This window comes from Pristis pectinata, chromosome 8 (assembly GCF_009764475.1).
Source record: "Pristis pectinata isolate sPriPec2 chromosome 8, sPriPec2.1.pri, whole genome shotgun sequence".
Lineage (NCBI taxonomy): Eukaryota > Metazoa > Chordata > Chondrichthyes > Rhinopristiformes > Pristidae > Pristis > Pristis pectinata.
The window spans coordinates 26,726,839-26,787,786 of NC_067412.1; the positions used below are offsets into that span (position 1 = coordinate 26,726,839).

General features: G+C 40.6%; 1 protein-coding gene across 1 annotated transcript; it reads left to right on the forward strand.

Moving 5' to 3' along the window:
• The first annotated feature begins 30,696 nt into the window (after window positions 1-30,696).
• Window positions 30,697-41,576, forward strand: mslna (mesothelin a). The gene is made up of 11 exons (XM_052021795.1): window positions 30,697-30,849; window positions 33,819-33,916; window positions 34,444-34,475; window positions 35,378-35,447; window positions 36,293-36,474; window positions 37,047-37,193; window positions 37,787-37,920; window positions 38,328-38,461; window positions 38,621-38,715; window positions 39,495-39,681; window positions 40,188-41,576. The coding sequence occupies exons 2-11, from the start codon at window positions 33,856-33,858 to the stop codon at window positions 40,274-40,276; spliced, it is 1,131 nt and encodes a 376-aa protein (XP_051877755.1). The 5' UTR covers window positions 30,697-30,849; window positions 33,819-33,855; the 3' UTR covers window positions 40,277-41,576.
• The last annotated feature ends 19,372 nt before the right edge of the window (window positions 41,577-60,948 follow it).

Sequence of the window (60,948 nt, forward strand, 5' to 3'; positions counted from 1 at the left end):
GTGCACATACACCTGTCTACATCAATGGTGCTGAAGTTGAGAGCTTTAAGTTCCTAGGAGTGAACATTACCAATAACCTGTCCTGGTCCAACCACGTAGATGCCACAGCCAAAAAACCGATGCCTCTATTTCCTCAGGAGGCTAAAGAAATTTGGCATGTCTCCCTTGACATTCTCCATCTTTTATCGATGCACCATAGAAAGCATCTTATCTGGATGTATCACGGCTTGGTATGGCAACTATTCTGCCCGGGACCTCAAGAAACTGTAGAGAGGTATGGATACAGCTCAGCACATCACAGAAACCAGCCTCCCCTCCATGGACTCTGTCGATATTTCTCGCTGCCTTGGTAAAGCAGCCAGCATAATCAAAGACCCCACCCACCCCAGACATTCTCTCTTCTCTGCTCTCCCATCAGGCAGAAGATAGAAAAGTCTGAAAGCACGTAACACCAGGCTCAAGGACAGCTTCTACCCCACTGTTATAAGACTATTGAACAGTTCCCTAGTATGATAAGATGGACTCTTGATCTTACAATCTACCTCGTTATGACCTTGCACCTTATTGTCTACCTGCACTGCACTTTCTCTGTAGCTGTGACACTTTGCTCTGTATTCTGTATTGTTTTACCTTGTACTACCTCAATACACTGTGTAATGAATTGATCTGTATGAACTGTATGCAAGACAAGTTTTTACACTGTGCCTTGGTACAAGTGACAATAATGAACCAATTCCAATTCCTATCTGATTTTAATTTCTTAAACTTTATATATACTTTCTTTTCCTTTTTGACTAGATCTACAACATCTTTCATTATCCAAGGTTCCCAAACCTTGTCATCCTCGTCTTTCTTTCTCACTGGAACATGCTGGTTCTGAAATCTGATCAGCTTTTCTTTAAATGATTCCCACATGTCATATGTGTACTCACCCAATAATAGCTGCTCCCAATCTCCTCTCCTCAACTCCTTGTGACTCATGCCTAATAATGTTGTAATTTGCCTTCCCTCAATTTAGCACCTAGCACTCTCCACCCCCCGGCGAGGTCCAGACTTGCTCTTATCCATAACTATCTTAAAACTTAAGGAGCTGTGATCACTGTTCCCAGAATGCTCCCCCATTAAAACCCCATCCACCTGGCTTGGCTCATTTCCCAATACAAGGTCTGGTATGGCCCCTTCCCTGATTAGATTATCTACAAACTGTTTCAAGAAAACCTCTTGGATGCACTGAACAAATTCTGCCCCTTCTAAACCTTTTGCACTAAGGAAGTCCCAGTCATTGTGGGGGAAATTAAAGTCAAGCACTATGACAACACTGTTGTTTTCACATTTTTCCTTTGCCTATATCTCTTCTTCTATCTCCCACTGGTTATTGGGAGGCCAATAGTATAAGCCCCTCAGAATGACTGTACCCTTATTTCTGAGCTGTACCCATATGGCCTCACTGGATGAGCCCTCCAGTATGTCCTCTCTGAGTGCAGCTATGACATTCTCCCTGATCAGTAATGTAACTCCTCCACCTCTTTTACATCTCTCTAACACGTCTGGAACATCTCAATCCTGGAACACTAAGCTGCCAGTCCTTGCCCTCTCTCAACCAAGTCTCTGTAATGGTCACAACATCATAGTTCCATGGAGTAATCCAGGCTCTAAGTTCATCTACCTTAGCCATAAATACTCCTTGCATTGAAATAAATACACTTCAGCCCATCAGTCCCACTGTGTTCATCAGCCTGGCCCTGCCTGACCTTCCTATTGGACTTACTTGACCTAACCCCTCCCTTCCCCTCAATCCCACCACTTGCTGACCTGTTGCTCTGGTTCCCACTCCATTGCCACACTAGTTTGTACCCTCCTTAGTGGCGCTAGTAAACCTCCTTGCAAGGATATTGGTGCCAGTTTAGGTTCTTGTACAGGTCCCATCTGCCCTGGAAGAGAACCTAATGATCCATGTACCTGAAACTCTCCCCTCTGCACCAGATCCTCAGCCATGCATCAACTGTACTGTCTTCCTATTTCTTGTCCCAATAGCACATGGCAAAGGGAATAATCCTGGGATTACAACCCTAGAGATCCTGTTTTTTTAAAATTTTCTACATAACTCATTAAATTCTCTCTGTAGGACTTTATCTCTCTTCCTGCCAATTCCTGTTGATTGTTTTGAACGTTTTTAACGTTTGAATGCCATTTGGAGTCATGCTTTGTAGTGAATGACATTTGATCTTAATTGGAAGGGTTCCTATAACACAGGATCAGAGATTGTTATGGCAATATCAACAATCTTGAGTTTGTGGTTTGTAGCCAGGTGCAAAGTGTAAGCAAGTATGTTCTGGAAGGAATCACAGGAAGTATCAAATAAAATAAGTGCCTATTTGCTTAATCCAAGTGAATGCTAGGGACGTCTGTATAAAGTGCACTGACTTACAGAGTGGGAGAGATTTCAGCACAAAAATCTAGGCTGAAATTCCAGTGTAGTACTGATCAGGTGCTACTGTGTGGGAGGTGCCTTCTTTCCAATAGTTTTATGAAGTGAAAATGTGTTCGAGGATTTTTGGCAGGGCGAATAAGGACAAATCAATAGATGTAATACACGTGGATTCTAAAAAGACAGTTGAGAGGGTACCACATGAAAGCCTGTAATGATAAGGGATTGCGGGTTTGGAGGTAACATGGATAGAGGATTGGTTAAGGGACAGAAAACTAATGGTAATTAGAATAAGAACTAATGGTAATATTCAGGTTTGCAGGTTATTGCAAGGATAAGCACTGAGCATTCAGCCATTCACAATTTTATGCTAAATATCTAGCTGTTCATTGTCTAGTACATGGGTATTAAAATATTGTAATAGGGTTTAAAGTCCTTTCTAAACTCCTGAGAAAGAAGTATTGTGATTCAGGATATTTTAAAATAAGAGCTGAAAATAATCACACTAATAAATGACATCTAGGAGCATTAGTAGAAATATTTAGTTGTCAACTTTCTCTTGGAAACACTGTGTCTTTGCCTATGAACAATTTCTTAAAAGACTATTTGAAAACCCAACCATTACCATGAGGACATTGAGACAAGATAAGCAATCATCCTAAGATTCACCCTGACCTCTTGGTAAGATTGTGCAGAAACTGAAAGGTGGAATGTATTTGGTTCATATGTGTGACCTGATACTGGCACATTGGTGTGTGTGCAAATATGATTGGCATGTGAAAGGTAACTAACATTATGATGATGCACAGTGAACTTGCACTGAAGAATCTCACTCTTGGCTATTAACAGAGTTATTGAGAAAAGCCCAGTGTAAAATGGTTAACATGGTTCAAAAGGTGAGAGACTTTTTAAAATGTCAAAGACAGGCACACCCACAACAGGGAGACTATCTAATCTGATTGTTTCATTAATAGCACTAGTTAGAGGGATTTAAGGGATGTTGATATTGAGGGAGACATGGAATTTAGATTCACAGTTGAGGGATAAGGAGAGCCGATACCTAGTAGCAATTATTCAGGGGTTGGATATAACTAAAATGCATCAGAGGAATTTATTAAAAACCAAATATTAAACTACCACTTTCTAAATTTTGCATTTTATTTCTTTGTATCATTGTCCAGTATTTCAAATACATTGTAATTTTTAAGTTAGTATCTCTCCTTTGAAGATGTTTTCACGTCTGCCACATCAAAGTGATGTGTATCCTAGGTAGACACAGTGAGATATTTTTAGCCATTAAAGTCTGATCTCAGTGAGAAACCAATTGTTGTTTTGCTGAGACTTGGAACCCTTGGGGATACATGGGGCAACTTTTCCAAAAAAAATGAATAAAATATCAGTTATGTCTTCATTAGGTCTGCAACAGTATAACCATCTTTTCAATATGATAATCTAGTGGAATAATTGCCCAGAAATTCCAAATTGATACCACTTATCTGGCCTTGAGGGATCAATGGGCAATTCAGTGACTCATGGGGAATGGAAGTTAATATAATCAAGAATATTGAACCTTCCTTATTTTAAATGTGACAGTTAAATGACCTCCCTTTAAGTGGGCATGTAAATTCAAAGATAAATTGTTTAAGCCTCTAATTTGTTCAGAAACTATCCATAGAACTGGAGGGAAAGAATAGTTTAATAATGGTAACCCAGAGAGAAGAAACGGTAACCTAGACTGGAGTAGCCAAGAAATATGGATGGATGTTACTGCCATATTCAGAAGGTCACTGGACTGAAGAGGACGTTTTGATGGAGGCAAAATGATGACTTACTCAGGGCTTGCAGTGCACAGGAAACTAGATGAACGAAGAGGGACAAATCCATTTCGATTGCACATTGTGGCTGCTTGTAAGTAGCCTTTTCATCCTTGGCTGTGTGAACTTAGAACGGAAAAAGTGAGTTATCTGAAGTTGTTGAATTTCATATTGCGTCTCCAAGACGTGCCCAGATGGAAGATGAGGTTCTGTTTCTCAAGTTTGCATTGGCCCCTTTGGAACACTCCAGGAGGCTAAATATAGATAGTCTGAGTGGGATAGAGAATTAAAATGATAAGCGTTTGGAAGCTCAGGGTCGCTCTTGCAGACCAAAAGGTGGTGTTCCACAAAGCTGTCACCCAACTTGCATTTCCTTTTAGCCAATACATCAGATTGGAAGAAGTGCAAGTTATTGATCATTCTTCAAGACAGGCAACTCCCATTATCAACAGCTGTATATAATACTACCTACTGTCATAACAAATTGAAGTTTTATTAACACTATAAAAAAAGCATTGAAGTTCATTTTTGTACAGATACAATTGCTAAGGGGAATTTGTAATGAATTCATAATCTGCCTTAGCAGAATGGTAGTGAATGATCAAAATAAGGATGTGGCGACAATGACTTACCAACCACTTGGTTATTGCAAGTTTGACATTTGAGCACTTTAAACTTGGTGACAATTAGTACTTGACAATGGTGCTCCTGTTGTACCTCAGCCAATGTGGAATTTCCATATATGAGCACAGTCACCAAGAAATTTCACTTCAAAGTGCATCATCTGTAGGACTTATCCCAATGACTTCAGCCAATGTTTTACATTAAGAATCACTTGCATTGGTATGATGGTATCCACATTGCTCGTGGAAGTTCCACTTGGTGTTGATGTGGAAAATGTTTGTATATTGTTTGTCTCATTTCATTTCCTGAAAATTCCAGAAAATATGGAGCAAGTGGGAGCCATAAATCAGGGATGAACTTGGAATGTTCCTACTGCATGTAGCTCTATATTTAGTTTGATTTTGATGTTAAGAGTGATAATCATGTACGTAATGCATTGTAATCATTCAAGGTCTGGCTTCTTAATCATTTTTGGAATGACATCCTTAAGGTTCTTGTGAACGCCTATTGTAATTAGGTAACTGTGCAATTGTACGCAGCTATGGATCTGATGATGTCAATGATAACAGGGTGGATCCTTGACACTGTACACGCCTTAGAGATACTATTTGAAAAATTAACAAATAATGACATGAATGAACAAGGGTGGTGCAGCCTCAGGGCATTTTGTTGCTAGCAAGTGTAAATATTAAAAGACTATCAGCTCTGCTCATATAGTAAAGAAAAATTATTGGTACAGGGTAGGGCCTTGGGCCCAATCTCTAGTACCAGAGGTCTCAGTATGAAAGCGCATACTCCAATCCTGAGTTGGAGGATCATAGTTGTTTTACAAAAAGAAGAGAATATTAATACTGAACACCATGCCAAAAAATATAGCGAATGTCAAAGAAATCCCAATAGGATAGGATATCACCCTTCACAGATGCAGTTTAAAGACAGACAGCTATGTTATATTTTCAACCTAAAGTGAGCAGTCAAAATAAAGTTTACTACTTTCCACATTTTATTGTTGATAAATGTTTATAGGGGCTATGAAACAGAAGTTGTTTAGAAATGGTCAGGATTCTGCTGAAGGAGAGTGAATTTCGATGATCATGTTAAGTACCCTTTGCTTGTGTCCAACAGAAAAATATCAGATTGAATGTAACAACTTTATATCTTCATTTCCATTCCCATTTTCTTTTGAACATATTGTAACTATTTACTTCTCCCCTGGATCCATCTTTTGCACCTTTTATTTATTCCATTATTTCATTCTTTTGCCTTGCACCATTAACTCTGATAATGAAGAGTCTTAAAAACTCTCCACAGATGTCTGACCTGCTGAATATTCCTCGGATTTTTTTTTACATCAGATTTAAAGCATTCTTAGTTTTCTACTTCTGTAGCACAATATTGAAATCATAATTAGACAAATTCTTGCGCATGCCTGTGAGCAGCTAGTAAAACTGTACATCAAAGCAACATAGTGGGGTTGTGTGGACAGGTGTTACGTACCAGCTAAATGATAATTTAAGAAAGAATTCATGATCTGGAAAGTGATCTGTTCGATGTAGCTGTGATTACAGATGAAGCACTGTATTATCAGTGTCATTCAACATACAACAATACAAACAGGCCTTTCAGCCCACTTCACCGTCAAACACCCAATTACAATTATTCCATCTTATTCTCACCACATTCATCTCAACTCCCCCTAGGTTCTACCACTCACCTACACATTACTGGCAATTTACAGTGGCCAATTAACCCAACAACCCGCATTTTTTTGGGAATTGAAGCACACAGAGGAAACCCATATGGTCATGGGGAGAAAGTGCAAACTTCACATAGGCAGCACCAGAGGTCAGGATTGAACCTGGGTCAGGGTTGAACTGTGAGGCAGCAGCTCGACTAGCTGTGCCACTATACTGCCTCAAAAGTGCTTTTGTCTAACAAATGACTGAATCTTCTCTGACATATTCTCAAACAGTTCAAGGTGATCCAGGTTTCCTTAGAAAGGTCAAACATGTGGCTTAGATCCTGTACCACAGTGTGTATCTTTGGTGTTGACGATTAAGCAAGAGTTGAACCATTGGGCAAATAGTTGGCTCATGTCCAAAGAGAATCAACTGGTTTCTATTAAGGTCCATTAGATTTGAACTGCATTTGTGGATGACATTTAAGGTCCTTTGATATTAGGAGTGCCTCATTTTCTGTCAGCCTATCATACTTCCTGAGTAAGATTTGTCCTCGGTGGACATCAGGAAGTGCATTACCCAGCAGAACAAGAAGCCACTCTAGTGGAGGTGACTTCAATGTTCCCGGAATTGTTCTCAAGGTCTTATTGTCTAAACATAACTGCATTCATGTGGAAACACCTTAAACAGTTCAAATATCAGTACTTGACTGTTGAGTCTACCAAAGGCAGCAAGGTTTTGCATTATGTATTAACTTTTCTATCCCTCATTGTGCTAGCTGTTTCAAAGAAGGCTGACTCTAGACTTTACTTTGCAATAATATTCCTGGGAAACCTAAAGAAACAACGGCTTCACCTCAAAACTAAGTCCATTAATGCCTGTTTTGTATGTGCAGGTCACACATAAAAAGTATTTTGCACATTTTGAAGTGTTTGTAGCCATTTCCAGTTTTGGGGACTTTTTTCACGATTCTTTCTAACACACATGATAATGCCATCAATTGTGTCCATTAATGACAAACCAGCACGTTGAATTAAAAGCTCACTATTTAAGACCTTTATGTTAACTTGCAGCACAATAAGGAGTAAGTAGTGAATATTGTGTGAATTTAAAACGTCCCTGTTGAGTAATTTTTGTATATTTTATAAATTTCTCCCTCAATGCCACCCCAAATTACTTCAACATTGTCACAGCATCGGGGAACTTCACTCTCTTTCTGTAACTGATGCTGCCATTTACCAAGGTGGATTGGGCTACCCCCACAGTATGGGGTGTGATTAGACCCCCAGTTTTCTGCAATCCTCAAATGCAGACAGGCAGCACTCTGACCCTCATTATTATGGGCTGATCGGGCCTGGTACTATGATGATGTACAGCCATGTGACTGGGTCCAATCAATCTATTCCATAACAGAAGGACCAACCATTAGTGCGAAGCTAAATCCTTCACTAGCTCATATTGCACCAACATTCCCCCCAACCCCATCCATTTATTCTCATGTCAATGGCAGCAATGTTCACACCTGGCTGAATTTTAATGCTTCTTATAGGAAGTAAGACAATATAATGATTTCTTAAAACTAGGTCATACTTAAGGGAGTTTTTTTTGATAAACACCTAGATGAAATAGCCTCCATTTTGTGCATTTCAAATGGGAGAAATCTAATTTCTAGCCATTTACATAGATATCTCACACACACACACACACACACACACACACACACACACACACACACACACACACACACACACACAACTGTTGATGCCAGTGGGGCAGCTACTAGAGCTGCTGCTTCACAGCTCCAGTGAGCTGCGTCCAATCCTGACCTCCAGTACTTTCTGTGTCGAGTTTGTACATTATTCCGATGAATGTGTCGGTTTTCTCCAGGTGCTCTTGTTTCTCCCACATCCTAAAAAAAAATTACCAGGTTAATTAGCCACTCTCTATCACCCTTACGATAGAATCTGGTGGGGGTGAGGAGGTAAGGAATGTTGGTGGGAGTGAGAGGAGAATAACATGGCTTAGGGTAGGATTGGAATCAAAATGGGGGCTTGATGGTGGCCACGGACTCAGTGAGCCAAAGGACTGTTACCATGCTTTATTTATGACTTTATGACTCTATTTCTCTGGAATTTCAGTCTGTGTCCTGCCAAATTGATGAGCCACACCTAATCCTGTTCCTCATTCTCACAAAAAACTACCCAAATTTTTCTTTTAAAGAGTTCATTCACAAGTACAAATCTAAATAAGTGGTGAATTAGTACTTTCGCTTATTAGAAAATGGCTTGAACAGTTGGGTGATATTTTGGAAATTTATGCACATTTGACAAAAATGTTAGATTTTGTTGATACCTCTACAGTTGAGGCACATCATGAATTATTATCACTCTAAAAATGTAAAACATCATTCCTTTTATGGAATAAATGCTAAAGTATTTGTTTTTTTTAATGTACATTACATCTGTTCAGCTTAGATATGGTATTCAGTCATGATTGGTCTGAAAATGTTTATGCGCATTTTGAGTGCACAACCCTGCTTTTAAGCTCAAAACGTGCAGGTCCCCATCATTGGTGTCTCACCACTGCCAACTGATTCTTGTGCTAATTAATATCGCCACTCCAATCCTTTAAGGGTACTCTGCACCAAGCCATAGCACTTCTGGAACTGTGTTCCTAAGAGCTGATGTAAATGCAAGGGTGGTTCTTCATGAACTCCAGCTCCAGATTCAGTTGCTCCCCAACGCCAGATTTTGACCTTAATGTAAAGTGGAATCCCTCCTGAGCAGAGGTGAAGTAAAGATGGCAGGAACTGGCTACAAAGACTTTCTCTCTGAAATATACTGGAGAGTAGAGTCACAAAAACAAATTTATTACCTTGCAAGATTTTTCAAGGTAAGTGCTCTAACACTTTGAACTATCCCTCACTTATGCTTTCTTCAAGCCTCGTTTGCAGTAGTGAATAAATATGTAAAGTGGTAAGCTACTAACATTTATCCTACCAGGTATTAACTAGAACGAGTTAACTGAAGTCAGCTGACTTGGAATTAGTGGAACATGTAAATAAGTCCATGGGAATGCACAATGTGTTTTGACACCAAGTGCAGTCTGCGGCATGGGTTCTTTGAGTAGATGCAAAGAATTAAAAATTAAATTAAATTAAGACAGGCATGACAGGACAGGTGGAGACACAAGAAACTGGAGATGCTAGAACTGGAGCAAAAGAAACTACTGGAGGAACTCAGCAGGACAAGCAACATCCGTAGAGGGAAATGTACAGTTGACATTTTGGGTCAAGACCCTTCATCCGGACTCTGACACTCAGTCCAGATGAAGGGTTCAACCCAAAATGTTGTCTGTCCATTTCCCATGACAGGACAGGTAATATGTTGCAGATGTTTTATTCAGGAACTGATGGAAAACATGGTGACCATACCTGCAATAAGTGGCTACAGCTAGAGGAACTTCGGCTCAGAGTTACTGAACTGGAGACTGTGATTCAGATACTGCAACATATCAGGGATGGGTAAATTATTCAGAACCTGTTACAGGAAGTAGACACACCTCTTAGTACTGCAGAACTGGTCAATCAAAAGAGGCAGGAGAGTGTGACTACAGGAGGCATGTATGTGGACATAAAATGTAGAGTTGGAGGAGCAGGTATAAGGATTTTGTAGTCTGTGCAGATGAGAGCAGGGAACTGGAGGAGGGGTGAGCAAATTGACCACAGCAGCATAGTATAGGCCATCCCCTGATTACAAACACACAACGTATGGACACCTGTACATTGGAAATAAGCTTCCATAATATTAAATTCAAAAGTCTGACGTACATACATACATTCATTCCAATGACTGGCAGAACTACCTTCTTCTCTCTCTCCGCTTTTAGTAATTGTTCTTCATCATCAGTTTTATCTGCTTTTGATGCCATTCATTACTATACACGAGAGGAATGGTTACCATATCAAGAGATTTTTTTGCTTATTTTCTGACTTATGAACAAAATCGATTTATGAATATCTGTAAAAACAGAACATATTCATTAAGTGAAAAGGAATGTAACTATGATGGAGCACAACATAGTTTGGGAGATGGATACTTGTTTTCTGCAGTTGTGTGTATGAACCATGGAAGCTGTGTTGCCTGCCCAAAACTCAGAAGGGATCAAATTCAGAGTGACAAAAGTTGTATCCATCTGATCTGACCTCAGCACAGTGTCCTAGGCCCAAACACCTTCATCATATTATCAATGACTTTCCTTCTATCACAAGGTCAGAAGTGCAGATGTTCAATGATGATTGTAAGATGTTCATTTCCATTTGTCACTTAGCAAAAGAAGCAGTTCATGCCTGCATGCAGTAAGACCTAGACAACATTCAGGCATTGGCTGGTAGGTGGCAAGTAACATTCATGCCATATAAGTGCTATACAATGATCACCTACAACAAGAGAGGGTCTAACGACAAATCCTTAACATTCAATGGTACTACCATGCTGAGTTCCCCACTATCCACATCTGGGTGACCACTGACTAGAAATTCAATTGGATCAGCTACATAAATATTATGACCGTACAAGTAGGACAGAAGTATTATAAAATCTGTCATTTTGTATTATTACACTATTTTTAAAATTCTTTTAAATACTTCTAAATGGAGCTAGTGATTATCTCCATGTGGCTTACTGAAACAACTTCCACAGATAAATGTACACATTGACAATTTGCTATATACCCAAAACTGAGTTACGTTTCCAAACTGGGAGTATAAAATGGTTTTGAGCAAATACAAGCAGCATTAAATCATCTCTTACCTGGGTGCAGGAATGAGAAACTTTAATTGGTTTCAAAAGAATGAGTTACTTATTTGCATTTTCTTGATCACCACAAGGGGTGGGGCAGGAAATGGCAGGGTGGAAGTGGTGAATCAACTTTAGCAAGATACTAACTTTAAGTTTACTCCAAACATCCTTGATTACTGAATTAAACATGCTATTGTTATTATGGAACTGCTTAAGACTTCATTGTGTCTTCAGGAATGATGTAGAGACAAAATGCTGAGAAATGATAATGCACTGCATTGTGAAAAAAATATTATCTAAAAAGTCATCTGACCATAATTTCCCAGTGGTACTAATGGGATACATAACTTTGCCTCTGACAGGGTATAGTGTCTAAGTAAAATGACTTAATGCAAGTGATAATTTATTGCTCCTTGTAGCTACAAAATGTTACAATCCTGCACTGGAAATTTTATATAGAATTTGATATGCATATAGCAAAATGGTGCCACAGAAATCCATGGGATTTGTTACATTGTCACACTGAGTTAATCACTTGCCCAATCAAGGAACATTGATGAAAATTAAGACTAAAAATATTAAAAAATCAACTACTAAGACAACTTTAAATGATTGAAAGCATCAATTACAAATCGACACACATGTGGAAGCTTTAGCGAGAGTGCAGAGGAGATTTACCAGGATGCTGCCTGGATTAGAGAACATGTCTTATGAGGAAAGGTTGAACGAGCTAGGGCTTTTCATTTTGGAGCGACACAAGATGAGAGGCGACTTGATAGAGGTGCATAAGATTATGAGGGGCATAGATAGAGTGGAGAACCAGCACCTTTTCCCCAGGGCAGCAATGGCCAATACCAGAGGACATCAGTTTAAGGTCAGAGGAGGAAAAGTTTATATATATACACACACACAGAGTGGTGGGTACCTGGAACACGCTGCCGGGGGTGGTGATGGAGGCTGATGCAATAGGGACATTTAAAAGACTCTTAGATAGACACATGGATATAAGAAAAATGGAGGGTTATGGGCTGTGTCGGAGGGAAGGGTTAGATTGATCATGGAGTCGGTGTTTATATAGGTCAACACAACATCATGGGCCAAAGGGCCTGTACTATGCTGTACTGTTCTATGAAAGCTTCATGTCGCCTACTTCTTAGAATGGTCTCTAGGTCCAGCCAGCATTAACCCTACTGCCATTTGTGCAGATTTGCAGGAAAGCAATATCATAAGAAGACACCTCCAGTTAAAGGTCACTTGCATTCTTGAAACTAGTCTTCACATCCTAGAGGGAAGACGTATTGTGGCTGCAGTAGGATATGACATTTGTTCTTCAACTGAATCCAGACTAGAATACTGAAAAATGTCAGAAAATAAAGAATAGCAGAGCACGGAGAGAGCAGCCTCAAGTTTTTGCTCATTGCATTGGAAACCTTTCCAGAAGAAATGGAAAATTGGTTGCCCTCTATTCACAGGGGGCATCATTGTCTCTAGACGCAGGCTGGAGATTATCATGAAAATCTAAAAACTGCAGATGCTGGAAATCTGAAATAAAAAGAAAGTGCTAAAAATACTCAGCAGGTCAGGTGACATCTGTGGAAGGAGAAAGTTAATAGAGTTTCAGGTTGATAATATGTTAACTTTTTCACATATGTTAACTATGTTCCACAAATGCTGCCTGACCTGTCGAATGTTTCCAGCATTTTCTTTGGTAAGTACCATGACATGGATAGCTGTTAAAACCTTGTCTGCATGTGGCAAAACTACATGCCAAATCCTAATGCTTTATCTCCTGGACAGAACCTCCCAAGGACCATTAACATATTTATTTGCCATATCATGGATTTTAGTAAGGTGTTTGATAAGGTTCCTCTTGGAAGGCTCATTCAGAAAGTCAGAAGGCATGGGATCCAGGGCAACTTGGCTGTGTGGATTCAAAACTAAAATCATGGGGGAGGGCAAAAAGCAAGAGGTTGTGGTACATATTGGTACCAATGACATAGGTAGGAAAAGAGATGAGTCCCTGAAGAGGGAATATAGAGAGCTAGGTAGGAAGCTGAAAAGCAGGACCTCCAGGGTAGTAATCTCTGGATTGTTGCCTGTGCCATGTGCCAGTGAGGGTAAGAATAGGTTGATTTGGCAGATGAATGCATGGCTGAGGAGTTGGTGAAGGGGGCAGGGTTTCAGATTTGTTGATCATTGGAATCTCTTCTGGGGAAGGTGCGAGCTGTACAAAAGGGATGGGTTACACCTGAACTGGAGGAGGACCAATATTCTTGTGGGCAGGTTTGCTAGAGCCATTTGGGAGAGTTGAAACTAGTTCAGCAGAAGGATGGGAACCTGAGTGATAGGTCAGAGGTTGGTGTATTTAGTGTACAAGTAGATACAGTGTGTAGAAAGACTGTGAGGGAGGAGAGGCAGTTGATAGGGCAAAATTGAAGTCAGTTGGATGAGCTAAAATGTGTCTACTTTAATGTAAGAAGTATCAGGGACAAGGCTGATGGACTTAGACCGTGGGTAAGTACGTGGAACTATGATGTGGTGGCCATTACAGAGACTTGGCTGTCACAAGGGCAGGAATGGCTGCCAGATATTCCAGGCTTTTGATGTTTCAAAAGGTACAGGAATGGAGGTAAAAGAGGTGGGGGAGTGGCTTTGCTGATCAGGGACAGTGTCACAGCTGTAGAAAGGGAGGATGTCCTGGAGGGATCGTCTACTGAGTCAGTGTGGGTGGAAGTTAGAAACAGGAAGGGAGCAATCACTCTATTGGGAGTATTCTGCAGACCCCCCAGTAGCAGCAGAGACACTGAGGAGCAGATCGGGAGGCAGATTTTGGAGAGGTGCAAAAATAACAGGGTTGTCATGGGTGATTTCAACTTCCCTAATATTGATTGGCACCTCCTTAGTGTAAAGGGGACAGATGGGGCAGAGATTGTTAGGTGTGTCCAGGTAGGATTCCTGACACAGTATGTGGACAGGCTGACTAGAGGAGAGGCCATACTGGACCTGGTACTAGGCAATAAGCCTGATCAGGTTTCAGATCTCTCAGTGGGAAAGCATTTTGGAGACAGTGACCATAACTCCATGACCTTTACCATAGCCTTGGAGAGGGATAGGAGCAGACGATATGGGAAAGTAATTAATTGGGGGAGGGGGAATTATGATCCTATTAGGCAGGAATTTGGGAGCGTAAACTGGGAACAGATGTTCTTGGGGAAGTGCATGACAGAAATGTGGAGGTTGTTTAGGGAGTACTTGCATGGGGTTCTGGATAGGTTTGTCCCATTGAGGCAGGGTAAGGATGGTAGAGTGAAGGAACCGTGGTTGACAAGAGACATAGAATATCTTGTCAAGAGGAAGAAAGAAGCTTACCTAAGGTTTAGAAAGCATGGATCAGACAGGGCTCTGGAGAGTTACAAGGTTGCCAGGAGGGAGCTTAAGAATGGACATAGGAGAGCTAGAAGGGGGCATGAGAAGGCCGTGGCGAGTAGGATTAAGGAAAACCCCCAAGGCATTCTACACGTATGTGAAGAATAGGAGGATGACTGGAGTGAGGGTAGGACCAATCAGGGATAAAAGAGGAAACTTGTGCTTAGAGTCAGAAGAGGTAGGAGAGGTCCTTAATGAATACTTTGCTTCAGTATTCACCTGTGTGAGAGACTTTGACGTTTGTGAGGATGACGTACAACAGGCTGATACGCTAGGGCATGTCAACGTGAGGAAAGAGAATGTGCTGGAACTTTTGAAAAACATTGGGATAGATAAGTCACTGGGGCCGGACGGGATATATCCAAGGTTATTATGGGAAGCGAGGGAAGAAATCGCTGTGCCTTTGGCGATGATCTTTGCGTCCTCACTGGCCACAGGACTAGTGCCAGATGATTGGAGGGTGGTAAATGTTGTTCCTTTGTTTAAGAAAAGGAGTAGGGATAACCCTGGGAATTAGAGACCAGTGAGTCTTACTTCAGTGGTAGGCAAATTACTGGAGAAGGTTCTTAAGAGACGGGAATTATGGGCATTTGTAGAAACAATGGCTGATTAGGGACAATCAGCATGGCCTTGTGAGGGGCAGGTTGTGCCTCACGAGCCTGATTGAATTCTTTGAGGATGTGACAAAGCACATTGATGAAGGTAGGCCACTGGATGTGGTGTACATGGATTTTAGTAAGGTGTTTGATAAGATTCCTCATGGAAGGCTCATTCAGAAAGTCAGGAGGCATGGGATCCGGGGAAACTTGGCTGTGGATTCAGAATTGGCTCGCCCATAGAAGACAGAGGGTAGTGGTAGATGGAGCATATTCTGCCTGGAGGTCGGTGACCATTGGTGTTCCGCAGCGATCTGTTCTGGGATGCCTGCTCTTTGTGACTTTTATAAATGACTTGGATGAGGATGTGGAAAGGTGGGTAGTAAGCTTGCTGATGATAGAAAGGTTGGTTGTGTTGTGGATAGTGTAGAAGGTTGCTGTAGGTTATGACAGGACATTGATAGGATGCAGACCTGGAATGAAGTGGCAGATGAAGTTCAACCCAGAAAAGTGTGAAGTGATACACTTTGGAAGATTGAATTTGAAGGCAGAATACAAAGTTAATGACAGGATTATCTTAGGTTACAAGAAGATATAGATCAGTTGATAAAAAGGCCAGAGCAATTGAAAATGGAATTTAATTCTGATAAATACGAGGTGATGCACTTTGGGAGGACATACACAATGAATGATCAGGCCCTAGGGAGTACTGGATAACCAAGGGACCTTGCTGTATAAAATCAAAGATCCCTGAAGATGCCAGCACAGGTAGGTAAGGGATAAAGAAGGCTTTCAGGATATTTGACTTCATTAGCCAGGGATATAGAATACAAGACCATGGAGGTCATGGTCCAGATTGATAAGGCCACATCTGGAGTAGTGTGTGCAATTTTGGTCAGCACATCATAGAAATTTTGTACTCGGGACCATGCAGAGGAGATTCACCAGGATGTTGCCTGGGATGGAATGTTTCAGTTATGAGGAGAGACTGGATAAACTGGGTTTGTTTTCCTTGGAGTGCAGAAGGCTGACGGCATCAATTATTACAGGGCTCTAACTTTAATCTTGGACCAGTCCAATTACAAAAATGAAAGCTTTAGAGAGGTAAACTAGCTTAGTATCATTTCGAGATTAATAACCAAGTTATGTAATAGAGAAGTCATGGAATTATACAGCAAGTAAACTGGCCCTTTGGCCTAACTTGTCCATGTTGACTAAGACCTCTTCCTGAGCCAGTCCCATTTGCCAGTATTTGTTCCATATCCCTTTGTCGTGGAAAAGAGGTTACACAGAACTGGAGGGCGTCTGCTTCAGAAAGCCTTTATTGTAGCATGATATCATGGAGAGCTCAGGCTCCTAAAAGCGGAGTTCCGAAACTCTGCTCAGCAAAGGATTACACTCATTTTTATAGTTAAAATATACGTGACAACAAAAAAATTTACACAAATACAAAAGTTTCTCAGCATGTTCTAGGCGATAACCCGAAGCAACTATCAGCTTATAAATTACTCTGCCTGCAGCATTAGGATAGATTATGAAACAATGATTCCAGAGAAAGACAAGTTCCCATGCCCTTCCTTGAGGACAAGCAAGCAAGCAAGCTATATAAGGTTAGTTAGTTGGCAGTTAACCAAGGACAGACAGCTGTCAGTAGAAATGGTTTGACCCTCTTAATGATGCTTTAAATTTTCTTCCACACCCTTTAAACCTAAATTTCAGGGGACAGTAGCAATTTCAGAGAACAACTAAGAGTTAACCATAATGGTGAATCTGGAGTCAAATATGGACAAGACCAGGCAAATGTGGTAGATTTCCTTCCCTGAAGAGCAATGGTGAACCAGGTGCATTTTTATGACAATCTGGTAGTTTCATAACCATTACTGGAACTAACTTATACTCTAGATTCATTTAATTAATTTAGAAGCCATGGTGGGATCAACAATCCAGGATGCTGTCCAACAATTCTGTATGCTAGTCCAGGAATATAAACACTATGCTACTATATGCTGACATTCCTATGTTCCAATTGGCTGCTGATGTCCTTGCAGCAAAGATTTTGCCTGCTTATGTGAAGAAAGTTGAAGCATTTGTCCTTGGTCATTTGAAGCTAGGGAAGTTAGAGTCATGGAGTTGTATGGCACAGAACAAGGCTCATGCTGACTATTTAGTATTCAGCTATACTAATCTCATTTACCAGCACTCACTCTGTAGCCTTTTATGTCGTGGCATTTCAAGTGTTCGCCTCGATACTTCTTAAGTGTTGTGAAAGTTTCTACCTCTACTGGTTTCTCAGGCAGTGCATTCCAAACTCTGAAAATAATCTTCGTTTGATTCCGACTAAATATCTTACTCCTCATCTTAAAGCTAATTGTAAGGAACAGTAAACACTCTGATGTTTCTCTTAAAGCACTTCAGTTTTTAACTGTCATTGCCAATGTTATATTCTTATGAGATTAGGTCAGGCTTCCTGTGCTTGAGGTCAAAACATGTTCTACTGTGTAACAGAAGATTGGTATTGGAAAGGCTCAATGGGGCAAATAGTCTCCCCAAACTGAGTACACTATAAAATGATCTTCAATAAGTGAAAGAAGAAAAAGAAAATATAATCCTAAGATCAGGCTATTTTTTAAAGTACTGCAATACTCCAAGTAACATTCAAAGGTAAACCCTAAAGGCAATGCTCTAGGCCTTTAAGATAAAAGTATATAAAAGCTAAGTTTTCTTTATTTGTAACTGTTCATTCCTTCCTCTCAAAGTGCAAACATTTCCCATTGTACCTAACTCAGGAAATTGGACACATTTCCTCCCTGTCTGGCCTTAAAAAACACAATCCTTAAACTCTCTCTTTCACATCATCAGCTTTATCTGGGAATTCATCAAGTTCACACAAGTGTCTGTCTCCAACAAGAATAAAGTCTGGAGAGCTCAGGCCGGGATACAATTCAAAGAATCTTACAACATATCATAGATATGCATGTAGTGATGGACCTGTACTCAACAATTCTGTATCTTTGTGTTATACACTGATAGACCTGTGCCCACCAATATTATACCTATGTATTATACAAAGACAGACTTGTACCGTCCTCTAACGTATTATACAGTGACAGCCCTGTACTTACCAGTATTGTATCCTTGAGTTATCTATTCATTTTTTAGGATGTGAAACCTTTATAAATCCTAATTTAAGATTCCTCATCCAAAGGAACTGTTTTCTTTTCTCCTCTTAGCACATCCAATAAGTTGCTTTCAGTTATTTTTTTGCGATAGATTTTCTGGGGAAGTTTCATGGGGACAATAAGCTGCCTCAATTTAAATACACTGACTCCTGTTTCTGCTCCTTCAAATCATTGTCTTAATTGAGATTATAAATGCACCTGAATTTACCCTATTGATGGAGTGCCTGATATGTAGTGAAAGGTTAACTGGTTATTCGTGTCAAATTAGCCCGACTTTTTTTTACAATGTAATGCAGATTTTAGCAGTCCCAATTAGATGAAACAACAACACTCATTACCAGTGTCCAATAGTTTCTAAGACAGATTTCTATTAATCTATTAAAGATACTTGCATTACATTTTTTTTCTGAAAATTATGGGCCTCATTTAACTTTTAACATGAAATCATAATTTGTTTATGGTTTTGATCAACAATAATGCAGAAAACAGTGTTGTCCAACAGCACCTATTCATTGATATTCTCCACAGTTATTGTCAGTGATAAGTTAATTCTTTTGGTTGCAGTTTCACAACCAGAAGCTATCTATAGCTTAATGCAGGTTACAGCCATAAAGAGAAAATTAATTAAAAACAAGGCATGCCTAAATTATGCTGCTGCTAAATTCCATACATAGTCAATCTTGTGTAGTCTGCAGCTCTTGGCAGCTACTTACATCAGCTCCAGTTACACATTTCCGAGTTTTGCCACAGCACAGCGCCTCAAAAGCCCAGGTACTTATTCTGTTATACAACTCCTTCAATGGGGAGAATGACCACACAAAGGACTGGCTCTACTGTTGCTCTAAGTGCCAATGTGTTGAGGACCCGATTCAATAATTGTTCCTGACAGAGAACTCCTGTACCCTGTCAGGTGCATCACATCATAGTGAATACCTAAAGTACTCTTTAACTATAACTTTGTACTTTTGAGATTCTAGTGCATACTTAAGTACTGATAGTGTCTGATTTGATTAACAATTGTTTTGTTGAAATTAAAACAGAAAATGCAGGAAACACCCAACAGGTCAGGCAGTATTTGTGGAAATCAAAACGGAGTTACCATTTTAGATTGCAATTTTGAATATGCAGTTTTATTTTTATTTACATTTACTGTTTTATCAGACTTGCTTTGAACACATCATTTCTGATATTTTCTTTAGGCTTCTGTCTGACCATTTTGAATGCTCATCAGGTGAGAGAAATTTGACATCCATCCTTGCACCACCTCATGGTTCAATTAATGTAAATATGAGGTGATAAATCAGAATGTTCAAAGTATTCTCAAAACCACTCTGAATTGATGTTACAATACTTAATGGGGAAATTGAAATACAGCAGGAAGCAACATCACCTGAATTACAAAATATTGGTTAGTGAAACAAAAGAATCCATTTAATAAATTCAAGCACATTTTCTTTCGTATGTTCACTCGCTGTGCATAATTTACACAAAGTGCATTACAGCAATTATCATTTATTTTGAGTTAGCTATTTATTTAAACTACAACATAAACAATGCTAACTGAATGTAAATTTCCACTTCGTGGGATTTTGATGAGAAACAGTCAAAAAAAGTCAGATGATGTTCAAATGGAGAGCAAGATGTGCCATTAGGAAGCAACCAGCAATAAAGACAAGTATTTAATGATCTAGAGCTAAGTTGATTTGCAAGTGAAGATGCACCAAATGAATGTATATCGTTAACATCTCAAGCTGTTCACCAGACTTTATATCTTCATTACAAGATCATCACTCCAAAATTTCAGCGTCTCTCCAAACTGAAGTGGAAAGTAAAAACTAGTTAGCATAGTGAATTGACAGATCTGGTCTTATATAGATATTAAAGAAACACATTCTCATCCACTACCTTAATGAAACAAAATCCCCTGTCAAATCATTTATCAAACAGTACAAATATGCTACAAATTAAGTGGCCTTTGAAGGTGGAATGGTTATAACGTAGAACCATTCCCTGAAGTCTGTTTTTGTGTGAAATGCAACATCACTAACAAAGCCCAAGCCATAGGATATAGTTAAATTTACTTACTCTTTGTGGTCTGCAATAGTGAAGTAGCATTCATCCTATTCCTCGGTATTTAATATCTTGCGATTATCCAAAAACTCATTTAGTATTTCACAATTTTTACTTCCATTGACTTGAGTTGAGGTGACAGTGGGAAAATAATAAAATCCTATGGAACATATGCCTGAAATATCCTAAGAACAGGATTTGGATAGGAAGATGTTGTAATGCCATTGCCAGCTTGGTTTCCTTTCTCATAGGTACTTCATGTGAACTTCACATACCTTCGCCTCCATTCATTTCAAATGCAGATGCAATGAATGGAAAATCAGTACAATCCAGATTTATACACAGCTTATTATTAGCATGCCTATGACAGAATAATCATGAATGTACTCTTGAATGGATGAGAATGATGGGCTGAATAATATTTTCTTGCCCTGGATTTTCCTTTATTTATACACTTAACAAAGAAAATAGGAGCAGGTAAGTTCTATTGGGAGTGGATCATTTGTCCCTTGAGCCTTCCCTGCCATTCAGTATGATCATTGCTAATCTGTCCCAGGCTTCATCTCCTCTTCTGTGTCAATTCCCCATTGCCCTCAATTCCCTGATTTCTCAAAAATTTATCTGTTTCCTCTTTAAATACCCTTAATGATTCAGCGTCCACAATCCTCTGGGGTAGAGAATTCTGGAGGTTCACTGTCCTCTGCAAGAAGTTCCCATGCATCTCTGTTTTAAGTGACTGCCCCCTAATCTGGTAATAATGTTCCTTTGTTCAAGATTCTCCCATTAGTTGAACAAAGTGACTAACACTACAGCATTTTTGTCTTTCATTCACAAATAACACAGGATAAGTATTTCACTTGCTGCTGGGCAGTTGAAGTACAAACACACTTTGTATATGATATTTGTTTCAATCTACAATTATCTGGAAAATAAACTTCTGCACATTACTCAAGGGATGTTTTAATTTCCCAGAAAGCATCAAAGGGTTCATAACAGGAGGGATAACCAGCAAATTAGTGCTTCCACTGGCGAACCTCAGAACAACTGGGAAATACAGCTTTTAGCAGAAATGAGCTTCTTATTCAAAAGAGCAACCTGGGAGACATAAGTCATCTTGATTTGAAAATAAGCTTTTCCTCTGAATACTAGCTGTACCTCAGTAACCCACCTCCAGTTGCATTTCATGCACTGCAGGCAGCTCATTTGATATAGGACAATAATCAATGGACTGGAAATCAAATCAAATCCCAGTGTGTTTTTAATGATGTTAAACTGTAGCTTTAAGTGCTGTTATAACACCAATGATATCCTTTTTCCCACCTTGGTGGAATGGTGAATGACTGGTTTTATGGGCAATTATAACCTGTCAGATTCCCAAAGGAATCAATAACAGTTAATGAAGGAATGAATAGATTGACCGTCGAGTACAAGAGGGTGACACTTAAAATTGTTACTAAGAATGGCAAGGCCCTCATCTGGCGGTGCAAAAGAAGGAATAATACCATTATAGTTATGCAGTGTGGAGGGAAATGTTGAAAATATATTTTATGGAAGTTAGGGACCTCAACAGAATTTAAAATTATGATTGGGATTCATTATCATAGTGTATGGACCTGAGGAAATTACAACATAGAACATTGAACATTACAGCACAGTACAGGCCCTTCGGCCCACAATGTTGTGACAACATTTTATCCTGCTCTAATACCTATCTAATCCTTTCCTCCCACATAGCCCCCATTTCTCTATCATCATGTGTCTAAGAGCCTCTTCAATGTCCCTAATGTATCTGCCCCCACAACCTCTGCTGGCAGTGCGTTCCACGCACCCACCACTTCCTGTGTAAAAAAAAAACTTACCTCTGACATCCCCCTTACATCTTCCTCCAATCATCTTAAAATTATGCCCCGTCATGTTAGCTATTTTCACCCTGGGAAAAAAAGTCTCTGACTGTCCACTCAATCTATGCCTTTTATCATCTTGTACACCTCTATCAAGTCACCTCTCATCCTCCTTCTATCCAAGGAGAAAATCCCTAGATCACTCAGCCTATCCTCATAAGACATGCTCTCCAATCCAGGCAGCATCCTGGTAAAACTCCTCTGCACCCTTTCTAAAGCTTCCACATCCTTCCTATAATGAGGTGACCAGAACTGAACACAATACTCCAAGTGTGGTCTAACCTGAGTTCTATAGGGCTGCAACATTACCTCATGACTCTTGAACTCAATAACCTGACTAATGAAGGCCAATACACCATGCGCCTTCTTAACAACCCTATTGACCTGCTTGGCAACCTTGAGTGATCTATGGATGTGGACCCCAAGATCCTTCTGTTACTCCACACTGCTAGGAGTCCTGCCATTAACCTTGTATTCTGCCTTCAAATTCGATCTCCCGAAGTGTATCACTTCACACTTTTCTGGGTTGAACTCCATCTGCCACTTCTCAGCCCAGATCTGCATTCTCTCTATATCCTGTTGTAATCTACTGCAACCTTCTACACTATCCACAACACCACTGACCTTTGTATCATCAGCAAACTTACTAACCCACCCTTCCACATCCTCATCCAAGTCACTTACAAAAATCACAAAGAGCAGACGTCCCAGAACAGATCCCTGTGGAACACCACTGGTCACCGACCCTGAGGCAGCATATGCTCCATCTACCACCACCCTCTGTCTTCTATGGGCGAGCCAATTCTGAATCTACACAGCCAAGTTTCCCTGGATCCCATGCCTCCTGACTTTCTGAATGAGCCTTCCATGAGGAATCTTATCAAACACCTTACCAAAATCCATGTACACCACATCCAGTGGCCTACCTTCATCAATGTGCTTTGTCACATCCTCAAAGAATTCAATCAGGCTCGTGAGGCACAACCTGCCCCTCACAAAACCATGCTGACTGTTTCTAATCAGCCTATGCTTCTCCAAATGCCCATAATCCCTGTCTCTAAGAATCTTCTCCAGTAATTTGGCCACCTCTGAAGTAAGACTCACTAGTCTGTAATTCCCAGGGTTATCCCTACTTTTCTTAAACAAAGGAACAACATTTGCCACCCTCCAATCATCTGGCACTACTCCTGTGGCCAGTGAGGATGCAAAGATCATCACCAAAGGTGCAGCAATCTCTTCCCTCGCTTCCCTTAATAACCTTGGATGGATCCCGTTCGGACCCAGTGACTTATCTATCCTAATGTTTTTCAAAAGTTCCAGCACATCCTATTTCCTCACATCGACATGCCCTAGCGTATCAGCCTGTTGTACACCATCCTCACAATCATCAAGGTCTCTCTCTCTCTCTCTCTGGTGAATACTGAAGCAAAGTATTCATTAAGGACCTCTCCTACCTCATCTGACTCCAGGCACATGTTTTCTCTTTTATCCCTGATCGGTCCTACCCTCACTCTAGTCATTCTCCTATTCTTCATAGACGTGTAGAGCACCTTGGGGTTTTTCTTGATCCTACTCGCCAAGGACTTCTCATGCCCCTTTCTAGCTATCCTAAGTCCATTCTTAAGCTCCCTCCTGGCAACCTTGTAACTCTCCAGAGCCCTGTCTGATCCATGCTTTGTAAACCTCAGGTAATCTTCTTTCTTCCTCTTGACAAGATATTCTATGTCTCTTGTCAACCATGGTTCCTTCACTCTACCATCCTTACCCTGCCTCAGTGGGACAAACCTATCCAGAACCCCATGCAAGTACTCCCTAAACAACCTCCACATTTCCGCTGTGCACTTCTCCAAGAATATCTGTTCCCAATTTATACTCCCAAGTTCCTGCTTAATAGCATAATAATTCCCCCTTGCCCAGTTAAATACTTTCCCCTATCGTCTGCTCCTATCCTTCTCCAAGACTATGGTAAAGGTCAAGGAGTTATGGTCATTATCTCCAAAATGCTCTCCCACCAAGAGATCTGAAACCTGACCAGGCTCATTGCTTAGTACCAGGTCCAGAATGGCCTCTCCTCTCCTTTAGCATATTGAATATAACCGATGTGGCTTCCCTTGCCAAATATTAACATGGTGCAGATTGGCAGCAGTCTTTAGATTGACTGTCTAAAACAGCCATGTGTTTATACATTCAATTGTTTGCACCTTAATGGACAATTGACGAGAATCTACCTATAATAATCACCTTTTGGAATCCCCAATATAAGGATACCAACAGTTGCATCGTCCATCCAATATCTGGAAAATAAAAATGAGCGTAGGACAGCTTTGTTCAATCCTGAAGGAAACTTCAATCATTTTTCATCATGTAAATGAAAGAGTTTGGTGTTTGTATAAAGTTACGGCTTAGTCAATCACCTCTGAAGTTATTTTTTGGCAATGTGTATTTGTAAGATTAAAGATTACTTCTTAAGAGAATTACAGAAAACATTGTTATTTTTTCTGCTTCCATATTAGCTTAAAACACTGCAGTTACATTTCCTTTAGTTTTGTTCCATGCAACAGTTTTTCCTATAAATGAAAAGGAGAAAATTGCAGTTAGTGTCCTTGTTCCTTATTGTTACCAGTCACAAAGTACTCATTGTGCACTTTGATTTTGATGCACTTCACAATCAAACAGTGTTGCTGTTTGATTCTAACAAACTTAAAACAACTTTACCCTCATTGAAGCACATGGTAATCTTCATGATTAAGAATGACTGGCAGTGAAAGGCACTGACTGGAATTGTTTGCTGGCCCACATTCCAACAGGATCAGTATGTTCAAGAATGAAGGAAGGAAAAATTGGGGGAAAATGTGTATTAACTTAAATGCACTTGCATTACTTTTTTTCTCTGTTAAACACATGTTTCTATGTCATTACCATTGGATGTTTAAAACACTCACTCACAATGTTCCAATGTATTAACATAACACACTCATTGTTCTACAGCAACAAACACAAAATGCTGGAGGAAGACTCAGCAGGTCAGGCAACATCTATGGAGGGAAATGAACAGTTGACATTTCAGGCTGAGACCCTTCATCAGGACTGCAAGGGAAGAGAGCAGAAGCCAGAATAAACGGGGACAGGGAGGAGCATGAGCTGGCAGGTGATAGATGAGTCCAGGTGAGGGGGGAGGTAGGTAGGTGGGAGAGGGGGGTGAAAGGGAATGATGTAAGAAGCTAGGAGGTGATAGGTGGAAGAGGCAAAGGGCTGAAGAAGAAGGAATCTAATGGGAGAGGACAGTAGGCCATAGGATAAAGGGAAGGCGGACAGGTCATGAGGGTGGTGGTGGGGTAAGGGTAAGAGAATTTTAAATTAAATTTTTTTTAAATTTTAAATTTTATAGAAAATTTTATTTACAGCGTGGTAACAGGCCCTTCTGGCCCAACGAGTCCGCGCCGCCCATTTTAAACCCATATTAACCTAACCTAATGTGGGGGGAAACCGGAGGATACCCACGCAGACACTGGAGAACGTACAAACTCCTTACAGACAGCAACGGGAAGGGGTCACAGGAAAGAGGGAAAACAGAGGGGGGTGGTTACCAGAAATTAGAGAAATCAATGTTGATGCTGTCAGGTTGGAGACTACCAAGCTGGAATATGAGGTGTTGCTTCTCCAACCTACGTCTGGCTTCAACATGACAGTAGAGGAGGCCATGGACAGGCATGTTATTGTGGGAATGATAAGAGGAATTAAAATGGCTGACCACTGGGAGATCCTGGCTGTTGCGGTGGACAGAGCGAAGGCGCTTGACGAAGCAGTCCCCCAATCTGCGTCGGACCTCATCGATGTAGAGGAGGCCGCACTGGGAGCACCAGATGCAATAAATGACCTCAATGGATTCTCATGTGAAGCACTGCCTCAACTGGAAGGACTGTTTAGACCACCACTGGTCTCTCAAACCTCCCCCTGCCCCTTGTCCCCCCTTCACTCACCTGAGCCCCCATCTTCTTCCCACCCACTTTCCCTGACCCCTCCAACCTTTTACTCTCCCCGACCCCAACTCCAACCCCTGCCTTGTCCACCATCCCCTCTGACCTTCCAGTCCCAGAGGTGGAACGTTCTGTCCTTAGCAGGGCCCCTACCTTTGTCCCCCTGCGCCCATACCTCAACAAGTTCCATGCCTGCCATGACGCCGAGCTCTTCTTCTGTTGCCTCCATCTCCAGGCCTACTTCTTTGGCAAGGATTCCCCACCCCCCACTGATGATTCCTTCTCCTGCCTTAAGCACCCCTCCTCCTCTGGCCTTCTGCCCACTCTGGATATTTTCATCTCTAACTGCTGACGGAAATTAACCGTCTCAACTTCACTCCCCTCACCTATTCCAATCTCACCCCCTCTGAACGCACTGCCCTCCACTCTCTCCGCACCAATCCCAATCTCACCAATGAACCCACAGACAAGGGCAGTGCTGTTGTAGCCTGGCAGACTGACCTCTAACTTGCTGAGGCCCGACAATAGCTTTCAGACACCTCCTCTTACTTACCCATTAAGCAGGACCCCACTAAGAAACATCAGGCCATTGTCTCCCACACCATCACCAGCCTCATCACCTCTGGAGATCTGCCCTCTACAGCCTCCAATCTCATAGTTCTCCTACCCCACACTGCCCATTTCTACCTCCTACCCACGATCCACAAACCTAACTGCCCCAGTAGACCCATTGTTTCTGGCTGCTCCTGTCCCACTGAACTTGTGTCCTCATATCTCAACTCCATTTTGTCCCCCTTGGTTCAGTCCCTTCCCAACTACATCCGTGACACTTTGCATGCTCTCCATCACTTCAATAATTTTCAGTTCCCCAGCCCTGACCGCCTCATTTTCACTATGGACATAGAGTCCTTGTACACTCCCATCCCCCATCAGGAAGGTGTCAAGGCTCTCCGTTTCTTTCTTGACAACAGAAACAACCAGTTCCCCTCCATCACCACCCTCCTCTGTCTAGCAGGACTGGTAGTCACCCTCAACAACTTCTCTTTCGGCTCCTCCCACTTTCTCCAGACCAAAGGTGTAGCCAAGGGCACTCGCATGTGCCCCAGCTATGCCTGCTTTTTTATTGGCTACGTGGAACAGTCCGTGTTCCAAGCCTACACCGGTAACAATCCCCAACTCTTTCTCTGCTACATTGACGACTGCATTGGGGCTGCTTCCTGCACCTGTGCTGAGCTCGTCAATTTCATCAACTTCGCCTCCAACTTCCACCCTGCCGTCAGGTTCACTTGGTCCATCTCCGACACCTCTCTCTCCTTTCTTGATTTCTCTGTCTCCATCTCTGGAGACAGGTTATCTACTGACATCTCTTACAAACCCACTGACTCCCATAGTTACCTTGACTACACCTCTTCCCACCCTGTTACTTGTAAGGATGCCATCCCCTTCTCTCGTTTCCTCTGTCTCCGCTGCGTCTATTCCCATGATGAGGCTTTCCATTCCAGGACATCTGAGATGTCCCTTTTTTCAGTAAGTGGGGTTTCCCCTCGACTACTATCAATGCAGCCCTCACCTGCATCTCCTCCATTTCCTGCACGTCTGCCCTCACCCCAAACTCCCTCCTGACATAACAGGGATAGGGTTTCCCTTGTCCTCACCTACCACTTTATGAGCCTCTGCATCCAACACATCATTCTCCGCAACTTCCACCATCTCCAACAGGATCCTACCACCAGGCACATCTTCCCCTCCCCTCTCCGCTTTCTGCAGGGATCGCTGTCTCCGCAACTCCCTTGTCCACTCGTGCCTCCTCACCGATCACCCTCCTGGCACTTATCCCTGCAACCATACAAAGTGCTACACCGGCCCCTACACCTCCTCCCTCACCACCATTCAGGACCCTAAACAGTCCTTCCAGGTGAGGCAGCACTTCGCATGTGACTCCATCGAGGTCATTTATTGCATTTGGTGCTTCTGATGCAGCCTCGTCTACATCGATGAGACCAGACGCAGATTGGGGGACAGCTTTGTTGAGCACCTTCACTCCATCCACCACAACAGCCAGGATCTCCCAGTGGCCAGCCATTTTAATTCTACTTTTCATTCCCACACTTACATGTCTGTCCACGGCCTCCTCTACTGCCACGTTGAAGCCAGACACAGGTTGGAGGAGCAACCCCTCATATTCCGGCTTGGTAGTCTCCAACCTGACCGCATCAACATTGATTTCTCTAACTTCCGGTAACCCCTCCCCTCTGTTTTCCCTCTTTCCTGTGGCCCCTTCTCTTCCCCTCCCCACCCTCATGACCTGCCCACCTCCTTCCCTTTATTCCATGGCCTACTGTCCTCTCCTTACAGATTCCTTCTTCTTCAGCCCTTTGCCTCTTTCACCTATCACCTCTCAGCTTCTTACATCACTGCCTTTAACCTCGGTCCCCCCCCCCCCACCTACCTCCTTTCCCCTTCTCACCTGGACTCACCTATCACCTGCCAGATCATGCTTCTTCCCCTCCCCTTTTATTCTGGCTTCTGCCCAATTCCTGTCCAGTCCTGATGAAGGGTCTCAGCCTGAAATGTCAACTGTTCATTTCCCTCCATAGATGCTGCCTGACCTACTGAGCTCCTCCAGCATTTTGTGTGTGTTGCTCCAGATTTCCAGCAGTCTCTCTTGTGACACCCTTTGTTCTATTCTGTTTGCCTTAATGTCCAAAATAAATGTAATAGTGGTGCGACTAATAGAGCTGCTGCCTCACCGCTCCAGGACCCAGGTTCAATCCCATCCTCTGGTGCTGTCTGTGGGAAGTTTGCACATTATCCCTGTGGCTGTGTGGGATTCCTCTGGGTGGCAGTGGCTTCCTCCCACAACCCAAAGATGCATAGGCTGGTTGGTTAATTAGCCACTCTGAAGTGCTGTAGTGTGTAGGTGAGCGGTAGGATCTGGGGTATTTGATTGGAATGTGGTAAGTACAAAATAGGTTTATTGTTAATGGATACTTGATGGTCAGCATGGACTCAGTTGGCCAATCTAACTGATACTCTAACAAATCAATCTCACTGATACTCAGATAATCACTCTACTCACAATCAATAGGAAAGTGATGGAATCTATCAAGTGGCACTCACCAACATTCTGCTTACTGATGTTTCTCCAGGACAACTTGGCTGCATACCTCATTGCAGTATTAGTCCAAACAGATTTCAGAGGTGAGATGAGAATGACTGCCCTTGACATCAAGGTGTCCTGGTAAAACTAATGGCAACTACATCAAAGGTAAATACTTGCCAATAGCTGGAATTATTGAGCAAACCTTGCACTAAGGAAGTTAGAAGTCATTCATCCCAGCCCTAGAACATTGCTGAAGAAGTTCTTTGGTGCAGTGTCCTGAGCCCAACCATCTCCAGCTGCTTCCCACCTTCCAAGGTCAGAAATGGGAATGTTTGTTGATTGCATAATGTTCAATTCCATCGGCATCCTCTCAGAAATTGAAGTAATCATTTCTGAGAGATTGGGAAATGTTATTCAAAGTAACCTGTACACAAGTCACTGAAGTCAAAGGAGGTTTAGTAGTCATTTGGGAAGGCCAATGGTTTGCAGGAGAATTTGAGTATACAAGGAAAGCCATCTGACTACAATTGTACACAACCTTGATGAGACCATGACCACTGTTTAAAAGTTTGGTCTCCCATAATCTAGAAAGAAGGCTGATTTGATGGAGATTAAGATTGTGAAGGGGTCTGTTAAGGTAAATGTATAAAGATGTTTCCACATAATCTCTAAAAATTCAACATGTTACCAAAGAGAGGCACAAATATGAAACATCCCATCACAAAGAATAGTTGAAGCAAAAGTTCAGATGACAATGTCTGTGCGTTATAGACATGATGGAGCTTAATGTTATGGAAATGAGTTGAATCACTGGATAAAACAGTGTTTTACTTCGTATTTTTGCTCATCTGGTAAAAGGGCGGCTACCTGCACAGGAGACTTATGTAAGATGCATGTGAGTTGCTAAATGGACTCACGTAGAGAACAGTGATTTAAAATGAGTAACCTTTGAGAAAGGAATGAAGAGAATGTTTGTTTACACACCTTGCACCAAGATCTGTGAACTTGCTGAGCTCTGAGTGCTGAAAATACCAATAGCCTGAATACATGAATTATCCTTCTGGATGTTAATGTCAAGAGCACTGACTGATCTAATTTTTGTTTAGAATTCAGAATACGTTACCAAAAACATAAATGCCACACCTGGATTTTAGCATAAGAATAGGCTGCAGGAGGGGAGCCAGGTATAAATTGTCAGTGTCTGTTTGCAGATTAGTTCTGCAGTGCTCAGTAGGTTTCACACAAGACAAGAGGTGAGTTTTCATTATTTGAAATGGTCTCTATTTAAGATTAACAACTTAAACATAAAATGAAGGAGAATTGATTTTGAGAAATTTTACAGTTAAGTAACTTTCTCGTCACATTGATGTCAGATATATATATTTCAGTGGCGGGTTGAATTTGATACAAAATGAAACAAAATGCTGTAAGTACTCAGCAGGTAAAGCAGCATCAGTGGGGAGAGAAACAATTAATTCTCAATTTTTCATCTAAAGCATTTTAAAAGGCCATTGACCCAGAATGTTAACTCTTGTTTTTCTCTCCACAGCTGCAGAGTATTTATAGCAATTTCTGATTTTATTTAAGATTTCCAACATCTGCAGTGTTTTGCTTTGGAATGACTTTGTTGCGACTTGTTTGGGCGACTGAAGAATTGCTTGAATTTACCTCTGTGTTTATAAGAAAGTTCATGTCTTCTGAGCAAGCAAGTGGGGGAGTCCTGAACTTCCTCACTGCTGATTGAAGCAGTCTGTCTGACTGCAGTCCAGCAGCAGAGCTTGAACTTCCTGCCGATTTCCAACAGTTACACTGAGAAATCTGCAGGTTCAGTGGCTCCATTCATTTCAAAAGAGACCAGAGGTTGTGAGGAAGATGAAATTTCAGGAAATTTACATTTAATTTAAATGTAGTTAATTGATTTTAAGCATTTTCTGTTTTTCATAATTTAATTTTTAATAGCATAGTCAAGGCACTTCTGTGGGATTTACAGTTGGAAGGTCCTGTGTTGTGCAGGGATTCACAAATCAGGTTAGATCCAGCTTTGTTGAGGAAGTTCTGGTGAGGCATCTGCTCACAGTAAGGGCAGGTCCAGTTGAAGCAGGCAATTGGCAAATGCAAGCAGAAGGATGGCAAGCATGGGTAAAGAGTGGCAAGCATCAGCTGTTCACTGCTGCAGGAACATCTGACCCATTAGATTTCCTGTGCGTCTCCATGTGTCTGCTTTTTTTTCATAAAAATAGTAACGGATTGCGAAATGTTCATAGACACCTGGTTTTTCTTTTGCACACAACGACTGAAAGCTGATGTACAGGTACACCAAGCAATTAGGAAGGCAAATAATCTGTTGACCTTTATTACAAGAGAATTTAAATACAGGAATAAGCATGTCTTACAACAATTATATAGGGTTTTGGTGAGAATGCACCTGGAATGACATACTCAGTTTTGGCATCATCCATAAAAGGAAATACTAGCCATAGAGGGAGTTCAGCCAGACTGTTTCCTGGAATTTGCTGAACACGGAAAGATTGAGTAGAGTTTAAAAGAATAAAAGGTGATATCATTGAACCTTAGAAAATTCTAATGGGACTCATCAGGCTGGTCATGGGAAGGATATTTCCCCAGGATACAAGGTCTAGAATTGGAGATCACGGTCTCAGAAAAAGGGGAGGCCATTTAGGTCAGAGATGAAGAGAAACTTCTTCAGTCAGAGGATGGTGAATCTTTGGTATTCTCTACCCCAGTGGGTTGTGGAGGTTTAGTCATTGAGTTCATTCAAACCAGAGATTGATCAATTTCTAGACATTAAGAAAATTAAGAGCTTAGTGCAGGAAATTGGCATTAAGGTGGAAGGTCAACCATGACCTTAATGAATGCCAGAGCAGGGGCCAGAAGGCATGTTCCTGCTCCTAATACTTATGTTCATGTGCATCTGTCCAAAAGTTAATACTTATTTCAAAACAGTCCTTGCAATAGAATTGTATAATACATTGTCAAATGTTTGTCAAATGCCCACTGTAACTAATGGAAAATAAACCTTAGTTTTTCAAAGATGTGGGGAAGATGTACTGTTTAAAAGGGAGGTGCAGTAATTTTTAATTACATTTGCATTTCTGGTTTTAATATGCCTGATATAATCAGTAAAGCTACAGCCCAAGGCATCAGTTAGCATCATATTGGCAAAGTAGGTAGAAGATGTCCTTGTCAAAAATTAGATTTTTTTAAACTTCCATTAATATCACCGGAAGGAATATCAGTTGAGTTATGCTCCTTGCATGTAGCATTCCCTCCTACATTTCTCTTTTGACCCTTCATCTCAACAATACCGAAATGTGCAAACAGTTTAAACACAACTCTGTGGGGGCATGGCTCCAAGAAGTTCAGACACCTGAGATCTGTCCGTAACCACAGCCTGCATCTCCCCGTTGCCAGTCACTTCAACTCCCCCTCCCACACTATCACTGATATGACAGTGCCAGGAGAATTCCAAGTGCAAACTGGAGAAGCAGCACCTCATTTTCTGTCTCGGAACCTTGCAGCCTAACAGCATGAATATTGAATTCTCCCACTTTAGGTAATTCCCACCCCCTTCCCCACAAACCACCGCCCCCCCCCCCCACCACCACCACCATGCTTCTTCTGTTCTTCCCTTTCCTAGCCCTTTTTTCCTTCTTTCTTCTTACCTTTTACCCATCCCCTGGTGGATCTGCTCTCCCCATCCCCCACACCTGTCTATCACTATCTCTTACCTGCATCTACCTATCACCTCCCTGTGCCCATCCCACCTCCCCTCTTTTGTCCACCCATCACTGCTCTGCTTTTCCCTCCTATACATTGGGCTTCCCCTTTTCCTGTCTTCAGTCCTGAAGAAGGGTCCTGACCTGAAATATTGACCGCCTGCTTTTCTCCACGGATGCTGCCTGGCCTGCTGAGTTCCTCCAGCATCATAGCGTTTTTCATCAGTTCAGACACCAGATTATTATAATGAACATGCACCCACAGATGCTGCCAGACATTTCCAATATTTTTTCTCAAGTCTTTCCCTCCATGTACCTTAAGTCTCAAGCAGCCAAGAAAAGGTGCTGATAAACAGAAATACAAGATGTTGGAAACACTCAGCTGGAGGCCAGTAGTTTCTCAAGCAGCTTTCTATTGGTCTGTAAAAGATATTTCCATTTCACTTGTCTGTCTGATAATCAAGATTCTTTTTGCCTTCTTACAGAACTTTTTCCCGTTTGGATCACCTTTGACAAGCAACAATGAAGAAAACAATGTTGCCCAATTCCAATGCAGTGAAGATTATGTCAATTATCACTATTGGTATGTCAGTCCTTAGTTCCTGTTGTATGATCTCAGAAAATATCAGCAATCTAATGCAAATTATAAACTTGAAGAATATGTTAAATGTAAGCAGTTGTAGATTATGTAATGGTGCTGGGTACCTTAAGGAGCTGTCCTTGAGGCAATCAATCAGTTAAACGGGCAATTCCCAGGCAATCAGTTAAATGGGCTTTGGCACACAGCTCCTTTAAAACACAAGAAATATGTGTACCTCCCACAGCAAGGAGAATGGCCCATACAGTAAATCCGCTGAGCCATTGGTACTGCTCATTATGCAGGTGCAAATGATCTAGAGACCTGCCTCAATGAATGTTCCTTCCATAGAAAGGCTGTCCCCTGGAACGTGTGACACCTCATGGAAGGCACTTCTGATAGACAAATGCTTGTGATATGTAAACTTAATAATACCGGTATGCATAGTTATATGCTGAGATATGGATTGAGTCTGTTTTGTTTATCAGCTGATTTATGGGATTTTAATCTATCCTTTTGATACTTGTTTTCAGGTTTTTTTCTGATCACTTTGAATGTCCAGCTGGTAAGAGAATTTTTGTTTATATAGAATAAGAAAAAAAATCACAGATGCTGGAAATCTGAAATTAAAACTGAATGCACTCAGCAGGTCAGTCAGCATCTGTGGGAAGAGAAACAGTTATTGTTCTGATGAAGGGTTTTGTACCTGAAGCTTTCACTGTTTCTCTTTCCACAGATGCTGCTTGACCTACTTTCCAGCATTTTTTGTACTTTATATAAGAGACGGCACAGTGGTGCAGCTAGTAGAGTAGCTGCCTCACAGCTCCAGAGATCAGGGTTCAATCCTGATCTTGGGTGCTGTCTGTGTGGAGTTTGCATGTTCTCCCTATGACTGGATGGGTTCCCTATAGGTGCTCTAGTTTCCTCCCACATCCCAAAGTTGTGCAGGCTGTTAAGTCATTTAGCCACAATAAATTGCCACTAGTGTGTAGGTGAGTGGTAAAATCTGAGGGGAGGTGATAAGAATGTGGGGAGAATTAAGAAATCTGGGATGAATGCAGGATAAGCGTAAATGGGTCAGCGTGGACTCAGTGTGCCATAGCTCCTGTTTCCATGCTGTGACCTCTCCATGAAGAGGACATTTTACATCTGTCTTTGAGTGTTCAACTAGAGCGAATATAACTCTGTGATAAATCAGAACGTTCACATTATTGCCAAAATCAGTCTGATGAAAATTATTGTACAACATTTAATGGGAGATGTGATAAGCAGCAAGGAAATGTGATATATTAGGTTTAATGCCCTGACACTGTGTATAAACACAATAGAACCCATCTAAATGGAATTTTCTCCCCAAGTTCATTGGCTGTGAAAGGTGTGCACCAAAAGCATCTGTGATTTGCTTTATCCCTAGAGTTAGTACGATATATAATGAATATTAAAAGAATGTAATTTTCTATTCTACAGAGTTTCAGTGAGAACCAGTCACAAAGTCGCAAGTTGATTCTGTTAAGAAATAGAGTAAAACGTGCCACTGGTAAGTACACAGCACTTAAGTAAAATATTTACTGATTTGGACTTAACAGCATCAACAAGTTAGTTTGCTCACATGAAAGAATAGCATAAACAAAAATCTCTTGACCTGTTAATACGACTTAATCTCTTAGTGGCATAATTACTGCTCCACAATCCCCGTCTCCCAAGTTGAAGAGCTGTGCAGAAAAGCCAAACACCCCAATGCTTTGAGCTGTATATTCTCAGCTGAAAGGCAATGACATTTGACATATGTTGACAAAACAGTCTTTAGCCCACCTCCCCGCACACTACCTTAACATAAAAAGCATTTTCCAAATCATTCCTTGATCATACACAAATGAAGTGAACTCTATGGCTTTTGTAGGTAGAATAGGATGCAGCAATCACTATTTTTGTGTATTCAAATCAACTCACAAACTAAACAGAATTACAGCGTGGACTAAATTTGAGTCCTTTTTGATTTTCTTTGGAATAGTCCATTTTAATTTATACCCATTCTTCTTGTATTCAATCTTTGATTATAGTAGGTATTTTCAGTGAAAGTTTAAATGTAGTCAAGATTCAGCAACACACATAAAATGCTGGAGGAACTCAGCAGGTCAGGCAGCATCCATGGAGGGAAATAAACAGTTGACCCGTAATGTCAACTGTTTATTTCCCTCCATAGATGCTGCGTGACCTGCTGAGTTCCTCCAGCATTTTGTGTGTGTTGCTCCAGATTCCAGCATCTGAAGAATCTCTTGTGTCTATGTAATAAAGACTGTCTGGTTTTCCTTCCGATTGGTTTCATTCATCACTTTCAGCTTAGGCATGCTACTCACATAAGTGATTTGCTTGTTTTCACAGATTGCCCCACCAAAGTCATAACAGAAAATATAACCAGTGAACCTACCCTACCCACAACATATACAGCTGAGGAGCTGGATGCCTGTTTGGAAAATGAAGTGCTGGCTAAAAACCTTACTCAACTGGGAAATATTGCTTTTAGCAAAGATCAACTTATAGTTCTAAAGAGGAAATTAGGAGAGGTAAATCTGCTTGATATGAAAATAAGCTTTTCCTGCTGAATGTTCATAATACCCTGAGAATCCAAGCACCAGTTGCATTCCATGGCAACTCATTTGTCAAGGATTAATAATCAACAGGTTGGAAATCAAACTAAATCAAATTCCAGTGCACCTTCAATAAAGTCAAATTCCACCTTAAAGAGTTGTGTGGAACTTAATGGAACATCAGTTGCTCCTTTTTCTTACCTGGAAGTTTAGGTAATTGATTGGTGTATTGAGTAATTTAACTTGCGATTCCATAAAATATTCCTGAAAGAACCAATAACGTCAATGAAGGAATAACTAGATGGAGCATGGAATACAAAGAGGCGACAGTTTAGAATTGTCACTAAAAGACTAAGGCCTCATTTGCTGTGAGCCATTGTAGGAAGTTGAACCGTTATGAGCTGTACTCTATACGACAAAAGAAAGAATAATTCCATCACATCATTATATTTGGGAACAAAGGATATGTGGGGAAATGTTGAAAATATACATTTTTTGGAACTTAGTAAACTTAAACTGACTAAATACAATTTGAAATTTTGAAACAGATTTATCCCGATGGACTGCCACAAGAGGAGATTCAACGGTTGGGATTCATTATCACAGTATATGGACCTGAGGAAATTAGCACATGGAATATAACGGATCCGAATACCCTTGTACTTGTTCTTCCTAACAGTCCAAATTTCAATACGGTATGGTTGGCAATAATCTTTATGCTGACTATCTAATTAAACATTCTCTTTAAATGTTGCTGTGAAATGATGGACAGTGAACCTAGGATTAGAATAGAATTTATTTTGGGGTACAATAATTGGTAACATTTTCTTCATCAGATGCATTAAATAGTTTTCTTTGAGGGAAGAGGGATTTATTCTATTCATCTGACAATTCTTGTTCCTGATATTATTGTTCTTCGGGGTCAGTCACAGCAAGATTGCTGAATAAAGGGCAAAGCACCTCTGGGATGTATTTCACCCATCAGGAATCCCAGCTCTGGCAATAACTTAATGGTTTCAACGACAGGGTTTACTGGAAATGCAGAACTAGTCACTTTATATCTTAAGAAGCAAATTTGTAAATTTTGAGACTGCCATTTTCTGTTTCAGTCACAGATTTTCAGGAAGCACAAGATAGCAGTTGCAGTTTCTCCTAGTTCAACTGATACACCCTGATATAGTTGACAAAGTGATTCGAAATGTGAAAAGAATGAATAGGAAGTTAGAAAATTAAGTCTGCACTGTGTATATAAAGCTAATAATCTGAAATTACAATTCTTTCTTTTCAGACAATTGCAATTGTTTCAAATTACCTTCAGAGATCTGGGCCGCTGAATGCAGTTGTGTTGAATGCGATTAGTGGTTCAACTTTGTGCAGTCTGAGTGAAGAGAATCTTCGAACCATCCTTCCTAGTGAATTAAAGTGAGTGTTGTCTAAAACTACCCTGCCAAACTGTTCTTTCAGTTAAATGTATAAAATTGCTTTGTTGGCATCAACTGGTGGCAGTACAACAAAACTGAGTATCCCATGTGGGCTCTAACTGAATTAAACAAAGCACAGTTAAGCTCCAAGATCAAAAATGCTGTACTTGACATACAATAAAGAAAACAACTTGATGCCATGAGCTGCCAAGAACAGACGTGGAAGGTGAAGAGCATCTAGTCTCTTGTCTGAGTTGCAAAAAAGGTGATCCAGAATACACATGAAAGTCTGAACAGGAATTTCCTGTTCAAATTCAGGATAGTTAAACTAGTAAGGGAATACAGAGCATTGTAGATCTAGAATAGTTCTTGTTAAACAAAATAAGTATTGCTATCATTCTTTTGCAGGAAAGCCAAACCATTAAATATTTCCATGTGCACTCAAGCCAAAAAGGACATAATCTATGGAATTGCAGAAACTGCTTTCCGAGATCAAGCTAATGATCCCAATGCCTATTATCCCCTCATCAAGCCATATATCTGTAAGTAACGTTGTAATCTGGCACAATGATTATTTGATGAATTATTTAAATTATCTGTCCATTACAATCTTTGTGAAAGTTTGCTGTTACTACTAAGGGACATAGTTTTAAATCTGTGGTGCAAATAATAAGAAGACTGTACTCTCTGTTCTCTTAAAGCTGGTGCAAAAGTATCTGATTTACGGAGCTTAGCTGCTGGAAATATCAACATGGACTACGCAACCTTTAGGACACTCAATCCAGTGGAAGTAGAAGTAAGTATCAGTGAAGTACTGTAGCAACATTTGCTGTTTTATTGTATTCTCCATGAACCTGATTTTAAATACTGCCTCTGAAAATAGTAATAAATTAATCACCACAAACCACCTGTTGTTTGGAAATGCAGCAGAAACTTCAGTTCTTTCACTGCCAAAAAAGTTGCAGGAGGAGTTAATGATATTTCAAATAAAGTTAAAATAGGACCAAGTAAACTCAAGACTGCTAGCATGTAATTAAATGAAGGATGTCAGAAGAGAAACCCAGTTGCCTTTCCAGCTCAATTATGAATATGGGAAGTATGTAAAACAAGCAGCCAACTCCCTATTATTGATTGTATTGCAGCCCAAGACCAACTGCTCCCAATTTAAACAATGTATAGAACCACTGACACAGTGCTTCACAATACTTACTACTGAGGAGAGCAACACCAGGAATGAAGTAGTAGCCATTGCAATTGCATCATTAATGAATTAAAGTGACTTAGAAAAGGATCACAGAGTTGTGGGAGATATTATATGGGTAGATGCAGGAGATGGGGTTAAATAGATCTGAATGGAATGAATCACACAAGTGTGATTTGGGCATTTTGCTTTTGTGAGTGGTAAAATGTCAACACATAGTTTGGGGTGAATGGCATACTTCCTTGCCTTATTTGTACATTTTTGTTTGCACAAGTTAATGAGTTGATGATACCTTCCTTGTTATGACATCTGATTATAGAACAAAGTGAAGCAATAATGTTGATGTTTCTCTACTACCATCTTATCTCTATCAGCAACTCACTGCTGAGGAAATCCGTAATCTACTTGGAGAAAATCTAAATGACCTTAAAACAAATGAGAATGATTTAATAGTGCAGCGATGGATTAACAAACACAGACCAGATGAGGTGGAAAGTCTGGGAATTGGTCTACGAGGAGGACTATCACCAGCTGGAATTGGAGTCTTTGTTTTTCCTGAGTGTAAGTCTCATGTTACACATTGTTCTTCTATAGACTCACAAGAAGACTAGATGGAATCCAGGTGTGGCTAATACTTTTATGTGACGATAATGGAAAGTATATAAAAACAATGTCATAATTTGGGTTACGTTTGTACACACAAGTAGAGGTTAAACCACATGGAGTCACAATCACACAAAGCACTAGAGGAACTCAGCAGATCAGGCCTACGGAGGGCACTTTGTGTGTTGCTCCAGATTCCAGCAGCTGTAGTCTCTTGTGTCTCTGGAGTCACAATCATTTCCATTCACACATAACCACAATACAATTGTGTACAGAACCAGCTGACAAAGTCTGGTTTTGAAACATCTAAACACATAATGTGCAGGAGATAATGAAATTTGAAAACTTTGGTGTGACATGATATTTGTGAAAGATCTAATTTAAAAAATAGTAAATGAAATTTGAAGGAAACTCTCAAAGGTAACTAATAACAAAATGTTTTTCCATTTTGTTTTATTTTCCAGTGCCTGGCTCCGCTTCAGTCAACAGTTACAGCATCCTGCTTTCCATTTGCATAACTGTGATGAGCATCACAATACAATCCATTTTATAAACTGGGATTCAACCCACTTGTGCTTTCTACCTGATAACTGGAGAGAATCAGAGCTCACTGATGGATTTTAATGAAGGTTTAACAATCTCGGCATGTATAGTGAGGTGTATGCCTATACACAATCCATTCTGGAGTTGCTTGAAACCAGCTTTTGAGACAACACTTTGAATATGAAGCAGAAGATAAAGAAACAGGATTGACATTTTAAAAAAACATGCAGTAAATGATATCTGGAATTCAGGGCCTAATATATGGTGAAAACAGATTCAGTTATTGTAATCAATAAGATATGGGATAGACACTTGCAAAAAAGAACAGGGGAATAAGATGACTGGATATCTTACGGAGAACTACCTCACACTAAATGGGCTGAATGGTTCTTGGTATGCATTCCATGAATTCTACCATTTTATGATAAGATTAGGGGGAACAATGGATTGCAAACAAATTGACAATTATATTAAAGCAACAAGTTAAATATTTTGCTTTTCAGATCACCCAATCCTGCAATATGATCTTCATTCATTTTCTGTTCTCACAATCCTTGTAGGAGGATTATTTCAGGATATTACTATCTTCTACAATTTTCTTTGTCTTGTGTATTTGCATCCTGGCACATGTGCAGATCACATGCACTGGGAAGTCATGGCATCACCATCAACTGTTTGCAATCCATACTTGTTCAGCAGCAAAGAAGCTCAAAGGATGCTGTTGATCATAAATACAAATTCCGTTAGGTCTGTTATTCAATATAATATTGCTGAAGCTATCAGTAGTGCAGAACTGAGTGTCTCTGTTAATTTAGCTCAACTCAGTGGGATTATGGGATTACAATAAGACAATTTGTCTCAGTGATTTGTTACTGAAAAGGAGAGAAAGAGCATTAAGAGTTTCCACTCCAAATCATTATTCAGTTATCAACTTGGGAAGTGTAAATGTGGACCACCTTTGGACTGTGCCATGAGGCATTTTGCCATTGCCTGACTCTAACAAACTTATAACGGTTTTATCAAATCCAATTACATTTATGATTAATAATAGAAAGTAGAGAAAGACACTTTTCTGTCTGCTTTGTATTCTGGCCAGAGTCGAGAGTGAAGCATAAAATGTTGTCTAAAATAATATATTGGTTTTATTCTCTATATTCTACATTGCCATTCTAATTGAGTTTGTATATTCATTGTTGCCTTATCTTTCAGCTATTTATTTTTTGGATAATACACCTACTGATTCATTCTACATTATTATGTTGTGTTAAAAATGTATATTTTTATTTACAATAAAATAGAAATGAACCATGCTTCATTAACCTTGTTATCTGTAATAAATAGTAAAAAAAAGATTTGACAAAAATACAATCAGTAACGTAAGACATTAGGGCCTGTTAAGAATCCACAGTTTGTGAGGATGTCAGTCTTCTTTCGCACATTTCCACGCATAGTTGGTTACAACTTGTTTACACCGACTCAACTTTCACAGCAAATGAAAACATGGACTGGAGAAATGAAACTTCCTTACAAAGGTTAAAAATGGGACAGCTGCACAGAGAGAAAACAGGCCCTGGTGTAGAATACTCCAACTTTTTAAGGGTTTGAGAAGAGTGCTACTTTAACCAACTGCCTTTCAGAAATTAGATATCTAAACAAGACAAGTGCCCTTGGGCAGAAAAATATCACCATTCCTTCATCATCCTTGGGTCTAAATCTTGGAAATCCTTCCCTAACAGCACCATGGGAGTATCTTCACCAGAAGGACTGCAGTGGTTCTAGAGAGTGGCTCATCGCCACCCTCTCAAGAGCAATTAGGTTCAGGTGCCAGCTTCCAAAAAATTCATTAAAAAATTGTAATTGTAAAAATGAAACTAATGTTAAAAGAACAATTAAGCAAATAGAGTGAACTATAAAATTAGATTAAAAAGGAATATATAAAAATAAATAAGTATGCTACAGAAACATTAATAACAACCAAAAAGATGTTAGGAGTAGGAACTAAGGGGAGTGCAACATGAACTCACAATAGGTGGAAGAAGTAATTAACAGTTAATTTGCCCTGTGCAGATTCAAGGAACAGAATCTCATCTTCTGAAATACAGACCTCAGGACACAACACTGAAGTCAACAGTTTTATATAACCAACCTACCCTAGTTTATGTTAGAACTGCTCAGTTCTGATGAAACAGATGTCATGTGACCTCGATTTTCCTCTCTCTACAGATGCTGCTTGACCAGCTGTGCACTTCCAGCATTCACTTTTAGGCAACTCCCATGAGCTGTACCTCACAGTTTCAGCATGCTTTGTTTTCTCTTATCTCTCTCTATTTACATCTCTGCCAAACAGCTCAGCTATGATTAAAGCTTTCACCCACCCCTTCACTCACTCACCGTACCCTCCTTCACCCAGCACTGCTATCTTTAGTTCCATCCACACTCTTAGTCTCTACCTAATTACAGATATTTCTTCTGCTCTCTCCACCCCTCCTTTCTCTGCAAAATGAAATGTATTTGATTTATAACTTTTCCTATTTATTGTGAAAACTGTTTCAATCTCCACAGGTGCTACCTGACCCACTGAGTGTTTCCTGTATTTTCTGTCTATTTTTGATCTCCAACAATTGCAGTTTTATGAATTTTCTCCAACTAATTGGTAGAGTGAATTGAATTCAGAGTCAAAGTGAAGTATTTGTGAGTGGGTGTCATTGCTATACCTAGGGGTTAAAGCTGTGTAAAGTAGAAACTACAGAAGTCACAATAGTGTACTATAATATTTGTAGTATTTTACATCATTTAGAATTTTAGGTAATTTTGCATAACACCTTATGTCATATTATTTGTAGCATTTGGATTTATATGTCTTATTTATGGCATTTGCTCGGTTTTAATAAAAAAAATCTGTGAGTCTTGTTTAGTTTTACTCCACTCAGATAGGTTCAGACCAACCCTAGATGGCAAATGTAAAAGTCATCTACCTACACTGACATTTGATTAGCCATGAAATAATTTAAAATACATGTTAATGTTCTATGATAAATGTGTGATTTAGGGCAAATACAACTCTGAAAGGGTCTAAATTCTTACCTGCAACATTTTGTAGGAAGCCAGTGCGATAACAAGCCTCAATGCTTTGGTGTCACATCAAGAGAGAGTAGGTATGAAAATGAGGGGTGCAGTGAAGTAAAAGGAAAAGAACACTTTTAAAACTGAAAATGAAATGAAGGCAACAAACCACATTCTGCACTTAGAAGCTTTGTGAAATGTAAATTTTCTCTCTCAGACCCCAAAATTTCCTTCCAAAGGAAAATATGGTGTCCAAAAAGTAAAACAAGTAAAGAAAATGGAAATGAAAATGGAATCAATATCAGTGGCAGAAGGATTTGACCAAAGAATTCCACTTTTGCTTCTGTAAGCTCGTCCTCCCTGCTCCATTCACCTGCACCTCCATGTTGAGTAAAAGGTAGTTTCAACACCATTTGGACCAGTCTCCTCTTCAAAGAAAAGACACACCTAACTTGTCATGGATCATTTATAACTTCTAAATCTCTTGTTTGTCAGAATCTGGAGACTAATTAGAGGTTGCAAACTGATCCAACAACATCTCTTTGTGTGCTTTCGTGCCAAACACACCACACCTGAGTTCTGAAATTTCGCAAATTTGGGAGGTAGAGATTTGGACCTCACCCTTCATTAGATCATATTCCACACTCAGTTGCAGAAAGAAGCTGGCACAATGATTGTAACAAGACAGCAGGAAAATAAATTTTCTTCTTAAAGATAGAGGTCTGTAAGAAAAAAAAGACTCCAGCAATAACAAAAGAAACTGCAGTGCACGTCATGCTCAAATCGGACAGCCATCATTTGTTTTTCTTGGTCTCACTGATGCAGTCAATGGAACCTAGTATTGGGTGGGGTGGAAAATGAGGAATCAATCAAATGTTGCCTATTTTGCTCATAAGGCATTTATACTCTGTTGTCTTCACTCTTAATCCACTTTTTCCTCATTCTTATACTGGGAAGTTTGAGAATAAAGCAAAATATTTTCAATCTTTCAGTTTCTTTGGTTTTCAGTTTCATTTGTGATCAACTGAGAACTCTTGAAATATTGTTGAAAAGAATAAGTTACAAAACTAGAATCCTTTGAAGGCTCTCCTGCATTTCCTTCCAAACAAGTACATTAGTGAAGGAAAGTTTCAGATATTTTTAGAAATATATAAACATACAAATTAAAAGCTCCTCGAGCCTGGTCCTCTATTCAACGAGGTCATTACTTACAGGATTATAACCACAAGTACACATTCCCATCTAACCCCAACAGACTTTCATTCACATTCTTGTCAATAATCTGTCTACCTTTGTCTTAAAAATATTCAATGATTCTGCTTGTAGGGACCAAAAACTCATGACCTCAGAGAAAAATAAAATTTGCATCACTTCTTAAATGGCTGACCCATACCTTTAAACGGTGATATCCTATACTAGATTCTTCCACAGGAGGAAACGTCCTCTCCCTGTGTCAAGACCCTTCAGGATGTTAGTTAATTCCTTTGCAATAATCAATAAAATTCTTTTAGCTTTATTAACTACTGTTACAAACCAGCAACAAAAGAAACACACGGAGTCATGATTCAGTGTTAAAAACTACTTTATTAATAACTACTTAGGATAATAAGAAAAATAAAAGTAAAAATGTTAAGATGTTAGAAGTAAAAATGTTAACACTAACCCCAAAAACTAAACTCGTCGTGTGTGTGTGGCAAAGTCCCAAACTCCAAGTCTAGGAATAGTTTTCAAAGTTCAGTTCAGCAAGCCATAAGGTGAAACATGAGCAAAGGCTTCTTCAACAACCACCGTTGTCTGAAGATGAGACGTAGATGCAGAGAACATAGAGAGAGTAATTACCAAATCCAAATGTTGCACGACGGACCCCAAACGACACCTCAGTGTTTACGGTAATGACTTCCTCACCCCGAAAAGCATCCAAATCGTGGCCGTCCACACAAATACCTGTTTCCTTCTACAGGTCAGCAACAAAGTGAGCTCCACCAGATTACTTCCAATTTCCATACGTGGATTGCAGTGACAGACAAATTTATTGTTTCTCATCCATCGATACAGAAACTAGCAGGCTGGTGTCTCTCTCCCTTTTCTCTCTCTCTCTGCTCTGACTGACTTCGACTGACTTCTTCAACAATGTCATTAGGTCCTTTATCTTCTGTTGATGTAAGCACGCCACACACACACACACACACACACACACACACACACACACACACACACACACACACACACACACACACACACACACACACACACACACGCTCTATCTTAAAGGGACATTCACCGAGTCTGTAACACCTCCCACCTAAAAAGAATTTTTTTCCTAAAAAAAATTTAACCACGCATATAGTTAGCAATGTTAATAATTATCATGCTACACAATTACAGAATATCAGATTAGTAAAGATACATGTTTCCCATTTAACATCGGGAAAGACAATCAGCAATCACGTTATCTTTGCCTTTAATGTGAGTTATCATGAGATCAAACTCTTGCAAAATTAAACTCCAGTTTAACAGCCTTCTGTTTTTGTTTTTGACCCAGCTCAGAACCACCAATGGGTTATGATCTGTATACACAGTCAATGGTTTCTGAGCAGTGCAAACATATACACTGAAATGTTGCAAGGCTAAAACAAGCGACAGTAATTCCTTCTCTATGGTGGAATAATTCTTTTGATGCTCATTAAATTTCTTTGAAAAGTAAGCTACAGGATGGTCAATATCATTAAGGTCACCTTTCTGCGACAACACAGCTCCTGCAGCTTCATCACTGGCATCTACTGCTAATGAAAATGGCTTTTCAAAGTCAGGTGATTTGAGCACAGGATGGTAGCATAAAATGGCTTTCAGCTTCTCAGATCCTTCTTGACAAGAATCTTTCCAAACAAACTTTACTCCCTTCTTCAGAAGATTAGTTAGGGGAAGAAGAATATCAGCGAAATTTTTACAAAATTTTCGATAATATCCAACCATTCCCAAAAATCTTCTAACAGTCCTCGTACCTGTGGGAACAGGGAACTCAGATATTGCTTGAACTTTTGCCTGAACAGGAGCTAACTTACCTTGACCTACAACATAACCAAGATACGTCACAGTGGCATGGCCAAATTCACTTTTAGCCAAGTTAACTGTAAGGTTAGCTTCAGAAAGTCTTTCGAACAACCTTTCTAACGCAGAGATGTGGTCCTCCCATGTATCATTCCCTGTCACTAAGTCGTCAATATAGGCATCTGTATGTTTTAACCCATGAATCACTGAATTAATCATTCTTTGAAATGTTGCCGGAGCATTTTTCATTCCAAATGGCAAACCATTATATTCATACAATCCAGAAGGGGTTACAAAGGCAGAAATCTCCCTTCCTCTATCTGTTAATGGAACACACCAGTACCCTTTTAATAGCTCAATCTTTGTAAGAAATTTAGCCTTCCCCACTCTGTCTATGCAATCATCCACCCTAGGAATAGGGTAAGCATCTGACTTCGTTACAGCATTCACTTTCCTGTAATCTGTGCAAAATCTAACAGTTCCTTCAGGTTTAGGCACAATAACACAGGGCGAACTCCAGTTTGAAGCAGAACGTTTAATAATATCATTTTCTAACATATATTCAATCTCCTGGTCAACAAGTTTACTTTTTTCCACATTCATTCGATATGGGTGTTGTTTGATTGGTTTTGCATCCCCAACATCAACATCATGGGTAATTATCAATGTTCTGTTTGGAACATCTGGGAACAGATCTTTAAATTTTAAAATTAATTCTCTCATCTGTTGTTTTTGCGAAACTTGTAAATGGTCCAACTTCGTTTCAAGGTTCTCCAGGATATTTTGGTTTTTTTAGTTTCGATGAAACAATATTTGGTCTAAATTGGCCTTCCTCAATATCAACATCAGATATCTTAGGAGCAACATTTTTGACATAATATCCAATTGGCACTTTTTCAATCTCATCACATGAGAGTGCTTTTTCTCTCAATTCAGTAATCTCAGGGTCTTTCGTCTGTTCCACCATAAATTCTTTCCTTGACAAAGACAAATATTTAAATTCAGGCTCAATACAAGGATTTTGATCCTCCAGTGAAGACAGAAAAGTCTCAGACAAGTCATCATAATTTTCTTCCTGTCTAGGGTTGTCACAGGGAACAACATCAGGCTGCACAGGACTGTCGGCCTTGGTTAATTCCTTAGCTCTAGCTCGAGTCACCGCACAGGATGGGTAAACATCTGGATCATTCTCAGACTCATCAATCCTTGGTTTGGTCGTTAACCGTACCACAGGGACAAATTCTCCATCTGCAAGGTCATTCCCCAATAACAAAGAAACTAGATCGTATCCCTATCTCGACAGGTCCTTCTACAAACCTTGACTTTAAAATCACTTTGTACAAAGGGACAGACATGGTGTCACCTGTAACACCTCGCACTAGATTTACCTCACCAGTGTCAGTTTCTTCACCAAAATTTAAAACACTGTCCAGCAAGAGAGATTGGCAAGCCCCAGTATCTCTAAAGATTTTCACTGGCACCTGGGGTGACCCATCATTCAGTGAAACAAAAGCCTCTGAAACATAAGAACGGAATTCCTTTCTCACCTCCTCCAACTTTTCAGCCTTTATCTCTGGCAAGGACTGATCTTTAACAACATCTCCTAAACACTGTTTCATTTTTAATTACCTGAAAGCAAGCATTGGGCACGGCTTCCTTCCTTTTCTTCAAAAGGGCACAATTAGCTATTACATGGCCAGATTTCTTACAGTAATAACAAGTACGCTCAGCAGCTTTCTCCAGCACTGGCTTCTTTTCATCCTTCCCTTTTTGATTACCTCCCAATTTAATCTCTGGTTTACCTGGATTGTCCTTGTAACTCTTTTGAAAGGTTTTAGGCGGTCCCCATTTGGATTTATGGGTTAAAGCATAATTATCTGCCAACCTAGCAGTTTCTTGTAAAGTTTCCACCTCCTTTGATTTAAATGTGTTGTTACTTCAGCTGGGACATATCTTTTAAAGTCTTCCACTAACATCAATTCTGCCAATTTATCAAAATCCCCATCTACATTTTTAGCCATATACGATCATTCAAAACATATTCTCTTTCCATTGGCAAATTCCATGTACATCTGATCTGCAGATTTCTTCAAGTATCTAAATTTTTGTCTATAAGCTTCAGGTACCAATTCATAGGCCTTCAACACAGCTTGTTTTACCTTTGTATAATCAGCTGCATCCTCAACAGACAAAGCAGAATAAGCTTTTTGAGCTTTACCCTTAACTACACTCTGTAACATAAGAGCCCATCCTTCCTTTGACCAGTTTGAACTCACAGCAACCTTTCCAAAATGTTGGAAATACTGATCGACCTGATCTTCCTCAAAAGGAGGGACTAATCGAACCTCCCTGCTGGCTGAAAACCCATCATCAGAATCAGATTCCAAACTCCTTCGCTTCATTTTTAACTCATGCTGCCGCTGTTTCTCCTTCTCCTGCCTATCCAGCTCCATCCTCCTCAATTCCATTTGGGCCTTCCTTTCCTCTAACTCTATTTTCCTTTGCTCTAACTCTAGCTTCCTTTGTCCTAACTCGAACTTCATTCGCGTTTGTTCTAACTCTATCTTTGCTAACTGCACCCAGCTATCGGGAATCTCTGACCCACTCTCAGGAAACTCTTCTAACTCTTCCTCCTCCAAATCCTCCAACTCCACTGGTTGAGAAGTCACAACAGAAATCACTGGTTTAATCTCAGGGAACTCGACTACCTCACTCACCTCAAACACTTCCTTCTCCAAATAATAGTCAACTATCATTCTATGAATAACTGCTTTTTTCATAGACCGCTTTACTGCTTTAAGGTTTAGCCTTGTAGCAATTTTTACCAAATCATCCTTTTTCGCCATCTCCAATCCCTTTAGGGTTGGTGACTCCAAAAATGCCTCAATATCCATTGTTGCTGGTTTCCACACACACAAGCAAATTAAAAAGAATTTATCAGACCGACCACAATCAGTCGTCCACTAAGACCCCAATTTGTTCAAACTCAGACCACCCTCGTCAATCTTTGGATTGGATCCTGGACGAATCTCGTCAATCTGGGGAACAATCCCGGACGAATCTCGTTAATCTTTGAGTTGGATCCTGGACGAGCCCCCAATTTTGTTACGAACCAGCAACAAAAGAAACACACTGAGTCATGATTCAGTGTTAAAAACTACTTTGTTAATAACTACTTAGGATAATAAGAAAAATAAAAGTAAACATGTTAGAATGTTAGAAGTAAAAATGTTAAACATTAACCCCAAAAACTAAACTCGTCGTGTGTGTGTGTGGCAAAGTCCCAAACTCCAAGTCTAGGAATAGTTTTCAAAGTTCAGTTCAGCAAGCCATAAGGTGAAACATGAGCAAAGGCTTCTTCAACAACCACCGTTGTCTGAAGATGAGACGTAGATGTAGAGAACATAGAGAGAGTAATTACCAAATCCAAATGTTCCATGATGGACCCCAAACGACACCTCAGTGTTTACGGTAATGACTTCCTCACCCTGAAAAGCATCCAAATCGTGGCCGTCCACACAAATACCTGTTTCCTTCTACAGGTCAGCAACAAAGTGAACTCCACCAGATTACTCCCAATTTCCATATGTGGATTGCAGTGACAGACAAAGTTATTGTTTCTCATCCATTGATAGAGAAACTAGCAGGCTGGTGTCTCTCTCCCTTCTCTCTCTCTCTTTCCTCTGACTGACTTCGACTGACTTCTTCAACAACGTCATTAGGTCCTTTATCTTCTATTGACGTAAGCACGCCACCCACACACACACACACACACACACACACACACACACACACCACTATGCTCTATCTTAAAGGGACATTCACCGAGTCCGTAACACTACCTGCCACATTTGCATACTAGCCCTTTGCAAATTATGTACCAGGACACCTTGAGCATTCTGTATCTCAGAGCTCTGCAATCTCTCACCATGTAGATATCATCTTCCTTTTGCTGCTCAAAAGGACAATTTCATAGTTCCCACGTTACACCTCATTTGCCAGACATTTCTCCACTTAATTAACGTGTCAATATCTCTTTGTAATCTCCTTTCATCTTCCTCTCAACTTACTTTCTTGCTTATTTTCAAATTTCATCAACAAATTTAGCAAACTCAGAGCCTTCATCTAGTTTAGCAAACTCAGAGCCTTCATACAATTTATGTAAATCGTACTAGAGGCCACAGCACACCACTTGTTACTGATTCCTGTAGCAGATCACTTGTTACATCTAGCTACATATAAAAAGATCCATTTATGATTGTCATTTTCATGTAAGCCAACCAATCTTCTATCCAGACCAATATATCTCCACCTACACAATGAACTTTTTAATCCACAACAACCTTATCCAATGTCGTCTGCAAATCTAAGTTCATGCACCAGTTCCCCTTTACACAGAGTACATGTAACTTACTAAGACACAGAATAAGGCCATCTGGTCCAGCAAATTAATCCTATTTTCCCTTCACTTATTTCCCTGCAACGCTGCCCATCAACTCCCCTTTGATTCTTTTGCCACTTACCTGCACTATGGATAAACAGAAGCCATTTACAGAAGCCAATTAACCTAACAGCACATGATTGAGATGCGAGGGTAAACTAGAGTACCCAGAGAAAACCCATACAGTCACAGGAAGAATGTGCAAACTTCACACAGACAGCACCCAAAGTCATTACTGTACCCAGGTCCCTGAAACTATCGGACAGCAGCACATTCTCTGTCATTCTCTACCTCAGAGGGTTTTAGAGGCTAGATTACTGCGGTTATTTAAAGAGGAAGTAGATAAACTTTTGAAGGGAAGATCAGGAGATTGAGGGCCATGGGGAACTGGCACAGAAGAGGAGATGAGACACAAGAAATTCCGCAGATGCTGGAATCTGGAGAAATACACACAAAGTGCTGGAGGAACTCAGCAGGCCAGGCAGCATCCATGAAGGGAAATAAACAGTTGATGTTTCGGGTCGAGACGCTTCATCAGGACTGAAAAGGAAGATGGCGAAAGCCAGAATAAGAAGGGGGAGGAGCATATGCAGGCAGGTGATAGGTGAGTTCAGGGGATAGGCGAGTCCAGGTGAGAGGGGGAAGGTAGGAGGGTGGGGGAGGGGGGGAAGAGGCAAAGGGCTGAAGAAGGAGGAATCTGGCAGGAGAGGGCAGTGGACCATGGAATAAAGAGTGGAGGAGGGAAGGAGAGCAGATGGGCAGGTCATCAAGGTGGGGGAAGAGAGCCGCAGGAATAAGAGAAGACAAAGGAGTGTGGGGGGGGGAGAAAAAGAAGGGGTGGGGTTATCAGAAGTTAGAGAAATCGATGTTAAGGCCATCAGGTTGGAGACTCCCAAGGAGGAATATGAGGTGTTGTTCCTCCAACCTGCATCTGACCTCAACATGGCAGTAGAGGCCTGGGGCAGGTCGGCCATGATCATACTGAATGGTGGGTTAGGTTTGAGTGGCCAAATGGCCTACTCTTACCCTTATTTTCCTAACTTCTTATGCTGTATCACCATGCCACCTTTCAAAGAACCTCAATAAGTTGGGCGAACATGATTTTTCGTTGACAGCACAATGTTGGCTTTGCCTTTAGATGATCAAAGTTCCCACATTCTCATCACTTTATATTTTGAAGGATCATTGTGCACTGGAACATCATGGGAAACCAGGTGCATCCACCTACAGAATAGAGGAAGCGGATGTTCCTGAATACTGCAGAGCTGTTTAGAAATGGGATGTTGAAGAGGAGGCGCATCTTACACAGATCTCTTGCCTCCACTCCAACCTCAAATTCTTACAAAAGGAACCTAAGTAGGACACCTGCCTCTTCCATTGATGAGGACCTATCATCTTCAGCACCTGCCAAGCAGCATCAGTCATAGAATCATAGAACAGTACAGCACAATACAGGCCCTTCAGCCCACAATGTTGTGCCGACCTTTAAACCACGCCTAAGACTATCTAACCCCTTGCTCCCACATATCCCTCTATTTTAAATTCCTCCATATGCTTATCTAGCAATCTCTTGAATTTGACCAATGTACCTGCCTCCACCACCAACCCAGGCAGTGCATTCCATGCCCCAACCACTCTCTGGGTAAAAAAACCTTCTTCTGATATCTCCCTTGAACTTCCCACCCATTACTTTAAAGCCATGTCCTCTTGTATTGAGCATTGGTGTCCTGGGAAAGAGGGGCTGGCTGTCCACTCTATCTATTCCTCTTAATATTTTGTATGCGTCTATCTTGTCTCCCTTCATCCTCCTCCTCTCAATGAGTAAAGCCCTAGCTCCCTTAGTCTCTCCTTATAATGCATACTCTCCAAACCAGGCAGCATCCTGGTAAATCTCCTCTGCACCCTTTCCAACGCTTCCACATCCTTCCTATAATGAGAGATATACAGCATAGAGAGATACAACATAGAAACAGGCCACCAAATCTGCACCAACTGTCAACCATCCATTTACACTCATCCTACATTAATCCCAATTTTTTTCATCAAGTTTGCAGTCAGTTCAGCAAGTCAAAACAAAACTGCTGCCACAAAACAACAAATTTCACAACATATGTCAGTGATAATAAACCTGATTCTGAAACATATAACAAATATACTTCTCCATCTGGTCACTCAGAATGTCCTCTGCTATCCTGATGCGGATCCTGATTGACCTGATGAAGGCTTATCCAAAATGTGACATGTTCAACAGTGCAGTCCTCCCTCGGTACTGCACTAGAGCATTAGACTAGATTTTTAGGCAAGATTGTCACCTTTGACCTATGGGTAATTGACTGCTTTTCCAGCCCTGTTTTGATGAACATCCTGTATCTGGGCACTACCTGCTGAATTCAAATTAACTTTATTGTTACCTAAAACTCAAACTGTTAAGAAAGCAAAAATATTATCCAAACCAAAGCAATGGTATGCGGGAACTAAACGTGTTTCTGATATTTGTGCAAAGAGTTGCAGTCATTAGCAGAATAAATAGAATCACTTGAATATTAGTGAGAGAGTCAGCAGATCTCAGGAAAAGGCAACAACTTTGGCTTTGCTTTGACCAGGACAATGAGCATCTTAAAAGAAGAAAGAGTTGATTCTAAATAGCCTTGTGAGAAAGTCATATTAGCATTCCAAAAAATAATTTTTAAAAATCAGATGTTTATCAATATCAACAGCATGAATGTAATATTGGTAACTTGGGGTCAGATCAGTAAATGTTTCTGAGGAGAATTTTCATCCTGAATTGTACCAGTTTCCCAGGTGGGTTGAGGAAGGGGCTAGAGGAAACTGAGTCAGGGCTATAGTTATCTTCCAGCCAACACTTATCAAGAAATGGTAGATATAACTATAATGATGGAATAACACCATGATGAAGAATTTCCAGAAGGGGCTTCCATCTACCCACAACATGAGCTGTGACATCTCTTCATATTTTACTTGTTGAGGGGTCTCACTCAATGTATAAGGTTGGAGTTCAACAGTAAGGTCGCTTCTAACTTGATCTCCAAGAATGTGAATTAATTTGAGCAGGCCAGGACAGTTAAATTCAGTAGAGAAAAGAAAAAGATAGAGAATTAGAGTTACGTTAATCTTTGACTAGTGATAGCAAAAGGAGGAGCATCCAAAGGTTCTTGGAACAATAAAAGAACTGGAGGAAAGCTTGAGAAAAATTTTGTGGAACAAGCTATTATAGAGGGCTTAGAGGTCATAGAGTCATACAGTATGGTAGCAGGTTCTTGCTGACCATCAAGCACTCATCCACACTAATCATACACCAATCCCATTTCCTTCTTCCTACATCCCTCTCAACTCCCCCAAGATTCTACCACTCATATACACATTCTGGAGAGAATTTACAGTGGTCAATTTACCTATCAACCTGCATATCTTTGGCACGTGGGAGGAAACTGGTGCACTCAAGGGAGAAACGCACATGGTCAAAGGGAGAACATGTAAACTCCAGTCAGACAGCACCGGAGGTCAGGATTGAACTAGGTCGCTGGAGCTATGAGGCAGCAATTCTACTGGCTGTGCCATTGTGCCACCCACAAAGATTGCAATGCATACAAGATGATGTTGGATACCTCTTTTGCACAGTCAACTGGTTCATGCAACTGGTACAGTAAGATGTTTAATGACCCATTTCATTTAAAGCACTCAATTTATATACTCCAATCAGTCCATTACATCTAATCACCTGAATGGATTTAGTGAGGATCCATGATTTCTCCAAACCTATACAGACCAATGGGTCTTGAAGGTATCAGGAATTCTTTCTTTCTTTCTCTTTTATACCACTTTCTGATATTTTATGATGATTCAGCTTCTGTAAGAGATTGCCAAACATAGATGAGAGAGTTGATGCCTTTTTATTTAATATCAAAACTTCATCATCCCTCTTCGTTGAACCATAGTTTTGTTGCAAAACCTCTGATGCATGCACTTACACCAACACTGCTGTGATCAAACAATAAGATTATTCTGATTTAAACCAATTCTGTATACATTACTGTTATATTATTGATAAGAACAGAAATAACATGAGAACACGTCAAAATTCTTACAGATGATGGGAGCAGATTAAATAGAAATGATCAGAAAAATAAAACTTTGAAAAAAGAGTTGGTAAGCTATTTGGAAAGAGTAAGGAAGTGGATCTTTCATAAAATCAGCAAAAGTACATGATAATGACGTGCTTTTATAATTTTAAAAGGATTGGAAGATCAGCTGCCGATGCTTAAGTGAAAACACTCTGAGCCTTAGTTTGCACCATGTGTTGAGGGGCTATTTTAATTAGGATCATAGCATAATACAACACAGAAACAGGCCCTTAAACACACCAACCCCACGGCATTCATCAACCACCCATTTACACTAATCCTACACTAATCCCATTTTATTCTCCACACATTCTCATCAGCTCCCCCAGATTCTACCACTCACCCATACACCAGGGCTAATTAACAGTTGACCTGCCAGCCCATATGTCTTTGGAATGTGGGAGAAAACTGAAGCACCTGGAGGAAACCCACACAGTCACAGGGTGAAGATGCAAACTCATTACAGGCAGCATCAAATTGAACCTGATGGCCTAATCTTTTCCTATTGATTGTTGTGCTGGTTGGGAAGTGGACATGGTGCATTTAGTAATCAAGAAGTTAGTCAACTAAACAAAAATGTGCAGTAGGGTTTAGTGGTCAGTATCAACTCTCCCACCCTATAAACAGGTGTTCAGTGCTGGACGCATTTTAATGTCCTTACCAAGTTACCTAAAGACATCTGTGTCCACACAGATGCTGACGTACAGTTTCAGGCGGGCTGCCTACACAGAGTCAGCACCTCCTCTGGCATTCCACTGTCTTAAATCCTATGTCTTGTAAAGGTCAGAGAATGGAAGAAATAACTGTACTGCCTGTATGGAATAGTTTAACTAAGATGGAATGTCCAAAGATGCCCATGTGAAAACACGTTGTGATGTAATTTGCTCCATGCCTGGTGCTGCCATTTTAGTCTTCCCCATGAACAGCGAAAGGTCACCTAAACCAGTCACCACTGGCTTCTGTGCTGGATGGGAAATGGATTATCCACATCATAGAGCAATATGATGATTAAAATTTTCCAGGTTTGAAGCATATGCAGTAAATATGTCCTTCTTGGCTGGTTAATCAGGAGTTATGTTGTCCAATATTGTTAAAAATTTACATAGTAACAATAAATGAATATATGGACACTGGGAAGGGGTAGCAGTAGCTCTGCTATGTGCACCTATCAGCATCTGAAACTAGACTTGGGAAACTCCCCTCAGGCTCTGATATTGGTACCCAGTTACCAGAGAATGGGGAACTAGAGTGCCCCAGATTGTAAAATGCTAGATAACAAAACATTTATTGTATTGTGTTATTGTGGTGAGATTTCTGATTGCACTTCCACATATCTGTTAGTTGAGACTTTTGTTGTTGGCTTACTCTTTTGAGTACTGCGACTATTAATGTTGGGTCAACTTCAGCACTTTTATAACGATGAGATCCAGCCTGAAACAGGATCCAGAGCAGGGAGTTCTCCTGGGAGAGAAGTCATCACAGGGTCATGAAGTCAAGCAGCAAGGAAACAGGCCTTTTGGCTCAGAGAGTTGGTGCTAAGCATTGGACACCGACCTACACTAATCCCATTTTATCTTCCTCACAATCCCATCAACTTCACCCAGATTCCAACACTAGGGGCAATTTACAGTGACCATTTAACTTGCCAACCCACCTGTCTTTGGTGGGAGACTGCACATAAGAACTATGTGCCAAGGACGTAATGCATCAAGGCCTAATTTCCTTGCTCTTCCACATAATAACAAGAACCTTTAAATCATTATTAAGAATACTAAGTTTGATATTTCCCAGAAACTGGCCGAGTGCATGGTTGGTCCATACCTGTCCAGTAAAATGCAGTCTGCATACCAAATTTGTGATACCTGCTCAATATAATGACTGCAATGTACAGCCAGTGCAATCTATGCTGCAGACTGACTGGATGCTTCATGGCAACTCCAATATTAGGAGTGTCTCGTGCTAGCTAAAGCTCATTGGACCTGTCTAGTATTAACTTGTACTTCAGTTAGGAGGCACATTTTGGCTGGAGCAGATACTATCAAGCATTCTACAAGTTGAGCTGACTTAGTGAAGAATCGCACAAAATGACAGAAAGCTGCTGTAAAGTTTTCAGACACAGCACAGATGGCCTTTGTAGAGGGTGTAGGAAGTGTCCACAGAGAGCAGAGTGGGCTTCAGTGCTGTCAAGAATTCAATGACTTCACGAGTGGTTAAGGTCAGTGAATGCACTTTCAAATGCCTTAACCTACCAAATGCACTAACATCCTCAGAAACTGCTCAGTCACCATCTCCATTACTCATCTCCAACAACCTCCATTTAAGTGGCTCAGGACTCACAGTTCAATATTCACCAGCTCCACCCAGCCCTCACATGTTTAGCCCTGCTGAAAGCCTCACATGTGTATCCCACAGCTTGCTCAAACTGCCAGACATTCGACTAAGACAGTCACGTACATCAAACACATTGTATAACACTCACTAGTATATTGCCCTCTCTCTAGAATGATTAGGTGGCATAAAGCCAAAGACATCAGGATGCTAACTGGAAAGTAAGCAGGGCACCAGCTTATCCTAATATCAACAGAAGAGATGGTGCTTGCCATCACTGGATTGACAAGAGGCAGGGCTGAAACCATTGAAGACAACAGTTCCTTCATATCTAGTCCTCTTTTTCTCATCACCCACGTTCACTTCTAATCGTGCATGCACCCACCTCCTACTTCCCTGCACCATAACCTTAGCCTTAAGCCCTTCTTATTTCAAATATTAAGAACTGCTACATAGCAGCGCGGTGAAAGAACAGGAAGAAGACAGTATTGCAGTTACCAAGTCAGATTCTGATAATGCATGTAATTTAGAGGTTAGCATGTGATGAGGCTAGCATGTGAACCAAGCATGAGTGGCCCGCAGCCAGGGCAGGGAGAAAAGATAAAACAAGCACCAGTTTGCTGGAGGGCAAGACAGACATGCGTACTACCATGGAAGACTCACCAGGACTTTGATGGGACAACTGCCAGAAGGCTGCTAATGGATTTGCTCAAGGATGTAACTGAGAAACCTATTGGGAAGCCTACGTTCAATGTCAAAGAGCATGGTGGAGTCCAGAACTAACTCAGCACAGTTAGTTGCTGGAAAACAAACTTTTCTGTACAGAAACAGTGGACAACTCTGTTCACATGCTCATGGACCAAACCATGAGATAGCATCTGATGGCTGGTGCCACAAATTCCCTTTCAGTAAAAGATGCAGCCGGAGTCCATCGTCTGCATGGTAGTGTAGTGGTTAGCGTAACACTATTACAGCGCCGGCGACCCAGGTTCAAATCCTGCTGCTGTCTGTAAGGAGTTTTTACGTTCTCCCTGTGCCTGCGTGGGTTTCCTCTGGGTGCTCCGGTTTCCTCCTACATTCCAAAGATGTACAGGTTAAGAGCTGTGGGCATGCTATGTTGGCGCCGGAAGAGTGGCGACACTTGCGGGCTGCCCCCAGCATATTTTCAGTAACACGAAAAGAAGCACTTCACTGTGTGTTTCAATGTACATGTGACTAATAAATAAATATCTTATCTTATCTTGAATGCTGCATTGAAAGCACAGGTTGTATTATTCTGTGCAGGGGGATTTGCATGGTCTCATAGAACACTTGCATACTGTCTTCTACAAGATTAGGTGCCACCCATGTGTGGAAGTAGCTCCGTAGTGCACAAACATGAGACCCTCTCCTAGGGAGATAACATTTGTCTTCCCACAACAAGCAAAGTGCTGGAGGAACTCAGCAGGTCAGGCAGTATCTGGGGAGGGAAATGAACAGTCGATATTTCAGGTAAGGGTCTTAACCCAAAAAGTCCACTGTCCATTTCCCTACACAGAAGCTGCCTGACCTGCTGAGTCCCTCCAGCATTTTGTCTGTTGCTCCAAATCCAGCATCTGCAGACTCTTGTGACTCCCCCTGTTTTCCCATCTCTGTCACTCTGCTTGGTTTGGCCTTTCATTCAGTCAATTTACGCTTCTGTAAACTGTAATCCCTCCACCGTTCCTCCACACTGAAGAAGGGTCCCTGACCCAAAATGTTAACTGTTTTTTCTTTCTTCAGACAGGGTTTGACTGGCTGAGTTCTTCCAGCATTTTCTGCCTTTGACTCAGACCACTGACTAGGATTAAAGTGGAGAGATAAATTTACTTTCAAAGCTCCCAGTAAATTGCTTTATATCTTCTGAGAGAAGATGTAGATTTGTGGAACTAATATGTTCTCAGTTAATTTTAAGGGTAGCATCACAAGAATCTTGATTAAAAATTTTCAAAGTTATTCAATCTTATGCCTCAGTTTATTCACATTGCTTTTGGCGGCTTGTTGCTTATAAAATGTAGTAAAGTGAAGGGAATTTGCTTTACAATAACATGAGACTCTACTTGTCCTGTCAGGACACCAAGGAGTGTCATTTCCTCAGGTGATAGGTTTGAATGGTTTTTTATAATAGACTGTTTTTGTTACCTTTGTAAAACTGTTGAGTAACATATTAGGAGAACCTGTTTTTAACGATGATGTACCAACAAACACACTGTAATCCAACATTATTTCATTTGGAATTAAGTGATCGAAAAGGACTTGCTACACCAGAATTTATGCCAAACCCACACAAAGAAAAAACCTATCCTCTAAACACCTGTCTCTTGCCTCTAGTGAAAAACCCATGCATGCAAGAAGCACCTGCACATAAAAAGTCATGGCTCCAGCTACAATTTGATGGAACAGATCATCTTGTGCTTGTAACTATTCCACTGTCTGGGTCATGCTATAACAACCTTGCAATATAAAGAGTTATTCCTGAGACTTGCTGTACTCCATTGTATGTTACATAACCTTACAATCCTGTGGGCTCATCTCTTGCCAGAAGAAGGAGGTAGAGGAGAAACAGAAGAAAAAGGAATTTGAGAACTTTACTATCTAGAAAGACAGGGAACCTCACATCAGACTGTGCTTCCAATGAACACAATCTTAATTCCCCTTTCCAAAATTGCTGCCAAACGTAAGGAAAGAGAAGATAGATTATGAAAGTAAACAAGTACAAAATGTAAAAACACACAGTAAAAGCCTTTATAATTATATAAATCGGAAAAGGGTAGCTAAAGTGAACATAGGTCCCTCGGAAGATGAGAAGGGGGAATTAATATTGGGTAATGTGGAAATGGCCAAGGCCTTGAACGACTATTTTGTGTCGGTCTTCACAATGGAGGACACGTCTAACATGCCAAAGAGAGATGTTATGGATGTGATGGGAGGTGAGGACCTCGAAACAATCGCTGTCGCTAAAGAGGTAGTGATGAGCAAACTAGTGGGCCTTATGGTAGGCAAGTCCTCTGGTCCTGATGAGATGCATCCCAGGGTACTGAACAAAATGGCGGAAGTTATAGTAGAGGCATTTGTGATAATTTACCAAAATTCTCTGGACTTTGGGCAGGTCCTGGCGGATTGGAAGACAGCAAATGTCACGCCATTGTTTAAAAAAGGATGCAGGCAAAAGGCAGGTAACTATAAGCCAGTTAGCTTAATGTCTGTAGTCAGGAAAATGCTTGAAGATATCATTAAGGAAGAAATAGAGAGACATCTGGATAGAAGTGGTTCCATCAGGCAAACACAGCACGGATTCAGGAAGGGCAAGTCCTGTTTGACAAACTTACTGGAGTTCTTTGTGAATATAATAAGCACAGTGGATAGAGGGGAACAGGTGGATGTTGTATACTTGGATTTCCAGAAGGCGTTCGATAAGGTGCCGCGTAAAAGACTTATCCATTAGATAAGGATACATGGAGTTGTGGGTAATGTATTAGCATGGATAGAGGATTGGTTAATCAATAGAAGGCAGAGAGTGGGGATAAATGGATGTTCCTCTGGTTGGCAATCAGTGGTGAGCGGGGTGCCGCAGGGGTCGGTGCTGGGCCTGCAACTGTTCATGATATACATTAACGATTTGGAAGAGGGAACTGGGTGTAG

Excerpts from the sequence above, each read along its gene's own strand:
- mslna (XM_052021795.1), top strand. The coding sequence starts at position 33,856 with ATGAAGAAAACAATGTTGCCCAATTCCAATGCAGTGAAGATTATGTCA. Across the intron at positions 33,917-34,443 it reads TATGTCAATTATCACTATTG|GTTTTTTTCTGATCACTTTG; the intron begins GTATGTCAGTCC and ends ACTTGTTTTCAG. Across the intron at positions 35,448-36,292 it reads TAGAGTAAAACGTGCCACTG|ATTGCCCCACCAAAGTCATA; the intron begins GTAAGTACACAG and ends TTGTTTTCACAG.